Source organism: Pleurodeles waltl, chromosome 3_1 (assembly GCF_031143425.1).
Source record: "Pleurodeles waltl isolate 20211129_DDA chromosome 3_1, aPleWal1.hap1.20221129, whole genome shotgun sequence".
In the NCBI taxonomy this organism is placed as follows: Eukaryota; Metazoa; Chordata; class Amphibia; order Caudata; family Salamandridae; genus Pleurodeles; species Pleurodeles waltl.
Genome location: NC_090440.1, coordinates 1,173,216,738 through 1,173,288,826, shown reverse-complemented (window position 1 = coordinate 1,173,288,826; position 72,089 = coordinate 1,173,216,738).

Genomic DNA, 72,089 nt, shown 5'->3' with positions numbered 1-72,089 from the left:
GGTGCATGATTCTGGCATAATACAAAGAAGGAAAATAAGTCATATTGACTTTCTCTATATATGTTATTCCTCTTTCATTGTTAACCTATTTTTCAGTTTACATGCACTCAATTAAATCTTTCTCCTAAACAGAGTAGTAAGTTAAAATATAAGAAAAAAATCTTCCAAAAATCACAAATGTTAGACACTAATCACATACCTATGGGGTGCCCACACTAGTAGATTAGGTTATCAATGATTCATCCCAGATGAATTGCTATTGATCCGTTAGAGGGCACACGAGGCAAGAAACATGTCGACCTCTTGATTAATTCCAGAATCATTACTATCGCAGGAGTTACCCTTTTTTAACCCTTTATACACCTACTAAGAATAAAGATGATTTGGGTGCCCTTGGTTAATTTTAATTTTTAACACTTCTTGGTCCAATTTACTACTTCAAGTTGCCCCATAGAACAAAGGGAGACCGTTGATGGCCAGACAATCCCCTCACCATCTGGGAGAGAGAAGACCTCTGGCACGTTGGGCACTGCAACACCCACCCAACGAGGAGCATCACCCGATGACCAAAGATGTCACTTTGGTGGATAAGGGAGGGTCTGTGCATCCTATAAAGAATGCCTCTGTTGACCTGAAATTGGTCCCATAACCAGAACTTTGGAATACAGAACCTAGATTACAGAACTGCACACTCTTTTTTTGTATGATAATTGATTGGGAGCACTTCTGCTGTGCCATGACATTTTTCTCATTCCACCTCCCTGCTTGATACTCAGGCTTTCTGTATACCCCATGGAACCCTATGCCAAACTACGGTTTTACTCACAAATCTGAATGCAAAAAGACATTGACTGTATGAAGAATGGAATAGAATACTTGGCACAGGTCAATGACCATGAATTATCACGCATCTGAGGAGATCTGAAATAGGATTATGGCAAGATTTGGTACCACAGGACAACATGGGATTACAATTTGATTAATCGTTCTCATGTCTAGCATTATTCTTCAGTTCTTATTTCCCTTTGAGGACCCATGATGGGTGAGTTGCACATACTGCCCAGCATTTCTTTTAAGATGCCTTTATTATCTGTTCAAATGTAAGAGTCTCTCCTGCGACTGTTAACGCTGAATTTTACTAATGAATATTCATGTATTTTGAGTGTTGGATTTGCGTAGAAAATGATTTAACGTAGAGAAAAGTAATTCACACATTTGAAAGTTGCGCCCACCTGAGTGGCCTTCAAAAAATGTACTTATTGATAGCTTATTAATGTAAAATGTCGAGCTTTGATTAATGTAGTAATATGTCATATTAAGGGTTATGCATTATGTATTAGCTTTATTAATCATAAGCCTTAACTTAGCGAGGTCTTGGGCCTAGTTGCACGGCCTCATGTCAAGCTGCATTTCTTAGGCGACTGATAAAATGGCTGCTTAGAGAATTAAATTGTGATTTTCCACTGTACTGACCATGTGCTCGTAGCTGAAGTTCGCTCTCATGAGAAACTGCTTGCTAGAAGATGTTGTAATAGCTAGGGATACAATGTATAACGTAGCATGTGTAAGACTGATCTTCCCAGGAGAAGACAATGGATGCACTGACTGGAGTATAAGCTGCAACAATATTGATACCTGACAAGCCAAATGACGAGAACGGGAGAAGAGGAGCCAATCATCGACATGTGAAACATGTACTAGAAATTGGTAGATTTGGTTTTTTATTTTCATTGGACTAAATGCAAACATGCAATTCTTTGACCAAAAAGGACGTGGGAAGCAGCTTTAGGAAATCTAACTTAGCCGGACATCATGGAGAGCAGAGAGGCTGTTAGCTATTTTCTTCTGAGAGGCCATTCCGCAATATTCTTCTTGACTGAACTTGAGTGTTTAGGTATTCTTTTTCGAATTGCATGAAGAGACTTTGGTGGTCATTCTGACCCTGGCGGTCTTTGACCGCCAGGGCGGAGGACCGCGGGAGCACCGCCGACAGGCCGGCGGTGCTCCAATGGGGATTCCGACCGCGGCGGTAAAGCCGCGGTCGGACCGGCACCACTGGCGGGGTCCCGCCAGTGTACCGCCGCCCCATTGAATCCTCCGCGGCGGCGCAGCTTGCTGCACCGCCGCGGGGATTCCGACCCCCCCTACCGCCATCCAGATCCCGGCGGTCGGACCGCCGGGATCCGGATGGCGGTAGGGGGGGTCGCGGGGCCCCTGGGGGCCCCTGCAGTGCCCATGCCACTGGCATGGGCATTGCAGGGGCCCCCGTAAGAGGGCCCCTACATGTATTTCACTGTCTGCTGCGCAGACAGTGAAATACGCGACGGGTGCAACTGCACCCGTCGCACAGCTTCCACTCCGCCGGCTCGATTCCGAGCCGGCTTCATCGTGGAAGCCTCTTTCCCGCTGGGCTGGCTGGCGGTCTGAAGGCGACCGCCCGCCAGCCCAGCGGGAAAGTCAGAATTACCGCCGCGGTCTTTCGACCGCGGAACGGTAACCTGACGGCGGGACTTTGGCGGGCGGCCTCCGCCGCCCGCCAAGGTCAGAATGAGGGCCTTTGCTTTTCCTGAACTTTAATGCTGAATCCTGATGTGTTGCCGACCGAACTTATGTCCAATTGACGAATACTGTCACAGCTTGCTGACCTATACTGAGGCAAGGTCTAAGACAATGTTACTGTTTTGTGTATTTGCTTTTGTCCCTCGGTACCAACCTGCTATTTTGATAGAGCCATAGTTAGATGTTTTTCCAAATTTGTGTGACTAAATTGTTTTGCATGAAGTCCAAACATGCTATTCTAATCTAATGTTAGTTAGGGTTCTCACTGATGAAGTTCGCTACATGTAATAATAGTTGATGTCTTTTCTTTGCTGAATCTAAATGTACGTCATTTCTTTTCTGCAGTTATTTGTGCTATTAATTTGTACTGTAACCTTAGAATGTGTAGAGGCTCAAGCTTTGATTAGATTGCAATTCTTTCGTCGCTTTGGTCAGCCAGCATTGTTTCTGTATATTTATCACTTGGTTTTGAGACTAAGGCCCTCATTATGACAATGGCGGTAAATCCAACTTACTGCCATACTGACTGCCCCCAACATACCGCCGCCGCCGCGGATATCTGTTCACCATGTTATGACACACACACACCAGTCCATAACTATTCAGCCACATACACAATTCTGCCAGTCCAAAGGTCAGTGATAAACTGGCGGTATCTAAACCCACACCTTTACACCAACAGAACAACACCCATCACAAAATACACACACTTAAACAAAACAGCACCACATTGAACAATTCAAACTACACACACCTGACACCCATATACACACGACACCCACACACCCACACCACTAAAAAAAACACACACCCACAGTACCCAAAACCCTTTACAACTACAAACCATTGGCACAAGACAGACACCACGACCACAGACAAGACCAGAGCCACACACCACCATCACCTATACACCACCCACGCACCCCACATAACACACCCCAAAACATCACCCTACACACCCTTACCCACACAACTCACACAACACCCATGGCACCACAGAAACCCCCCCAATTCTCTGAGGAGGAGCTATGGGTCATGGTGGAGGAAATCATCAAGTAGAGCCCAAGCTATTTGGAGCACAGGTGCAGCAGATATCCATTGCATGGAAGATGGAGCTATGGCGGAGAATCGTAGACAGGGTCGATGCCGTGGGACAGCACCCCAGAACAAGGGATGATATCAGGAAGAGGTGGAATGACCTACAGGGGAAGGTACGTTTCATAGCAGCAAGACACCAACTCGCTGTACAGAGGACTGGCGGTGGACCCCCACCTCCTCCCCCACAACTAACAACATGGGAGGAGCAAGTCTTGGCAATCATGCATCCTGAGGGCCTGGCAGGAGTAGCAGGAGGACTGGATTCTGGTAAGCCAACTCTCTATTTCAATCCCCCCTACCTGCATGCCATCACATACGCCCACCCACCCTCTCTCCTCTTACTCCCATCACTCCACCATCTCCCACAAACCCCACCATCACATATCACCCATCCCGATGCCAAGCCCTGCATGCACCACCAAGGCATGGGCATCACTCACAGCCATTGCATGGACACCAATTACTAAAGTATGCACACTAGAGAGAATCAGCTAGCCCACCACATACCAACTCACACAAGTGAAAGCTGCCACAGCGAATACAACCAAAGAGGGCAACCCACTGATGCCAGTCCCCCCACAGAAGAGGCCCACAGTGATGACAGCGACTCTGGTCGCCTGGATCTGGATGACCAACCTGGCCCATCAGGGACCTCCGGACAGTCGGTTACCCAGGCACAGCCACACACCACCACAGAGCCTCCCCCCTCAGGAAACACCACCAGGGCACCCACCCAGCGTACCCATACCTCTGTCTCCAGGACATGTTAATCAGCAGTGTGTCCACCACTACATGGACCCCAGGGCATACCTCGCCCCTAGACAATCAGGGACATAGGGTCAGTGGCAGTGGGCACACAGTTCAGGGGACAGAGGCACATGGCAACAGGGACACTGGGAGGACTGCTGTGCACCAGGGGGAGGACAGGCCCAGGGAACCGATTCTCCAGGAGGCACTCACCGAAATCCTGGGAGCATACCAACATTCCTAGGATACGCTGGGCCAGATCCTGGCCAACGTGCAGGAGAACAGGCGGCTGCAGGAGGGACAGTACCAGGGGATCAGGGAGGACTTGCAGGCCATTAAAACCACCCTGGTCTCCATAGCAGGGGTGCTGCAGACGTGGCCAACATTATGAGGGAGGCAGTCTAGCAACAGCGGGCCCCTGCCACTAGCCTGACATCTGAACTGCCTTCCACTGCTGCTGCCACTAGTGGACAGGAGGCCCCACCACAGGACCAACAGGCTACCAGCATCCCTCCCCCTGCAGAAGGTGAACCACCTGCAAACGTTCCCTGCAATCCGGGCAGAAGCCAGAGACTATTGCCAAGACCCCCACCAGGAAATGAGACTCTCCTGATTGTCACCATTGTGTCCCATCCTGTCACCATGTCCACCTTGAACTGCCATTGCTCCCCTTCCTATGTCCCCATGGACAATGCATCTGTGCTACCAATAGACTGGAACTATACCATGGACTTTCCTCCATCATCACCCCATCCCAATGCACTTGCCCCACTCCTCCTTATCACTTTAATAAATACCCTTTGAATAAATACAAGTATGGGGTATGTCAAAAGATTTAAGTATGTATTCGTTTGACCAGGTTCAAACATTGCAATTCAACTGTACAGTTATGTTCTCATAGGAAAGACCTGTAGTTGGCTGCAGTGATCACACCAGGAGTGACAGTGGGGCAGCAACATCTGCAAAATGAGTTGCCAAAGGGTACAATGAGTGGGTACAGAAGTGGGAAATGACAGCATGGCAGTGACAAAGATAAACAAAAAAAGTCAATGAAATATGAAGTAACACTGTCTTACCTGTGTGTCATTGGAAGTATTGTCGAATCACTGCAGTTCTGTTGTCCTCATCCTCTGCCTCCTCATCCTCACTGTTCACAGGGTCCACTGCTGCCACACGGCCATCTCCAGCCTCCTCCTCCTGCAGAAAAGGCACATGGCATCTCAAGGCAAGGTTGTGCAACATGCAGCATGCCACGATTATCTGGCAAACCTTCTTGGGTGAGTAGCACAGGGATCCACCTGTTAGATGGAGGCACCAAAACCTGGCCTTCAGGAGGCCAAAGGAATGTTCGATTATCCTTTATGTTCGCCCATGTGCCTCATTGTAACGTTCCTCTGCCCTTGTCCTGGGATTCCTCACAGGGGTCAGTAGCCATGATAGGTTTGGGTAACCAGAGTGACCTGCAAATATCGAGGGACAACATTTAGCCACACACTATCCCATATGGCCACACCATACCGATACACCAACATCCACTGGGTGGGAACCAGGGCTCACCTATTAGCCACACCCTGTGCCTCTGTAGTTGGGCCATCACATTTGGGATGCTTCTATTCCTCAGGATAAAGGCATCATGCACTGACCCAGGATACTTAGCATTGACATGGGAGATGTACTGGTCCGCCAGGCACACTATCTGGACACACATGGAGTGAAAACTCTTTCGATATCTGAAAACCTGTTCATTTTGCCAGGGGGGACAAATGCAATATGTGTTCCATTAATTGCCCCATTTATGTTGGGGATATGTCCCATTACATAAAAGTCATCCTTCACTGTGGCCAAATCCTCCACCTGGGGGAAAGCAATGTGGCTGCACATGTGTTTAATCAGGGCAGACAACACTCTGGTCAGCACTATTGAGAACATTGGCTGTGACATTCCTGCTGCCAAGCCCACTGTCACTTGGAAAGAACAAGTTGTTAAGAAATGGAGCACAGATAGCACTTGCACAAGAGGGGGGATCCCAGTGGGGTGACGAATAGCAGATATCAGGTCAGGCTCCAATTGGGCACACAGCTCCGTGATTGTGGCCCTGTTAAGTCTATAAGTGAGGATAATGTGCCTGTCCTCCATTGTTGCCAAGTCTACCAGGGGTCTGTACACGGGGGTATGCCTCCATCTTCTATTCATCTGCAGAGGTAGCAATCTATGGGGCAAAAGAGTGAGTAGCCAGTCACAAACTGTACATCATAGCCACAACAGTACAATGCATGATGTCAATTTTTAATGTATATGTGGCATTTGTCCTGTATGTCCAATTGTGTACTGTGATGCAGTTATGATCCAGGGCCTGCCCCCCCCCCCCCCCTTAAATGGCATCCGCCTTTTCTGTGTGGCGGGGCATGTGGAAATGAGGTAATTCCGCTGACGTTGTGCGTCATTGCAGGAGGCGGTCTGGAACTGCCGTGCAACGTCTCATTGGATAATATTGGCCCCTATGGGATACAGTGGCCAATGGTGATGTACGCCGGTGGTGACGGTATGCACCGCCGTGGACGTGACCGCCATTTTCTATCTGATCACTCACTTGCTACCTGACCTTCAACAGGAGAGGGCCTACACTGCGTTTGCTGCTGTGACCTGTGTCTGGAACCTACCATGGCTCGTGTGACTGTGGAAAGGGCCCCTGCCTTCACCTCTGTGGAGTTGGAGCGACTTGTGGATGGGGTCCTACTCCAGTACTGACTGCTGTATGGACCTCCAGACCAACAGGTGAGTACACTGTGAGCATGATGCATGGGGCATGAATGCATGGAGTGGTGTGTGTGAAGGCCTCGTGTGGGGGGGTTGGTGGATGGCCTCTGGGCGGCAGGCAGCTTGTGTGCTGGGCCCTGTGTGTGCAAATGGCGATGTGAAGGGGTATGGTGGGCCATGAGTGTAACAGGCAAGACGGTCTGACTAATACCTTTCCCTGTGTGTCTTTCTCTGCAGGTCAGCACCCATCGAAAAAAGGGTATATGACGTGCCATCGCCAAGGAGATGCGGACCCTGGGGGTCTACGGCAGGCAGAGCACCCACTGTCGGAAACGGTGGGAGGACCTGAGACGCTGGGCACGGAAGACGACGAGGCCCAGCTGGGGATGGCCTCTCAACGAGGAAGGGGTGCCTGTCGAACCCTGACTCCCCTGATGGCCAACATACTGGCAGTGGCCTATCCGGAGCTGGATGGGCGCTTGAGGGCATCACTGCAGGCACAAGGGGGTGAGTACAGTTCCCATCATTACAATGTACGCATGGTAGGGGGGTTCCTGGGTGTGGGATGTATGTCAGCGAGTGCCCCTAGGCCAGGCCTGACTTTGCAGAGAGGGTCCCATGGTGGGCAGGGTTCTGAAGTGACATTCCTGCTACCCAGCTTGTAGGCATCCACTACTGGGCAGGGCTGAGTGGGTCCCAGGTGTGCTGCAGTTGGCGGTATGTGTCCCTCCCCATGCCCTGGTGGCTAGCATTATTACTGGTAGTGCATTGCATAGTGTGTAGGGCTATTCCCTGTGTGTGAGGGTGGTGTGTACGCCAACCGTGGTGTTGGTGCAGTCACTGACCCAGTGTATCCTTTGTCTCTCCCCCCTTTTTGTTTTGTCATCCTGTCCTTATGTGCCTTAGCATCGTCTGGCGGTGCAGCAGAGGCACTGGCGACGGAGGGAGCTGCATCCCACAGGACCCAGGAGGCAGAATCCACCGACGGTGAGGGCACCTGTGGGACGGAGGGTGAAGGGAGCACCACGGCGGATACTGGAGGGGACAGTTCGGACACAGATACCTCCTCCGATGGAAGCTCAATGGTGGTGATGGACACTTCTGTGACCACCCCAGCTACATGTACATCCGCCACCCAACGTACGAGCGCTGCCCTCCCAGCAGCCCATCAGCGAGTTGCTCGTGCCCACTCACCCAGGAGGGTGGGCATCTCCTTCGCCACAGGCACCGCAGGCCCTGCCCCAGTTAGCCCTGCTGCCCTGAGTGAGGAGGCTATTTACCTCCTGCGATCCATCTCTGTAGGGCAGTCAACCATTGTGAATGCCATCCAGGGGCTGGCAGCCCAAATGCAATGAACCAATGCATTCCTGGAGGGCATTCACACTGGCTTGGTGGCCCAACAGAGATCAATCCAGGCTCTGGCCTCCTCTCTGATGGCAGCCATTGTCCCTGTTTCCACCCTCCCCCTCCAACTTCCTCTTCCCAATCCCATTCCCCTCAACCCCAACCTATCCCAAGCACACAGGCGATGAACATGCACACAGGACAACACACAAGAGTGGCACAGGCAAACACAAGCACCACACATCATCCCACAGGCACTCACACAAACACCATCCAGTTGCAGACATACCAGCATCCACTGCCTTCACTGTGTCCCCCTCATACTCCTCCTCCACCTCCCTCTCAGTTGCGTCTACACTCACAATTGCATGCACTACACCATCATCCACTACCAGCATCACCAGCACACCTGGCAGAACACACACCTCACTGGCAGACACCACCACAACAGCCATGCACACATCCCCTGTGTCCTCTCCCACTGTGTCCTCTCCCACTGTGTCTGCCCCCCCAAGGTACACAAACGCAAGCACTCAGACACCCAATAGCCATCCACCTCACAACAGCATCCAGCCCATGCACCTGCACGCAAACACAGCAGACACCTCCCACAACCACTCCCTCTTCCTCCACGCCCACGTCTGGCCAGGATGGCAAAAACCCAGGCAAGCACCTCAGCCACACAGTCCACGGGCCCAGTAGTCTCCACACCCACTCGTGGTGGGAGAGGATCCAGGTCACCAGGCCGCTTCAGGGAAAGGGTGCCTGCCCCAACTGGTGCCCAGAAGGGCAAGGAGCCATCCCCAGCTGCTGCCAGGAAGGGCAAACAGCCTGCCCCAAGTGCTCCCCTGAAGTACAAGGAGCCATTCCCAGCTGCTGCAAAGAAGTACAAGGAACCATCCCCAGCTGCTGCCAAGAAGAGCAAGGTGCCATCCCCAGCTGCTGCCAAGTAGAACAAGGAGCCATCCCCAGCCTGGTGCAGGGACTCAGTCAGAGCCCCTACCACCAACCATGGTTGTGCAGCCATCCGAGGCTGCAGGGGATGGGCTGGAGCCCCCCCACCAGCAGCAGCACCACCACCACCAGTGGGTAGCCGTCTGAGGCTGCAGTGGATGGGCTCGAGCCTCCCCCACCACCACCAGCAGCACCACCACCAGCAGTGGGCAGCCGCCCGAGGCTGCAGGGGATGGGCTGGCACCTCCCTCTACCACCAGCAGCAGCACCACCAGTTGGAAGCCGTCCAAGGCTGAAGGGGATGGGCTGGAGCCTCCCCCCACCACCAGCAGCAGCACCACCACCAGCAGTGGGCAGCCATCCGAGGCTGCAGGGGATGGGCTGGAGCTTACCCCCACCACCAACAGAAGCATTAGCAGCATCAGCAGCACCGCCACTGAGCAGCCGTCACCACTGGCGGACGGTCTATAGCCCTGCCTCCATGGTCTGTTGGAACAAGAGCACAGGGCATGATGCCCCCTCCAGAACCAGTGGGTATGGCACCCACTCACCCCATCCTCCCCAGGAACAAGAGCACAGGGCACAATGCCCCCTTCAGAACCAGTGGATAAATCTTCCACTTGAGAGACTGTGGCCTATCACCTCGCAGGACCAAGCACAGGGCATGTTGCCCACTCCAGAGCATGTGGGCAAGTCACCCACTTGAGAGACTGTGGCCTTGCACTCCCCAGGACCAAGCACAGGGCATGTTGCCCCCTCTAGAGCCAGTGGGCAAGTCACCCACTTGACAGACTGTGGCCTTGCACTCCCCAGGACAAACACAGGGCACGATGCCCCCTCCACAACCAGTAGATAAATCTCCCACTTGAGAGACTGTGGCCTTGCACTCCCCAGGACAAAGCACAGGGCATACTGCCCCCTGCAGAGCATGTGGGCAAGTCACCCACTTGAGAAACTGTGGCCTTGCGCTCCCCAGGACCAAGCAAAGTGCATGTTGCCCCCTCCAGAGCATGTGGGCAAGTCACCCACTTGAGAGACTGTGGCCTTGCACTCCCCAAGACCAAGCACAGGGCGTGTTGCCCACACCTGAGCCAGTGGGCTAGTCACCCACTTGAGAGACTGTGGCCTTGCACTCCCCAGGACCAAACACAGGGCATGTTGCCCCCTCCAGGACCAGTGGTGTTGTTTCATCTGCCGGCTGAGGTGCCTCCCGTTCCCTGTATCCCTGAGGTGCCTGCCTAATTTCCTACTGATGCCCCTGCAGTGTTCTCTCCGTGTTGCTGCAGGAGACAAGTGGGGCCTTGGAATTTGTCATGTGGCCCTGTGACCCACGCACATTGAGGACTGGGCAGTGTCCCTTGAATTGTAGATATGTATATACCATAAGATTGACTTTTCGTATTTCTACTGTATTTATATTATTACACTCACTTTCATCTATTCCTGTAGTCCTTGCATTATTCCTGAGAGGTACAGGGTAAATATGTTTTCTTACTGCACCTGATTGTATGGTGTTGGGGGGGTGTGTTGCATGTGTGTGTCACTCTCTTTTTCCTCCCCCCTCCCCTGTGTGCTAGGCGGCTGTACTCACCGTGGTCATCTTCGCCGTCGTGGTGGAGCAGGACGTAGAAAATCATTGGGAAGATCTGAAGTTCAGGCTCCTTGGCGGCGTGGCTCTTCCCTGTGTCTCCAATGGTGAGCCCTTTCACTTCTGTGCAGTGTTTACGCCAGGCTTTTGATGTCGTTGGTACCGCCCCGGAAAAGGTGGTGGATTGGGTTGTCTTAATCCGTTGGGCAGAACAATGACCTCCGCCTGGCTGTAGGCGCTACCGTCGTACCAGAAGACTTCTGACTCCTGCAATTTAATTTTAAAGTCAGCGTCTGGATCATGGATCTGAATTACTACTAAATTAGCACACAAATAGCAAAACATGCAGCCAAGAAACATAAATGAACACTTTAAATTTCATAATTCCATGCAAAGCCCTCTTGAACACTGTGTGGTCGCCGCATAAGCGCATCTCAGAACAGGACAAGCATCAAATTTGCAAATTCAAGCAATTAACACATTAATCAACATAAGCAAATTCACTAAACATGAACAACTAAGATCTCGTTGCACACACATAGTACTCTCAAACACGAACTGGACACCATGAAATACAATTCATAACTCAGAATACAGCCTCACAATTACAATAACTAAGGCCCTCATTACAACATTGGCGGTAAATCCCACTTACCGCTGTGCAGAAGACCACCAACACACCGCCGCAGCCGTGGAATTCCGTCACAGCTATTACAACCCACAGCTCAGAATCGGCCAAAATCCAGACACCCACACCAAAGGTCAGTGATAAATTGGCAATAACAAAACCTCCACCGTTACGCCAACAGGAATACGCCCACACTATCACGACCCACGAATACGCGCGGCGGTCTTTCAACCGCAGTAAACCTTTGGCGGTACACACCGCCGCGCTCAAAATACACACACATTTACAAAACACAACCACATTGGACAATTCTAAATACACACACCTGATACACATACACACACCACTCCCACACACCCAATACAATATAAAACACACACCCACATTACCCACAAACCCTTACAACGAAAAATTTGGAAGAAGCAGAGCGACAGAAAAGCAAAGACCATACCAGCATACAGAGGCACACAACACCATCACTCATATACATCCATGCACAATACACCACACACCCCAAAACATCACCCCACACATCACAACAGACACCACCTCAAACATCACCTACACCACCCCATGGCACCGCAAAGACACCCCAGGTTTTCTGAGGAGGAGCACAGGGTCATGGTGGACAAAATCATCCGGGTAGAGCCACAGCTATTCAGATCACAGGTGCAGCACACCTCCATAGCTAGGAAGATGGAGCTATGCCGCAGAATTGTGGACAGGGTCAACGCAGTGGGACAGCATCCAAGAATACGGGATGACATCAGGAAGAGGTGGAACGACCTATGGGGGAAGGTGCGTTCCGTGGTCTCAAGACACCAGATTGCAGTTCAGAGGAATGGCGGCGGACCCCCACCTCCTCCCCCACAACTAACAACATGGGAGGAGCAGGTCTTGGCTATACTGCATACTGAGCTGAGGGCCTCGCAGGAGTAGCTGGAGGAATGGACTCTGGTAAGTCAAATCTTTAACTACCATATCCCCCACCCTACCTGCATGCTATCACATACCCCCACCCTCGCCCTCACCCCCATCACTCCAACTCCTCACATATGTCCCATTATCACAAACCACACATCCCAACACCAAGCCCTGCATGCAACAAAGCATGGACACCCATCACCAAAGCATGTCCACTACAGATACCCACACAGACCCCAAAACAATTATCACACAAGGTCCTACACAAGAATGTAAGCACTGGGGTACAGGGTCACCCACCCATTGCACACCATGGCACACACAGATGCAATAATCATGCCTTTACACCCCTGCAGGACCCCTACCCAACGTCACCGGACAGGAGGTTCCAGACATGTCCACACCCCCCAAAGAAAAGGCCCTCAGTGATGACAGCATCTCTGTCCAACTGGATCTAGATGACCAGCACAGCCCATCTGGGACCTCGGGACAGTCGGTTCCCCTGACACAGTCACAGGCCACCACAGAGCCTCCCCCCTCAGGAAACATCAGCACAGCACCCACCCAGCGGGCCCATACCTCTGTCCCCAGGACACGTCAATCAGCAGTGTGTCCACCACTACAGGGACCCAGGCAAACCCACCACCCCAAGAACAGCAGGGACCTGGGGGCAGTGGCAGTGGGCACACAGTTCAGGGGACAGAGGCCCAGGAAAACAGGAGAACGAGGAGGTCTGCTGTGCGACAGGGGGAGGACAGGCCCAGGGAACCCACACTCCACGAGGCCCTCCCCAACATCATGGGAGCGTACCATCATTCCCAGGAGACGATGGCAACGGTACTGGCCAAGTTTCAGGAGACCCAGCGGCTGCAGGAGGAACAGTATTTGCGGTTCAGGGAAGAACTCAGTTCTATCAACACCACCCTGGGCACCATTGTAGGGGTGCTGAAAGACCTTGTGAACACCTGGAGGGACACTGTGGCACAACAAGGGGCCCCTGACACTAGCCTGGACGATTAACAGCCCACCACCTCCGCCAGCGCTAGTGGATGGGAGGCACCGCCACAGGACCACGACAACTGCAGATGGAGAACCATCCCGCAAGCGGTCCCTGAGATCCAGGAGAAAGACAGAGAACAATGCCAAGACCCCCGCCGAGAAATGAGGCCACCCTGAATGTCATACTTCTGTCCAACTTTGTCACCCTGTCCATCCTTAAATTGCCATTGCTCCACTTCCTATGCCCCTTTGGACATTGCACCTGTGAGACAAATAACTGGACTCTGCCATGGACATTCCACCACCATCACCCCTGACCATTTTACAACCCCCTCCACCATTTAGCACTTAAATAAACACCCTTGAATCACAAAACAATCTGGAGTCAGTCTGTGCTTTCACAAATGTGTATTTGCAATAATTGAGGAAATAGCAATGTCCATTGTATTGTCAACATACCTATGTCACACAGCTCTAGTCCATGAGGTAACATAGCAGAGGTGACACAATGGGACCCACATCTGTGAAATGGAAAGACAAAGTGACAATTCAGGGTCCATACACTGGGTGGAAGTGACAGACAGATGATAGGTCTAACAATTTTATCAGATGTAGGAGGCAGTGGTGCCTTCTTACCTGTGTCTCACTGTAAGTATTGTTGGATCACGTTGTTTCTGTTGTCTATGTCCTCTTCTTCTGCCTCCTCTTCTTCACTGTCCACAGGCTCCACAGCTGCCACAAGACCTCCTTCTGGACCATCCTCCTGCAGAAAAGGCACCTGTCGTCGCAAAGCCAAGTTGTGCAGCATACAGCAGGCCAGGATGATCTGGCACACCTTCTTTGGTGAGTAGTATAGGGAACCACCTGTCATATGGAGGCACCGGAACCTGGCCTTCAGAAGGCCGAAGGTCCTTCCTATCACTCTCCTAGTTCGTCCATGTGCCTCATTGTAGCGTTCCTCTGCCCTTGTCCTGGGATTTCTCACTGGGGTCAGTAGCCATGACAAATTGGGGTAACCAGAGTCACCTGCTAATGTCGAGGGAAATCTGTTAGACACACACTAACCCCGAGGGACAAACCCAGACCCAGACAACTATTCACAGGTTATAGGGTCCTTGTCCTCACCTATTAGCCACACACGGTGCCTCCAGAGGTGCCCCATCACATAAGGGATGCTGCTATTCCTCAGAATGTAAGCGTCATGCACTGAGCCAGGAAACTTGGCGTTCACATGGGAGATGTACTGGTCGGCCAAACACACCATCTGCACATTCATTGAATGATAGCTCTTCCGGTTTCTGTACACCTGTTCACTCCTGCGAGGGGACCAAGGCCACATGTGTCCCATCAATGGCACCTATGATGTTGGGGATATGCCCCAGGGCATAGAAGTCACCTTTCACTGTAGGCAAATCCTCCACCTGAGGGAACACGATGTAGTTGCGCATGTTTTTCAGCAGGGCAGACAACACTCTGGACAACATGTTGGAGAACATAGGCTGGGACATCCCTGATGCTATGGCCACTGTTGTTTGAAAAGACCCACTTGCCAGGAAATGGAGTACTGACAGGACCTGCACTAGAGGGGGGATTCCTGTGGGATGGCGGATAGCTGACATCAGGTCTGGCTCCAACTGGCACACAGTTCCTGGATTGTGGCACGATCAAGTTTGTAGGTGACTATTACATGTCTCTCTTCCATTGTCGACAGGTACACCAGCGGTCTGTACACCGGAGGATGCCGCCATCTCCTCACCTGCCCAAGCAGACGTGCCCTATGGACGAGAACAGCGAGCACAGTCAGCCAACACTGAGGTAGTAAAAAAACAATTTTATTGCACACATTTGTCAATCCGCCATGTGCCTGCCTCTGTGTGTATGCAAGGCCGAGATATGTGTGACGCATTTAAAATTAATGCTATGTGGCCCCCTGAAATGGCAGCTGCCTGACCTGTAATGTGGGACAAGGGCAAATGAGGTAACTGCGCTGGCGTTGTACACTGTCGCGGTAAGCGGTCGAAGACGCAGCGCAATCCTGCATTGGTTAACATTGGGCCCTATGGGTCCCAGGAGCCAATGACGATGTACGCTGGAGGTGACGGTACGCACCGCCGCGGACGTGACATCCATTTTCTGTCTGTTCACTCACTTGATACCTGATCTTCAACAGGAGAGGACCTACACTGCAAGTGCTGCTGTGACCTCAGTCTGTAAGCGACGATGGCTCATGTGTCTGGGGAAAGGGCCCCTGCCTTCACATCGGAGGAGTTGGATAAACTAGTGGATGGGGTCCTCCCCCAGTACACGCAACTCTACGGTCTTCCAGACAAACAGGTGAGTACACTGTGAGCATGCTGTATGGGCAATGCCTGTTTGGAGTGGTGTGGATGGAAGATACGGGGGGAATGAGGCTTGCATGATCGAATGGTGAGTGTATGTGCGTCAGGGCAAGGGTGGGAACGTGGGCCAATGACTGTGACGGTCCAGACGGTTAAAGTTTTTCCTTTTCCCCTGTACTATTCCTCTAGGTCAGCGCCCACCAGAAGAAGAATATTTGGCGTGCCAACATCAAGGACGTCTGGACCCTGGGGGTCCACCACAGACGGAGCACCCACTGCCATAAAAGAAGGGAGGACATTTGCCGCTGGAGCAAGAAGATGGCGGAGGCCCATCTGGAGATGGCCTCCCAACGTGGGAGGGGTGCCCATCGCACCATGACCCCCCAGATGTTCCGGATCCTGGCGGTGGCGTATCCGGAGTTGGATGTGCGCTTGAGGACATCACAGCAGCCACAAGGGGGTAAGTTCCGTCACACCCATCTGACTCTGCGCGCATTACGAGGTGTCTGGGTGGGGGAGGTGGGCAGTGGGTTACCCTAGGCCAGGGCGAGCTTTGTAGGCAAGGACCCTTTGTGAGGCAGGCTAAGTGGCACCCCAACCCCACCAGTGGTAAGAGCCATCAACACCTAGTCAGGCTCCTGTGACTTCCAGATGTGCAGCAATCGGGCATAGGCCATGTACCCCATGTCCCTGTGATTAATTAGGGAACTCTAAGTGCATGGTGTAGTGCAGAGGGCTGCTGTGTCTGTAGTGTCTGCCAACAGTAGCGGTATTGCATGCACTGAACATGTCATTCTTCTTTCTTCCCCCCCTTTTTGTGGTCTCCCTGTTCTTGTGTGTATTAGCATCATCAGGCAGAGGAGCTGTGCTACCGGAGCAGGAGGGAGCTGCATCCCACGTGGCCCTGGAGGGCGAGACCATGGAGTCAGAAGTCACCAGTGGGACAGAGGGTGAGGGGAGCTCCACGGCGGGGACAGGAGCAGAGACCAGCGACACCGACTCCTTCTCTGATGGGAGCTCCCTTGCGGTGGCGGGCCCCTCTGTGTCCACCACATCTACAGGTACAGCTGCCACCCCCCCACCAGCACCGCCCTCCCAGCAGCCCCCCAGTGTGTGTCCTGTGGCCGCTCACCCAGGAGGATGGGCATCTCCTTCGCCCCTTGCACCTCAGGCCCTGCCCCAGTCAGCCCTGCTGCCCTCAGTGAGGTGGCTATTGACCTCCTGAGATCCCTCACTATTGGGCAGTCTACCATTCTGAATGCCATCCAGGGTGTAGAGACGCAGTTGCAACAGACAAATGCATACCTGGAGGGCATTCATTCTAGCCAGGCAGCCCAACAGCGAGCATTTCAGGCTCTGGCCTCTGCACTGATGGCAGCCATTGTCCCTGTGTCCAGCCTCCCCCTCCAACTTCTTCCACCCAGACACAATCCCCAGTACCTCAGCCTATCCCAAGCACACCATCAGGCCAGCAGGCACACACCTCAACACACAAGGGTGGCTCTGGCAAACATAAGCACCACACATCCCACAGGCACTCATACAAGCATCATACCCATGCACACATACCAACATACACTGTCTCCACTGTGTCCCCCTCCTCCACGTCTCCCTCCTCCCTCCCTGTCACGTCTCCACTCACACCTGCATGCACTACATCTTCAGCCACTACCTCCATCACCAGCACGCCTATCACCACACACAGCTCTCGTGCACTCACCACCCCCACTACCATTCACACATCCCCTGTGTCCTCTACCAGTGTGTCTGTGAGCCCTCCTCTCAAAGTACACAAACGCAGTCACACACTCACCTAACAGCCATCCACCTCACGACAGCCTCCAGCCCATGCACCTTCACCCAAAGTCAGCAAACGAACACCTCCTACAACCACTACCTCTTCCTCCACTCCCAAACACCCTCCATCTACCCGTCCCAGTGTGTCTAAACAACTTTTCCTCTTAAATGTTAACCTCTTCCCTACGCCTCCACCCGTCCGTCCCCTATGGCCCGCCTTTCCAGCCCAACCCAACCCAACCCAGCACCTCAGCCACCACATCACCGGGCACCGTGGTGCCAGCAATAGCCGGATTTTGGAGTGCGCCAAGCAACAGGGCGGCTAGTGTCCCAAGGAGCGAGGCCAAGGACATTCCCCCACCTCCAAAACAGAAGTTGCCCACATCCCGGAGGGAGAAGGCCAAAACACCTGCCACCAAGGGTTCAGGCAAGACAATTGTGGGGAGTGGCAAGACAGCTGCACCACCATCCAAGGTGGGGAAGGGCCTGAAGAAGAAAGGCAAGTCAACGTCTCCGCCAACCTGCACGGCGGACAAGATCGCCACCGGCACCGCCACATGCACCGCCGTCACGGACACCGCCGCCAGCAGCCCAGATACTGAGCCCTTCACCAGCACCGCAGACACTGTGCCCTTCAGCAGCACTGCAGTCAGTGAGCCTGCCACCAGCCCCGCCGCTACTGACACCGCCGCCAGCACCGCGGTCAGTGAGCCAGCCACCAGCATGGCAGTCAGTGAGCCAGCCACCAGCACGGCAGTCAGTGAGCCAGCCACCACCACGGCAGTCAGTGAGCCAGCAACCAGCACCGCAGTCAGCGAGGCCGCCACCAGCACCGCCGCCACAATGACCGCCGCAAGCACCGCCGCTAATGACACCGCTGCCAGCCCTGCCAGCGGACCCGTGACAACCTGAGTCAGTGGCACCACCGCAGACCTGGCTGCCATCCCCAGTGGTCATCCGTACGTGGCTGGTGGTCAGTTCCAGGGGCCTGGGCAGTTTCCATGTTGCCCCACTGTCAGTGGACTGTCACATCCACTACCTCAGTCCTTGGCAGGATGAAGCACTCTGGGCACAAAGCCCCCTCCAGAACCAGTGGAGAAAGGCATCCACTACTTCAGTCCTTAGCAGGATGAAGCATACTGGGCACAAAGCCCTCTCCAGAACCAGTGGAGAAAGGCATCCACTACCTCTGTCCTTGGCAGGATGAAGCACTCTAGGCACAAAGCCCCCTCCAGAACCAGTGGAGACTGTTATCCACTTGAGAGACTGTGGCTTTGCACTCTCCAGGATAAAGCAGTGGGCAACCCACCCACGAGAGAGACTTGAGAAACTGGCTTTGCACTCCCCAGGATAAAGCAGTGGGCAATCCACCCACTGGAGAGACTTGAGAGACTGTGGCTTTGCACTCCCCAGGATAAAGCAGTGGGCAAACCACCCACTGGAGAGACTTGAGAGACTGTGGCTTTGCACTCCCCAGGATAAAGCATTGGGCAAACCACCCACTGGAGAGACTTGAGAGACTGTGCCTTTGCACTCCCCAGGATAAAGCAGTGGGCAACCCATCCACTGGAGAGACTTGAGAGACTGTGGCTTTGCACTCCCCAGGATAAAGCAGTGGGCAAATCACCCACTGAAGAGACTTGAGAGAATGTGGCATCGTGCACTCATCCAGCTGAGGTCCCCCTCCTTCCCTTTCCCCTGAGGTGCCTGTTTTATTTCGATCTGATGCCCCTGCAGCGTTCTCTCCGTTTTGATCGGGTATCTTGTGTGGGCCTCGCCCATGCATTTTGGGCCCAGTGGTCCACGGACTATATAGGTGCAGTACCGGGACTTGAATTCTTGGTGTACATTTTTGTTTATAGTGTATATAAATTTTGGACTAATGGATGTTTATTGATTACAACGGTTACAATCAATTCCTTTTGTCCTTGCGTTCTTCCAGGGGGGGGTTGGAGGGTGTAAATGTAATGTTTCAGCATGTATTGGTGTGTGTGTTGTTGTGGGTTAGGGTGGAGGTGGGGGTATTGCGTGTGTGTGTCACTCTCTTTTCCCTCCCCCCTCCCCTGTGTTGTAGGTGCAGTACTCACCGTGGTCGCCGCCGCCGTCGGTCGTGCTCCTGGTAGAGGAGCAGAAAGACTATCGCAGGGAGTATTTGGAGTTCAGGCTCCATGGCGTCCTGGTTCCACGTGGGTTGTGTAGAGGTGAGTGTTTCCCCTTCCAAGTCCTGTTTCCGCTGTGTTTTTGTTTGCATTGGTGTGTGTGTTGTAGTGGGTGAGGGTCGGGGTGGGGGTTGGGATGTTGGTTGTCTGTGTCTCTGTGTTTTTGCCTCCCCTATGTCGTAGGTGCAGTACTCACCGTGGTCTTCGCCGCCGGCATTGATGATCCTCGTAGAGGAGCAGGAAGACTAGCGCTGGCAGAATATGGAGTTCCGGCTCCATGGTGCCCTCCTTCCTCGTGGAGTGTGTAGAGGTGAGTGTTTTCCCTTTGGAATGGCTATTTCCGCCGTGTTTTTATCCGCGATGAATCCGCCCCGGAAAAGGTGGCGGATTGGCCTGTCATAATAGCTTGGGCGGTACATTGTCTTCCGCCTGTCTGTTGGCGGTGACCGCCATGCTGTGTGTTTGTACCGCCGTGGCGGTTGGAGTGTTAAATTGGCTGTCTATGTTGGCGGTTTCCACCATGGTCATAATTCCATTTTTTTTTACCGCCGGCCTGTTGGAGGTTTTACCGTCGCTTTACCACCGACCACCAGGGTTGTAATGAGGGCCTAAGTTCCTTAGGATTTCACCAGCAAAGCCTCATAGCCCAAGAGCTCACAACCTGCATATATCTTCAACTGACACTGATATCCGAGCTAAAAATCCCATAATGCACGGCTCAAAAGGTGAAATACAATGCTTTCAATGTCATAATCAACCACGACACATCACTCTTCGTATGTTCACTTTTCCCTCAGTTCACCTCAGTCTCAGGAATGCCGGAACACTGCCATAGTCCAAATGGGACCATTGGAATTCTTGAATGTAGAAGAAATATGGGACAGTTTAGTTGTCGGACTTAATTTGCTGACCCATGAAGGACCTTCTAAATCCAATGAACCTATTTAGATCCAACTGAAAGCATCCAAGTCCAGTCTGTAACCATCCTCTGCTACCAGAATTCTGACGTAGTGCTTTTCTTTAATGTCAAATTAAAGGCATGCAGCTCAGTAAATATGGGCCTTTATCAGATGCTGGTGGTAACTGTCCCGCCGTTAACTTATTGACTGAAAACCCGTCCGCCGCTGTGACGATCTGCCTGCCGTATTTAGATGTTGGAGGTCCCATAGCCAAAAGCCTGCATTCGAACCACTGTCTCCACCAAAAAATACCGCCCGCTTCGACAGTGGGAGAAAAGTGGATGCTGGTGGGACCCCAGCTACTGTTCCCACCGTGCAGATTCAGATGTGCCTTACCGCCAAGAAAAAAGTGGAGGTCCGACCTCCACTCCTGAGTTGGCAGAGTGAGGGCAGAAAGCGGGGAAAGCTCACCTTTTTCCCTCATTTCACCTCTGTCTTCCACTGGACATGACTGGACAACACTTCCTGTCACTACTGCCAACAACCCACAGAGAAAACATGACCCCCCCCTCCTCATTGCTGGACTCAAAGGTAGGGAGCCTGCATTGCCAGAGTACGTTGGGTGGGTACTGCTTGGGAGGTTGGGATCACTGTAGGCATATACATGTCACAGTCATTGTTCTAAAATCACTGTGACATGCATATGTCAGGTATACGATTGGGTCACACATGGGTAGTGAAAACTGGTACAACACGCATATCACACACATACACCACTGTCATTGTGGTGGCATTATTCATTGCAAAATTAAAGCTGGCACCACAATCACAATACACTCACACTGAACAATGGTGTCCACGCATACCTGTTGCAAGGGAACCTGTACGGGTAGGTTTGTACTATCTGTTTTGTATGTGAGTCAGTGTGTGCGTGTGTGGATTGGCTGTTTGAGGTGGAGGGAGCTGGAGTGTGTTATGTGATTGTGTCTGTATGTGTGTCACTTGCATGTGAGCTCAATCTTGTTGTGTATGTTGTGTTGCTGTGTGACACACACAGGTGTTGTGTGGCGGATGTTGTCATGATGTGTGTAATTATGCTTGTGTATGAGCGTGTTTGTGTAGCTGAGTGTGTAGTTGTGTTGGTTGGGTGGTTGTGTCATGTGTGGGCGCAGTGTCAATGGTTTGTGTTTGTACGTTGTGTCATGGATGGATGTCAATGTGTGTGTTCAGCATGTATGGGTTGTGTTGTATTGGCATTGTAATGGATGATGGTATATATGTGGTGTGTTGTGTACTGTAAGGGGACACATTGCTAAGGTAGAGTGTGTGTGTCACTTACCTCTATTCCATATCCCCTGCCATTGTATGAAGTCCATTGGGTCCTGCTGCCATTTCCCTTCATCAGCAATCCATCCCTATTCCTCCACTTGCAGAACTTTAACATCTAAATATGGCAGACGGAACACCGTTGACTTGACGGTCTTCTCTGGTCCACCGCCTACGTGGCTTGGTGGTAACACCACCAATATCTAAATCAGGCCCTCACTCATAAATCAGAGATAAGATCGACAGTGTCACCTTCTAAGGTTCAGGGGAAAGTGAACCCAGCTCACTCTTGGTGAAGCTAATTTTACAGAACAAAATAAAATAGAATTCATATATTTGTTCTTAACGTGTTGTACAAAGGCCGTTAAACCCCACCCAATCATATTAGAGAAAGAACAATACAGTTTGAAATCACAGTTGTCAACACTGTCTCACAGATGCATACAACATAGTAACCATTCTTCTGTGCTCCTGTGGCACCTTATAGTTACTACAAATTTGGGTCCAAATCAAGGTTAAGTTCCCATGAGAATTATATTGTGGTCCAAATAGGTGAGGTCTTGATAAGCATTCAGTTCGATAACATGGCATGAACCAAAGTATGAGAATGAAGCAGCATGTTGCATATGAAAAAATGACATTGTTTCAAATCTTTGTTGACAAATTAACAATTGTATGCTGAGTGCATGGTGGGGAAAGAACGGAGAGACTGTGTTAGTACTGAAGGCCATGCAGACTATGTGATACCCATAATGTTTTTCTAAACCGAAATTTGGTGTGGTGTGAGGTGAGGTGCGCTCTGATTGAAAGGGTAGGGCCCACTATCCCTTGTAATCGAAAAATAGTAAAGTATACAGAGTGATGCTCACCTAGTACACACTGTTGCCCCAGAATTTGTTTACTACTAGGGTTTAAGCGCTACATGTGTTTCTTTGTCAATTACACTTTCTCAAAACATCATTGTTACACAATATAACAGGCAGGGCACAAGTCGGGGGTAAACGCGAGTGGATGGCGTCCACTGACTTTTTTCATAGAATGGACTCTGTTCACCCTGCCAAGAAGTTCGGCTCTGCCAATAAAAAGCTGAACCGGTCCTGATGTAATTTTTAAACACCAGAAACATTCAGTAGAGACTGCACGTTGACTGCTTTCGATCCGCAACATGCAGGCAGCGAGGGGGCTTTTGTAATCAGACTCCAGCTGGGCCCATAACAAGGGACAAATCTGAGGGGTCATCAGGCCTTTTGTTTGAGTCTTCTAGCTGGCAGGTGGTCAAGAGCCTCACACCTAGATGAGGTGGAAGGGAAACAAAGATACACACCGTGTTACCAATTCACACGTGCTTAAGACAGGCATGATTTTGACTTTGTTCAGTTCCTGTGTACTAGATATACAAGCACTGCAACAATGTCAGATGTATTGGTCTTTCCCAGCATTTACACAATATAAATTGCATTGATGCAGAGCTTACTACCCTTGATGAGGTGTTAAAATAATTTAAATACCACTATTTTTTTCTTTTATGGTACTACTCATCCCAATGCAGTGTGTCAGAGCACTTTACATTTCATGTACAAATTACGTATAGAATAAATTATGTAAGATTTTAAATCAGTGTACAGGATATGTTACATAAAATAGGAGTAGTTACAGTGTGTAGAAGTCACATTTCATCCTTCATAGTTAGCTGTGCTAGATTCGAATAATTGCAGTACAACTGCAAGTAAGGATCTCATGTGGTCATTACAACCCTGACGGTCGGTGTTAAAGCGGCAGTAAGACCGCCAACAGGCCGGTGGTAAAAGTTTTGCAATTACGACCGTGGCGGAAACCGCCAAGAAAGACAGCCACTTTAACACTCCGACCGCCCGGCGGTACAAACAGCGCGGCGGTCACCGCCAACAGACAGGCGGAGGACAATGTACCGCCAACAGTATCACAACCTACCAATCCGCCACCTTTTCCGAGGCGGATTCACCGCGGATAAAAACACGGCGGAAACAGGATTCCGAAGGGAAAACGTTCACCTCTACACACCTCATGAGGAACTAGGACACCATGGAACCGGAACTCCAAATTCTCCCTGCGATAGTCTTCCTGCTCCTCTACCAGGAGCACGAACGCCGGCGGCGAAGACCACGGTGAGTACTGCACCTACGACACAGGGAAGGGGGAGGGAAAAAACAGGGACACGCAACACTCAACACGCAACACCCCCACCCCCACCCTCACCCACAACAACACACACACTAATACATATTGATACATCACAGTTACACCCCCCAACCCCCCCCCCGGAAGAATGCAAAGACAATAGAAAATGAGTGTAACCATTGTAATATATTAAAATCCAGTACGCAAAAATATATATATTCACCATTAACAAAATATACACCAAGCATAGTAGTCCAGGTACTGCTCCAATTAAGTCCGTGGAACACTGGGCCCACACGGTATGGGCGAGGCCCACACAAGATCCCCAACCATGATGGAGAGAACACTGCAAGGGCATCAGAGAGCAAGAAAACAGGCACCTCAAGGGGAGGGAAAGGGGGGCACCTCAGCTGCTTGAGTGCACGACTCCAAATCCACGAGAGGGCCACATGCCCACTGTTCAATCCTGAGGAGTGCAAAGCCACAGTCTCTCAAGTCTCTACAGTGGGTGGGTTCCCCACTGCTTTATCCTGGGGAGTGCAAATCCACAGTCTCTCAAGTCTCTACAGTGGGTGGGTTGCCCACTGTTCCATCCTGGGGAGTGCAAAGCCACAGCCTCTCAAGTCTTTCCAGTGGGTGGGTTGCCCACTGCCATATCCTGGGGAGTGCAAGGCCACAGTCTCTCAAGTCTTTCTAGTGGGTGGGTTGCCCACTGCCATATCCTGGGGAGTGCAAAGCCACAGTCTCTCAAGTCTCTACAGTGGGTGGGTTGCCCACTGTTCCATCCTGGGGAGTGCAAAGCCACAGTCTCTCAAGTCTCTACAGTGGGTGGGTTGCCCACTGTTCAATCCTGGGGAGTGCAAAGCCACAGTCTCTCAAGTGGATAACAGTCTCCACTGGTTCTGGAGGGGGCCTTGTGCCCAGAGTGCTTCATCCTGCTAAGGACAGAGGTAGTGGATGGATCTCTCCACAGAGGTAGTGGATGGCTCTCTCGACTGGTTCTGGAGGGGGCCTTGTGCCCAGAGTGCTTTATCCTGCTAAGGACAGAGGTAGTGGATGGATCTCTCCACTGGTTCTGGAGGGGGCATGGTTCCCAGAGTGCTTCATCCTGCTAAGGACAGAGGTAGTGGATGACAGTCTCCACTGTTTCTGGAGGGGGCATGGTGCCCAGAGTGCTTCATCCTGCTAAGGACAGAGGTAGTGGATGGATCTCTCCACTGCTTCTGGAGGGGGCATGGTGCTCAGAGTGCTTCATTCTGCCCATGACGGACTCAGTAGCATCAGTGCCCTTGGCGCTCATGGGCCAGCGGTGCTTGAGACGGCGGTGCCCTGTTCAGCGGTGATTGAGACAGCGGTGCCCTGTTCAGAGGTGCTTGAGACAGCAGTGCTCTGTTCAGCGGTGCTTGGAGCGGCGGGCTCCTTTGCAGTGACTCAGCTGCTGGCGGTCCTTCATGGCCCAGCGGGGCTTGTGCTGGCGGTCCTTTCTAGCCCAGCGGGGCTCGTGCTGCGGTCCTCTCTGTCCCAGCTGGGCTTTTGCTGGTGGTCCTCTCTGTCCCAGAGGGGCTTGTGCTGGCGGTCCTCTCTAGCCCAGCGGGGCTTGTGCTGGCAGTCCTCTCTGTCCCAGCGGGGCTTGTGCTGGCGGTCCTCTATGTCCCAGCGGGGCTTGTGCTGGCGGTCCTCTCTAGCCCAGCGGGGCTTGTGCTGGCGGTCCTCTCTAGCCCAGCGGGGCTTGTGCTGGCAGTTCTCTCTGTCCCAGCGGGGCTTGTGCTGGCGGTCCTCTATGTCCCAGCGGGGCTTGTGCTGGCGGTCCTCTCTAGCCCAGCGGGGCTTGTGCTGGCGGTCCTCTCAGTCCCAGCGGGGCTTGTGCTGACGGTCCTCTCTGTCCCTGCGGGGCTTGTGCTGGCGGTCCTCTCTAGCCCAGCGGGGCTTGTGCTGGTGGTCCTCTTTGTCCCAGCGGGGCTTGTGCTGGCGGTCCTCTCTAGCCCAGCGGGGCTTGTGCTGGCTGTCCTCTCTGTCCCAGCGGGGCTTGTGCTGGCGGTCCTCTCTGTCCGTGCGGGGCTTGTGCTGGCAGTCCTCTCTAGCCCAGCGGGGCTTGTGCTGGCGGTCCTCTCTGTCCCAGCGGGGCTTGTGCTGGCGGTCCTCTCTGTCCCAGCGGGGCTTGTGCTGACGGTCCTCTCTAGCCCAGCGGGGCTTGTGCTGGTGGTCCTCTCTGTCCCAGCGGGGCTTGTGCTGGGGGTCCTCTCTGTCCCAGCGGGGCTTGTGCTGGCGGTCCTCTCTAGCCCAGCGGGGCTTGTGCTGGCGGTCCTCTCTGTCCCAGCGGGGCTTGTGCTGGCGGTCCTCTCTGTCCCTACGGGGCTTGTGCTGGCGGTCCTCTCTAGCCCAGCGGGGCTTGTGCTGGCAGTCCTCTCTGTCCCAGCGGGGCTTGTGCTGGCGGTCCTCTCTGTCCCAGCGGGGCTTGTGCTGACGGTTCTCTCTAGCCCAGCGGGGCTTGTGCTGGCGGTCTTCTCTGTCCCAGCGGGGCTTGTACTTGCGGTCCTCTCTGTCCCTGCGGGGCTTGTGCTGGCGGTCCTCTCTAGCCCAGTGGGGCTTGTGCTGGCGGTCCTCTCTGTCCCAGCAGGGCTTGTGCTGGCGGTCCTCTCTAGCCCAGCGGGGCTTGTGCTGGCAGTCCTCTCTGTCCCAGCGGGGATGACGGCTGTGGCCTCCTGGGCAGCAGGGCTGGTGCTGGCAGTGGCCTCCTGGGCAGGTGGGCTGGTGCTGGCGGCGGCCTCCTGGGCAGCAGGGCTGGTGCTGGCCTCCTGGGCATCTGGGCTGGTGCTGGCGGTGGCCTCCTGGGCAGCAGGGCTGGTGCTGGCAGTGGCCTCCTGGGCAGCAGGGCTGGTGCTGGCGGTGACCTCCTGGGCAGCGGGGATGATGGCGGTCTTCTCCGCCGTGCTGCTCTTCCCAGACTTGCTGAGTTTCTTGTGCCCCTTCCCCACCTTGGAAAGTGTTGCAGCTGACTCTACACTCCCACCTGTACCCCTGGTAGCGGCTTTGGTGGCTGGAGTCTTCCCCCTCTCCTGCCGGGCACTGGCCAACTTCTGATGCTTGACAGGTGGGGGACTGTCTGTGCAGTGGCTCCGTGCCACACTGGCTGACCTGGTGGCCGGTGCACTCCAGATTCCGGTGACTACAGGCACCACTGGTCCCGGAGATGTTGTGGCTGAGTTACTAGTTCGGGACCTAGGAGACAGACGGGGTGGGGGAGGTGTGGGAAAGAGGTCAAGGTTGGACAGGAAAAGTTTTTTGGAGACACTGGGACGGGTAGCTGGAGGGGGTTTGGGATTGGAGGAAGAGGTTGTGGTTGTAGGAGGTGTTCGTTTGCTGACTTTGGGTGAAGGTGCATGCGCTGGAGGCTGTTGTGAGGTGGATGGCTGTTGGGTGGGTGTGTGCCTGCGTTTGTGTATCTTGGGAGGGGGCGCCACAGACACACTGGGAGAGGACACAGGGGACGTGTGAATGGTAGTGGGGGTGGTGACTGCACGTGAGCGGGGTGTGTGGTGGGTGTGCTGGTGATGGCAGTAGTGGCTGTAGATGTCGTGCATGCAGGTGTGAGTGTAGATGAGACTGGGAGGGAGGAGGGAGACGAGGAGGAGGGGGACACAGTGGAGGCAGTGGATGTTAGTATGTTTGCATGAGTGCCTGTGGGATGTGTGGTACTTATGTTTGCCTGAGCTTCCCTTGTGTGTTGACGTGTGTGCATGCTGGTCTAGAGGTGTGCTTGGGATAGGCTGGGGTACAGGGGATTGGGTCTGGGTGGAGGAAGTTGGAGGGGGGAGGCTAGAGACAGGGACAATGGCTGCCATCAGTGCTGAGGCCAGAGTCTGAAAAGCTCGCTGAAGGGCCGCCTGACCAGAATGAATGCCCTCCAGGAATGCATTGGTTTGTTGCAACTGCCTTTCTACACCCTGGATGACATTCAAAATGGTAGACCGCCCAACAGTGAGGGTCCTGAGGAGGTCAATGGCCTCCTCACTGAGGGCAGCAGGGGTGACTGGGGCAGGGCCTGAGGTGCCTGGGGCGAAGATGATGCCCACCCTCCCGGGTGAGCGGGCACGGGGCAAAGGATGAGGGGCTGCTGGGAGGGCGGTGCTGGAAGGGGGGGGTGGCGGCTGTACCTGTAGATGGGGGTGGTACAGATGTTGCCACCACCACAAGGGAGCTCCCATCAGAGGACGAGTCCGTGTCACTGGTCTCAGCTCCTGTCCCCGCCGTGGAGCTTCCCTCACCCTCCGTCCCACTGGTGAAGTCCGATTCCGTAGTGTGGCCCTCCATGGCCATGTGGGATGCAGCCCCCTCGTGCTCCGGTGCCACTGCTCCTCCGCCTGATGATGCTAATGCACACAAGAACAGGGAGACCACAAAAAGGGGGGGGGGACAGAAGAAAGACATGTTGAGTGCATGGATTGCCGCTACCGTTGGCGGACACGACAGACACAGAAGCCCCCTGCACTACGCCGCACTCTTGGGCTCCTATGTTCAATTCCTGGGAAATGGCCTACTAGGCTATGGATGACATCTGCACACATGGATGACACAGGGGCATGACTAGGTGTAGTTGGCACTCTACAGAGGTGCGGTGGGGTGCCACATGGCCTGCCTTACGGAGGGACATTGCATACGGAACTCGCCCTGGCCTAGGGAAACCCCCAGTCCACCTCCCCCACCCAGACACCTCCACTGCGCGCTAAATCAGCAGAATGAGAGTGTACTCACCCCCTTGTGGCTGCCGTAATGCCCTCAAGCTCCCATCCAACTCCGGATACGCCGTTGCCTGAACATCAGGGGGGTCATGGTGCGACGGGCACCCCTCCCACGTTGGGAGGCCATCCCCAGCTGAGCCTCCGCCATCTTCTTGCTCCAGCGGCGAATGTCCTCCCATCTTTTACGGCAGTGGGTGCTCCATCTGTGGTAGACCCCCAGGGTCCGGACGTCCTTGGCGATGGCACGGCAAATATATTTTTTCTGGTGGGCGCTGACCTACATGAGTTGTACAGAGGGAAGAGAAACTTATTACCAACTGCACCGTCAAAGTGATTGGCCCCCATCCCTACCCTTGCCATTTGGCACATGCACTCACTGTCGTTTCATGCACGCCGCACTCTCCCCCCTTCCTTCTTACATCCACCCCTCTCCACACAGGCATAGCCCATACAGCATGCTCCCAGTGTACTTACCTGTTTGTCTGGAGGACTGTAGAGTAGCATGTAGTGGGGGAGGACCCCATCCACGAGTTTCTCCAACTCCTCCGATGTGAAGGCAGGGGCCCTTTCCCCAGACACTCGAGCCATTCTCTCTTCCAGACCGAGGTCACAGCAGCACTTGCAGTGTAGGTCCTCTCCTGTCGAAGATCAGGTATCGAGTGATTGAACAGATAGAAAATGGCGGTCACGTCCGCGGCGGTGCGCACCGTCACCGCCGGCCTACATCGTCATTGGCTCCTGGGACCCATAGGGTTCAATGTTAACCAATGCAGCATTGCGCTGCGGTCTTCGACCGCCTACCGCGACGGTGTACAACGCCAGCGCAGTTACCTCACATCCCATTGTCCCACTTTACAGGTCAGGCAGCTGCCATTTTAGGGGCCCACATGGCTTCATTTTCAACTGCGTCACACATACCTAGGCCTAGACTCAACACACATACAGGCCACTTTTTAGATTATGATTGGTGTTCTGTGTAAGCTGTGGGTACGTACCTCTGAGTTGTTTGACTCTGTGCTCGCTGTTGTCCTTCATAGGCACCGTCCGCTGGGACATGTGAGGAGATGGCGGCATCCTTCGGTGTACCGACCGTTGGTGGACCTGTCGACAATGGAGGAAAGACATGTGATAATCACATACAGGCTTGACCGTGCCACAATCCAGGTACTGTGTACCCAGTTGGAGCCAGACCTGATGTCAGCTATCCGCTATCCCACAGGAATCCCCCCTCAAGTGCAGGTGTTGTCAGTACTCCTTTTCCTTGCAAGTGGGTCATTTCAAACAACAGTGGCCATAGCATCAGGGATGTCCCAGCCCATGTTTTCCAACGTGTTGTCCATAGTGTTGTCTGCCCTGCTGAAACACATGCGGAGCTACATTGTTTTCCCTCAGGTGGAGGATTTGCCTTCAGTGAAAGGTGACTTCTATGCCCTGGGACATCTCCCCAACATCATAGGTGCCATTGATGGGACACATGTGGCTTTGGTACCGCCCCACAGGAGTGAACAGGTGTACAGAAACCGGAAGAGTTATCATTCGATGAATGTACAGATGGTATGTTTGGCCAACCAGTACATCTCCCATGTGAATGCCAAGTTCCCTGGCTCAGTGCATGACGCCTACATCCTGCGGAATAGCAGCATCCCTTATGTGATGGGTCAACTCCAGAGGCACCGTGTGTGGCTTTTAGGTGAGCACCTGGAAGCTAGTCAGTGGGAATGGTTGTCTGGGTCTGGGGATATCCCTCCAGGTTAGTGTGTGTCTAACAGTTGTCCCTCGCCATTTGCAGGTGACTCTGGTTACCCCAACCTGTCATGGCTACTGACCCCAGTGAGGAATCCCAAGACAAGGGCAGAGGAACGCTACAATGAGGCCCATGGGCGAACTAGGAGGGTGATCGAGCGGACCTTCGGCCTCCTGAAGGCCAGGTTCAGGTGCCTCCATATGACAGGTGGATCCCTATTCTACTCACCAAAGAAGGTGTGCCAGATCATCGTGGCCTGCTGTATGCTTCACAACTTGGCTTTGCGACGACAGGTGCCTTTTCTGAAGGAGGATGGTCCAGATGGCGGTGTTGTTGCAGCTGTGGAGCCTGTGGACAGTGAAGACGAGGAAGCAGAGGAAGAAGACATGGACAACAGGGACTCAGTGATCCAGCAATATTTCCAGTGAAACACAGGTAAGAATACAAACCTGCCTACTACATGCACTTAAACACTACTACCTCTCTACTGTCTGTCATTTTCACCCAGTGTATGGTCACTGAGTTGTCACTTTCCCTTACGATTTCACAGATCAGGGTCCCACTGTGTGACATCTGCTTTGATTCCTCATGGACTAGAGTTGTGTGACATAAGTATGTTGACATTACAAATGAAAGAGCTTTTTGCCACAGTAATTGCTCATACAGTATTCCGAAATCACAGACTGACTCCAGATTGTTTTGTGCTTTAAGGGTGTTTATTTTAGTGCTCAAAATTGGAGGGGGTAGCAAAATGGTGAGGGGTGATGGCGGAGGAATGTCCATGGCAGAGTCCAGTCTATTAGTCTCACAGGTGAATTGCCCAAATGGGCATAGGAAGTGGAGCTGGGGCAGTTTAAGGATGGACAGGGTGACAAAGTGGGACAGTAGGATGACAATCAGGGTAGTCTCATTTCTTGGCGGGGGTCTAAGCTTCGTTCTCTGTCTTGTTCCTGGATCTCAGGGACCGTTTGCAAGGTGGTTCTCCCTCTGCAGGGGGTGGGGTGCTGGTGTGGTGGTCCTGTGGCGGTGCCTCCTGTCCACTAGCGCCGGCGGAGGTGGTGGGCAGTTCATTGTCCAGGCTAGTGTCAGGGGCCCCTTGTAGTGCCACAGTGTCCCTCCTGGTGTTGAGTACTTCCTTCAGCACCCCTACAATGGTGCCCCGGGTGGAATTGATGGTTCTGAGTTCCTCCCTGAAGCCCATATCTTGTTCCCCCAGCAGGCGCTGGGTCTCCTGAAACTTGGCCAGCACCGTTGCCATCGTCTCCTGGGAGTGGTGGTAGGCTTCCATGATGGAGGAGAGGGCCTCGTGGAGAGTGGGTTCCCTGGGCCTGTCCACCCCCTGTCGCACAGCAGCCCTCCCAGTTCCCCTGTGTTCCTGGGCCTCCGTCCCCTGGACCGTGTGCCCACTACCACTGCCCCCAGGTCCCTGTTGTTGTTGGGGTGGTGGGTTAGCCTGGGTTCCCTGTAGTGGTGGACACACTGCTGATTGACGTGTCCTGGGGACGGTGGTATGGGCCCGCTGGGTGGGTGCTGTGCTGGTGTTTCCAGAGGGGGGAAGCTCTGTGGTGGCCTGTGACTGGGTGTGGGGAACCGACTGTCCCGAGGTCCCCGATGGCTGGGCTGGTCATCTAGATCCAGTTGGACAGAGGTGCTGTCATCACTGTGGGCCTCTTCGGTTGGTGGTGTGGACATGTGTGGACCCTCCTGTCCGGTGACGTTGGGTAGGGGTCCTGCAGGGGTATAAAAGGATGTTTATTACATCTGTGTGTGGCATGGTGTGCAATGGGTGGGTGACCGTGTACTCCAGTTCTTGCATTCCTGTGTGGGACCTTGTGTGATGATGGTTTAGGGGGGTGTATGGGTATGTGCAGTGGGCATGCTTTAGTGATGGGTGTCCATGCTTTGTTGCATGCAGGGCTTGGGGTTAGGATGTGTGGTTTGTGATGTTGGGACATTTGTGAGGAGTTGGAGTGGGGGTATGTGCTGGCATGCAGGTAGGGTGGGGGATGTAATAGTTAAGATTTGACTTACCAGAGTTCATTCCTCCACCTACTCCTGCGAGGCCCTCAGGATGCAGAATCACCAAGACCTGCTCCTCCCATGTTGTTAGTTGTGGGGGAGGAGGTGGGGGTCCGCCGCCAGTCCGCTGAACCGCCAGGTGGTGTCTTGAGACCACGGAACGCACCCTCCCCCGTAGGTCGTTCCACCTCTTCCTGATGTCCTCACGATTTCTTGGGTGCTGTCCCAATGCGTTTACCCTGTCCACTATTCTTCGCCATAGCTCCATCTTCCTTGTAATTGAGGTGTGCTGCACCTGTGATCCGAATAGCTGTGGCTTTACCCGGACGATTTCCTGCACCATGACCCTGAGCTCCTCCTCCGAGAACCTGGGGTGTCTTTGCCGTGCCATTGGGTGGTGTAGGTGATGTGTGGGGTGGGTGTGTAGGGTGATAAGTGTGCTGATATGTAGTGGTGTGTAGTGTGAGGTGCGTGGAAGTTATGTGGGTGATGGTGTTGTGTGCCTGTGGATGCTAGTATTGTTGATGGTGGTGTCTCTCTCTAGCCTTCGTTCGTGATTTTTGGTCGTAGGGGTTTGTGGGTGATGTGACCTTTGGTGTGGCGGACTTGTGTGGGTGTCTGAATTTTGGCGGATTCCGTGCTGTGGGTCATAATGGCTGTGGCGGTTTTGCGCGGCCGCGGCGGTGTGTTGGCGGTCTTCTGCACGGCGGTATGCGGCTTTTACCGCCAATGTTGTAATGACCGCCTCAGTGTTCAAAGCAGTAACCCATTTACCTAGCTACATAAAATAAAATCTGTCATCTGCATGCTATATGGTGTGCTTTGCAGACAGCACATGAACCCACTATGCTACCTTGAGTGACAACTGGGAATAGACAAAACACAGATCTTTCCAGCAAGTGCATTAACCTCCAGAGTTCTCTTACCAATCTTATTATTCACTTGATTTACTGGGAAAACACAGACCTCTGCTGCAGGTGCCTTAACCCCATGAGATATTTTAAATTTCAGGGTTTGCAACCAATTAAGCAGAGCAGGTTTGCTGTTAGTTTTCTCCATGTTGCCTGTTGGAAATGGCCCTTTTTGCAGGGTTATTCCTAAACCTTTTGACTCCTCCCTCCTATTTTTTCTGACCAGTATTTGTTGGCTTTATGACTCTGGGCAGTTTACCGCTGCTAACCAGTGCTAAAGTGCATATGCTCTCTGTGTAAATTGTACTGTTGATTGGTTTATCCATGATTGGCATATTTGATTTACTGGTAAGTACCTAGGGCCTGTAAATCAAATGCTACTAGTGGGCCTGCAGCAATGATTGTGCCACCCGCATTAGTAGCCCTGTAAACATGTCTCAGACCTTCAACTGCGGTGTCTCTGTGTGCAGTTTTAAACTGCCAGTTCGACCTGGCAAGTGTACCCACTTGCCAGGCCTAAACCTCCCCTTTTTATACATGTAACGCACCCCTAAGATAGGTCCTAGGTAGCCCCATGGGCAGGGTGCAGTGTATTTAAAAGGTAGGACATATACTGGTGTGTTTTACATGTCCTAACAGTGAAATACTGCAAAATTCAGTTTTCACTGTTGCAAGGCTTACCTCTCTCATAGGTTAACATGGGGACAGCCTTTAAATAACTTTAAAGCGCAGATTCCCTTTGAGGGCAGATAGAAATGTGGAGTTTGGGGTCTCTGAACTCACAATTTTAAAATACATCTTTTAATGTAGTTGGTTTTTAGATTGTTATATTGAAAATGCCACTTTTAGAAAGTAAAAAGAACAGATGATGGGCAGAATGCTGAACAATGCAAACATTCACCCACAGTCACAAAGATCTGGGTTTAATCCATTGGTTTTTTGCTCACCACACCACCACAGTTCGAACCCAGCCACATGCAAATCAGTCTTGACCCTGTTCCTCATGGGAACAGTCCAGCCCGAACTGCCAGGCCAGGTCCTTCCTGGACCGGAAACAAGCTTCCAAGGACCAGTTTCACGGTATCATCCTTCTTCAGCTAGGCTAGCTTGAATCCAGGGGCACAGTGAGCACGGGACCCACATCTGGGCATATCCTTCCCACTTGGGGTGACAAATGCAAAAATAACAGATAAAGGACAGAATGCTGAACAATGCAAACATTCACCACCAGACACAAAGATTTGGATTTAATCCATACATTTTTTGCTTACCATGTCACCCAGGTGTCCATCAACTGTTCTTTTTGCATTTGTTGCCCCAAGTGGAAAGGGTATGCCCAGTCGTGGATCCCGTGCTCACTATGCCACCAGATTCAAGCTAGCCTGGCTGAAGAGGGGTGATACCCTGAAACTGGTCCCATGATGTTTGTTTCTGGTTCAGGGAGGACCCGGCCTGGCAGTTCGGGCTGGACTGTTCCCATGGGGAAGAGGGTCAAGACTGATTTGCATATGGATGGGTCCAAACTGGAATGGCATGGTGGGCCAATAAAGTGATGGATTAAACCCAGATCTGTGACTGGGGGTGAATGTTTGATTTGGTCTACATTCCATCCATTAACTGTTCTTTTTGCATTTGTTGCCCCAATTGGGAAGGGTATGTCCAGACGTGGATCCTGTGCTCCCTATGCCACTGTATTCAAGCTAGCCTGGCTGAAAAGGGGTGATACCCCGAAACCGGTTCCAGAATACTTGTTTCTGGTCCAGGGATGACGTGGCCTGGCAGTTCGGGCTGGACTGTTCCCATGGAGAACAGGGTCAAGACTGATTTGCATATGGCTGGGTCCAAACTGGAATGGCATGGTGACCAAAAACAACAATGGATTAAACCCAGACCTGTGGTCGGGGGTGAATGTTTGATTTGGTCTACATTCCGTCCATCAACTGTTCTTTTTACTTTTAGAAAAAATGCATTTTCTTGCGTAAACCATTCTGTGATTCTGCCTGTCTGTGGATTCCCTGTCTGGGTCAGTTTGAAAGTTAGGCTGTTTACACCTCTCCTCTAGACCGTGACACAAAGGGAGCTGGGGTGTGGCCTGCATATCCTGATGAGCCATTTGTGCTAGGAGGGGAGGGAGGAGTGGTCACTCACACCTGAAAGGACTTTGCCTTCCCTCACACAATGCAGTCTCCATCCCCCTGGTGTGTATCTGGGGCCTGGCCTGGACAAGGAAGGATCTTGCAAACACTTGAGACTTTGCTTTGAAGTTTGCCAACTTCAAAGGCAGAAAGGGGTATAAGCATTGGACCCAAAACCCCAGACTTTTAGAATCTTTCTGGAATCAAGAGGAACCTCTGCCAAAAAGAAGAGCTGAAGATCTGGAGGAGGAGTACTGTCCCTTTGCTGTGTTGCTTTGCTGGATTAGCCTGCAGTTTCTGCTTCTACCTTGCAAAAGTGCAAAGGGTGAACTTTGCTGTGTATCCTGCTTGAGAAAGTTCTCTAAGGGCTTGGTGTAGAGCTTGCCTCTTGTTGGAAGTCTCAGAGATATCAAAGACTTCAGTTTCATCTTCCTACAGCACTGGGAACTGTGTGTTTTGTGCTGTTCAACGAGAAAAACCACTGCGACGCCGTCAATGACGCTGCTGGCCTGCACCGTGACCTGCCAACTCCGCACGGAGCTGCGCTGCCCCACTTCACACCACGATCCTGGTCTCACCGACGCCGTCATCAGATAACTTCACCAAGCCACTGCTCGCACTGCGACCTGTGGGCCGTACTCTGGCATCGCCTGTTTACACAGCAGCCTGGGCATCCCCAAAGATGCCTCTCCTATTGACACCGGTACTGCTGCCTGCAACGTGGCCTGTGGACACCGCTCGTGAGGAGCACAAAGCACTGTACCGTCCTGACCCGCAGCCACGGTCCACCAACGCCAGCACCATCGACTCCAGTGTTGTTACCATACATCCCTGTCTGCACCATGACCCGTAGACGCTGCCCGCAGTCGTCCTGCGCCACACCGCTGACTTGGGCCTACCGACGACAACGCTTCAGCAATGACGACATCGCTGCCTGCACATGACCTTGTGACACTGCACGTCACACAGCCACGCTTCACACCACAGCCCTGGTCTCACTGACGCCGCTGGACGCTGTCACCAAGCTGCTGCCTGCACTGTGAATTGTGGGCACTGCACATCACAGCGTCCCGCTTCACACACACAGCCCCAACGCCATCCACGCCAGCACCCCTGACTTCCTCTGGTTTGATCTGCAACATGTGTAGCTTCAAGGGCCCGACAAACCCCGCACTGACTCCGGAACCAACCCCGCAATGCCAGCGACACTGCTATCCGGAGCTCACCGCGAGGATCCTGATGCCCTTCAGTTCCAATGTACTGTTTGCGGGTCTTCCCGACACCGTAGCTGGCCTGTGACGACGCAGCCGCCCTAAACTGTTGGTTTTGTTGATCACGACGCCGTGATAGCCCCAGGTGGAGCTATCAACTTCAATGAACTTTATTTTTAAGTTGATTCTTGTACAATTCATATCTTTATTACCATATGTTGGACTTTTCTTGTTTTGGTCTTGTTTTACATTGATAAATATGGCCTATTTTTCCAAAACTGGTGTGGTGTCCTCTTGAAGTGTTTTCACTGTTTTACTGTGTGTTATGTGCAAATTCTTTACACATTGCTTCTGAGACAAGCCTGACTGCTTGTGCCAAGCTACCAAGGGGGTGAGCAGGATTATCTGAGCGGGCATCTCCCTTATCCTGACTAGAGTGAGGGTCCCTTTTCGGACAGGGTGCAAACCGACTGCCAACTAGAGATCCCATTTCTAACAGTGCCAAATTCTTTGAGATTTAAAAAAACAAAAGGACCATATTTATAGCAAAGTCATGCAGTGCAGCTCAGCAAGTCACCTTGCTGTGCTGCAGTACGTGACAGGGAAAGGTAGGAAGGCACAGTATTTAAAATAATTTGGTGCATTCCTGCCTTTGTCCCTGAACTGACACTGTTTTGGCTGCTGGGGATAATGCAAGCACCCTTGCACCTTGGTGCACGGGTGCCTGCACTGTAAGGAGGATTGTTTTTACGCAGGAAAAGGGGGGCATTCTTGCACAAAAACAATCCCCTAAGGCATTTTCCTCTTTCTATGTGTGCTGAAAAATGCAGCAGGTATAGAAAGAGGAAGTAACAGGGAGAAATAAAGATACTTCTCCTCGTTATCCCTCACATGGAAAGGAATAAGATTTTGGCACATTCCCAGGGCTACCAAATCTGGTAAATCTGGAAATGCGTCAAAATCCATGTCTGTTGCATTGGAACATCCTCACAGTACTCAGAGAAACGCCATGGAGCAATTTGTGTTGCGTTGTGTTACTCCAGATTAATCAAGCTATTCAGGTACACACAAGGTGGCCTTGTGTGGTATGATAAATTGCATTTTAGGGTTGTGGCATGTATGCATTATCTTGCAGGGTGCAAGAGCTACTCAACCCCAGACATAAATATGACCCTAAATGTATACGTTGAGGCCTAGATTTTGTGTCGGGTTGCGTCACTTTTCTGGCTCAACCCTGACTCAAAATCTATTTTGGGATTTACAGTGCCACACAAACCTCATTTGCGTGGCTTTGTTAAAAAAAAAAAAAAAACACAAGGCAGCACCTTGCCCTGCCTTGTGTTACCGCATGTCAGGTAGGCATTACATAGGTGGTGCCTTGACATTCCCATGCATCCACTCATGTATTTTGACACAAACCCATATTTACAAAGACTTGTAAACATAGGTTTGCACCAATCTGGTGAGACTACCGGAGGCTGGCATAACAAGGAGAAATATATTTATTTCTTCTTGTTATCTTCTTGTTATTTCCTTTTTGCACTTATGCTACATTCTGCAGCACACATATAGGGAGGAAATAGCCTTGTAGGATAGTTTTTGTGTAGAAAAAAAACAAACACAAAAACCTAAAACAAAGCAGTGCATTGCACTGCCTTGCATTACTGTGCATCAGGTAGGCATTACTTGGGTGCTGCATTGGCATTCCCGTACATCCACCCATGTATTTTGTGTACAAATAGTATACACAGTCTTCTTAAGGCAGGCACACTAGCTTTCCTTGGATCAGGTCTGGAGTTCCACTTCTCTCTAGAAGGATCAAGATTATTCCCTGTTTCTGTCAGGCGTCATTCCAGTTTGGCCCCACTAGTGAGTCCAAGTCTTAGAAGTGCTATGATGGTATTGAGAAAGTCAAAGTGCATCTGCGCTGTAGCATGTCAGTAAGAGCAAGCCCAATATTAGCGATCCAGTAATCAATCGTACTCGCTCTCACTGAAGTGAAGGTTCGAAGTGCCATGGCAGGCGTCTTTGGCCCAGTAATGAGCAAAAGACTGGATGCTGAGGTAGAGACTGCATGTGTCCACGTGCTCCATTGCCTACATCGCAAGCCTCCCTGGATCTAGCAGCAGGTTTTGGGTCCTCCTGGATTGTTCGGTGGTTGAATCGTTGTTCTTCCTCCACAGGTAATAACTTGCTTCTCCTTCACAGCTGCATGCTGCTCAAGTGCAACAGCCCTCTCACTTCCCCATGGTCCCCCCTCCTGGAATATTGGGTTTTTGACATCACACACTGGAAAATAGCCCCTTCAGGTTACAGCTTTGCACAGGGTGACAGCCTTCTCCTTGATCGAGCAATGCAATAGGGCGATAGCCCTCAATCCTCACCGCGACCCCCACCTGGCATACAGAGGTCATGGGCAGCACACAGATGTTTTGCATCCACTTTGTACAATGCGGCCACTATATCGACATCTCTTAATTTCTCCTATTGCACACCAAAAACAATGTTTTGTCTTTAATTATTGGAGCATGAGGTTAGAGTGTGGCTGGCAGGCAGAAGCCACATGAAATTTGAGTGTGAAATGCATCCTATATGTCGCCTACTATACTTCAAGAAGAAGGGAGTGAGAAGTGATAGTTGACTCATCTAACCATACAAAAACAACAGGAAGGAACCCCTACAGTGCTTAGCCTATCTCTCTGTACCAGCCCAAGGAGATCACCCTATGGCATTAAAAGGACTCTCAACCACTAGAACTCTAAAGTGGCATGTTTCATCATGGAGTCCTTGTCCAGATACCCCGGTGGGGATGCACTAAGGAAATTAGTATCCTCTATATACCTGGGGCAACATATTCCAGGCATCACATCAATGCCTCAACTGGCTAGTTGGCTTTTGTCAGGACCTCCTAAGAATCCCATTAGTGTCCTATTTGTTTGCATTCAATTGTGAAACTCCCATTCGCCATACACATACATGCCTTACATACTAACCCATCTGGTCCTTATGTTTGCATTTCTTTAGTAGTGTCCTATTTAGAGCTTCATGAGTGTAAAGAGGCACATGGACCTTATAGTGAAACTTCCATCAATGGCCTCTTCCTGGCAGTGAACCTCTTTGGTTGCTCCTTCCCCTGCGTCCTAGATTCTTATTATACATTTTGCACCATTGTAGCCTATTAAAGCAAACACAAGAGAGATTTGCCTAGGATTACAGAGTTTTATCAAGCTAGGAAGCTGGGGTTGATCCCAGGTTTTCTGCTTTCACATTGTTCATTTCAGCCATTAGATTGACATCTCTTCATGTATCCTATTTCTCCTGTTTTACAACAAATGTTAATGCTTTGTCTTTAATTCTTGTCATGTGAGGTTGAAGCTTGGGTGCCAGGCAGATGTCGCAACTGTGTACTTTTCACTTCAAATAAAGACTGTCTTGCTTGCTTCTCTATGACAGAAATTTCAGTTTTGTGAAGAAGTATCTAAATCTGCCACATCACACAAAATATAATTCCAAACATTTGAAATGATGTACTTTCAGTTACAATCAGTAAATGATGAAGAGCTGTTTTCCTTGAAAGGAAGACAAGTTGTGTTTTGTAGCTCTGGAAATTCAAGACTGCTGGGATGTGGCTATGTTAAATTTTGCCAAGATGTTACCCTGCCAAGGTGTGGGTGGTCTTGTATTTTGTCACTCTCATACCTCCCTACTGCAGCGATGTTGCAAAGTTTGCAATGTTTTATATTATAACACAATAACACAGAATAACTTTGTTGTTATGGAGCTCTTAGTTCTGGGAGACTGATATAATTAAGAGTTATGCTATGTATGAAACGACAGATTATGTGTGCTTACTTAGAGTTGGCTCCTACTGAATGAGGTTACTGTTAATAGGCGAGCCCATAGGTTAGTGTTACTGTCAACAAGTTGGTCAAGCAGGCCGTCTCCAGTGCACCATGTTGGCAGTGTAACATGTCTAGGAAATGCACTGTTCTTATTAGCAAGCTTAGTCCAGTGTAGATTCTGGCTGCTGGCCAGTAACTAGTAATATTTCCTTCTGAAGGCCAATATTTTCTTGACAGTGCTAATTGGGACTGAAATTGCATGTACCTTTTTGTTATGAGTTGCCTTTGTCACCATATCCTACTAATCATTGGCTACAGTGCAGATTACACTTAGTGTAAGATGCAGCTGATACCTCTTACTTTGAAATTTATGTTCAATACTTGGTGGTACTGATTCCAGGGTGAGCTGTCAGGTTGTGCTGGTAAGTGTGAAGGTGGTTTAGATATATTTGTGCAAACAATATGAACATGAGATATGTCTATTGCTAAATGTGAAGGTGACATTTTGGGGGCGATGTGTACTTTGCAAAAACATAAATACAGAGTTCCAAAACTTTTCTTAGGGTCATATTGCTGAATGTCAAAGTTGCTATAACATTTTTTTCTTTCACTGCCCTACAATTGATTATTCTTGCAGGTTCTTTCTTCATCCCCTTTTCTGCCTTCGTCATAGTTTTTTTATCTCTCTTCTCCTTTCTTCCCTTTAAGAACCGTTTGACGGCACTTTGAGTTGTCCCTTCCATGAACCCTGTACCAACACAAATCAATGACCACAACAATCAATAACACCATGACCTCATGGCCATGAATGACCACACCTTTAAGTAAAAGTTAGAATATTTATTTCCCTATATTAACAAAGCTAATGTCACATAACTTAGTCTCAAAATCAAATGATAAACATACAGAAACAATACTGGCTGACCAAAGCGGCGAAAGAATCGCAATCTAATCAAAGCTTGAGCTATTACACATTCTAAGGTTACAGTACAAATTAATAGCAAGAACGATAAAACATACATTTAGATTCAGCAAAGAAAAGACATCAGCTGTTATTACGTGTAGCGAGCTTCATCAGTGAGAACCATAACTAACATCAAATCAGAATTGCATGTTTGGGCTTCATGCAAAACAATTTAGTCAACACAAATTTGGAAAAACATCTAACTATGGCTCTATCAAATTAGTGGTTGGTACCTATAAACAAAAACAAATAGACATAACAATCAGTAACATTGTCAGTATACCTGTCCTCAGTATGGTTCAGCAAGCTGTGACAGTCTTCGTCAATAGGACATCAGTTCAGTCAGCAAGACATCAGGACTCCGCATCAAAGTCTAGAATAAGCAAAGTATCTTTAAGCAGTAAAGTTAAGAATGTCTCTTCTCGGGGCGGTTAAAATAATGGCCTATCTTCTCTTCGTGCAGTCTGGCTAAGTTAGATTTCCCAAAACGACTTCCCATGTACTAATTGGTCATGGAATTGCATGTTTACATCTTGTCCAATGAAACTAAAACCTCAATTCTACGTTTATACTACTACATGGTTCACATGTCGATGATTGGCTGCCCTTCTCCCGTTCTCGTCATTCGGCTCATCGGGTATCAATATTGTTGCAGCTTATACTCCAGTCAGTGCAACCATTGTCTTCTCCTGGGAAGGTCAGTCTTACACACACTACATTAAACATTGTTTCACTAGCAAGTACAAAACGCCTAAGAAATGCAGCTTGGCATGAGGCCGTGCAGCTAGGCCAAGACCTTGCTAAGTTAAGGCCTACAATTAATAAAGCTAATGCACAACACAGAAACCTTAATGTGACATATTACTATATTACTCAAACATAAGCTCCACGTTTCATATTAATAAGCCATTAATAAGTACACTTTGTGAACATTGGCGGCCACACTGGTGGGCGCACCGTCAAATGCGTCCATTATTTTCCTCTAAGTTAATACATTTTCTACGCAAATTCAACACTCAAAATACATGAATATTCATTAATAAACTCAGCGTTAACACAGGTCCACTGGGTTGTTCTTTGAATACTAAAGTCCTAGTGTCCCACAGGAGAAATTAGAAGTCTCGATCCTGGGGGGATCATCTGGGAGCTTAGGAGTTGTTATCCCTGATTGGGTACAATATCTACTGTAGCCCCCTGGGGGAGTGCAGAGCAAGCTGAAGTATAAGTCCTAATCGGAGCTACCTGTCAGGGCCAAATCAGCGAAAATAGTATTACAGCCAAAGACCTGCAATGGCAGCCTAGGGAGGTGATTATCTCCAGGGGAGTGTTGAGTTTGGGGTCATGTTCCTTTTCAGTCTGTGTGCTTTCTGTGAAAACGTCACTGTGGTCCTCGTATGTGAAAGGGATGGCTGATCTATACCGCTTAAGAGCTTTACAAGGTGATGCCCAATTGATGTACCTTGACCTACATCGAACAGGGTATCTCTATATTTAAAAGGTGTGTCAGAGGCTGATCTTCATTTTATTGATAATTATCCAGGTTAAAAGCCATCAAAATTATAACATCCTTTTGTGAGGAGCCCATTGATAATATTCTATCTGTGTTTGCGATGGTGGCAGCCATCTTTGTAGCGACTGATACTCAAGTCTACTCAAAAGAAGGGCCAAGGTTTAAACAATCTGAGAGAGATTTGATGGTACAGATTTGCAACAGAACTTTGCATATGACATTGTTCTTTTTTGTGCCTTCAAACTAGATAAATCATTTATGTATAATGTGTCAAACTGGTTACATTTTTCTAATTAATAAGTAATCAATATGACATCATGTCCCATTTATGTGCAGGTAACAATCAATTTAAACAACACTGGCTCAGTCACATCAAAACTTCAAATATGAGTCTTTTCATTGTAGCACCTGCAAACTGGGTAAGTGATTAATATATAATCTGTCAATTTAGTCACACTTTTCTGATTGATTTGTAGCCACTAAGTTGTCCAACGCCCTAGCCATATTTTTTAAAGTACTGGGCCATAATTGGAAGTCAATATGACTGTTAGACCTGTCAGCTCTTGGCGTGGTTCCCCTGTTTTTTTGGCTTCTTACCTCCTGTTACGATCATGTGCTGAACTTCGTTTTTGCTGGTTTTAGGACGCTGGGCACTTTACCACTGCTGACCAGTGTTAAAGTGCAAGTGCTCTCTGTCTAAATTGGATTGGGAATTGGTTTATCCATAATTGGCATATTTGATTTACTAGTATGTCCCTAGTAAAGTGCACTGGAGGTGCCAAGGGCCTGTCAATCAAATGCTATTAGTCAGCCTGCAGCACTGGTTGTGCCACATGGTTAGCCCTGTAAACATGTCTCAGAACTGCCACTGCAACGTCTGTGTGGGCAGTTTGGAACTGCCAGTTCGACCTTGCAAGTCTACCCACTTGTCAGGCCCAAGCCTTCCCTTTTACCACATGTAGGCCACCCCTAAGGGAGTCTCAATGCAGCGTATTTAAAATGTAGGACATGGACTGGTCTGTTTTACATTTTCTGTTAGTTAAATACTGCTAAATTCGTTTTTCACTATTGCAAGGCCTATCTCTCCCATGGGAATTGCCTTGAACTATCTTTTAAGTGCAATTTCTCTAAGGAAGTAGATAGAGATATGGAGTTAGGGGTCTCTGAACTCACAATTTAAAAATACATATTTTGGTAAAGTTGGTTTTTAGATTGTAAGCTTCAAAAAGCCTCTTTTAGAAAGTGGGCATTTCTTGCTTAACCATTCTGTGCCTCTGCTTGGCTGCTGAATACACGTCTTGGTCAGATAAACAGTTGGACTGTTTGTGAATTCACTCTGGACAGTCACACAAAGGGAGCTGAGGCGTGTCCTGCATTTCCTGATGGGTCTTCCTGGGCTACATTGGTAGGAGGAGCTGACATCTGTATCTGAATAGGACTGTTCCTGCCCCCACACAATACAAACTCCAACCCCATAGAGTGTGTCTGGGGTTAGGACAGGGAGAGGCATGGTTTTGTGCATTACAAAGACTATCCTTTGATGTTTGCCTACTTCAAAGGCAGACTTGAGTATACGTATGGACTGCTGACCCCACAACTTCAGAGCCCTTCTGGACTGAGGACATTCTGCCAGGGAGAAGAGCTGGATGCTTGAAGAGGACCTATCACTCTGCCTGTTGCGTTGCTGTGCTGGCCTGCTGCTGCTACATCAGCCCTGGGAGTGAAAGGACTAGACTTTGCTTTCTATTTCCTGCTTTTCAAGGTGCTCCAAGGGCTTTAACTGAGCTTGCCTCCTGTTAGATGTCTCAAGGACACCAAAGACTTCATCTGCCAGCACCTGGGCTTTCTTGCTGAGAGTCCTGACATGCCAAGGGGTGCAAATCCAGTTCCTGGGCCCTTGGAAGTGAGTTCTGGAAAACAAACCAGGCACATCGACTCCGTACAGCTCCAGAACTGGCGCCGCTGCTCAACTCCACGCCGCTACCTGCATCCGAAGCCATGGTCCCTGCTGAAGTGCAAAGACTACAACCGTCACTGCAGACCCGGTGCTGCTGGCCCGAAGCCGCCACAGCGCCTCTGAAGTCCAACGACATTGTGAGTCCTGAGTGCTGTGTCACCAACGTCCATGACACCTGACTCCACCACGGCACCTGTGGCTCCCGTGGTGTGACCGTGACCCAAGAGGTCACCCCCATCGCATCTTGACCTGCCAGATTAATCGGCCCAACTGGATCGTAAGGAACCGACAAACCAACAGACATATTTTCTTGGCTTTGTAATAGACACTCAGGATGGGTTGCTGAGGTTACCAAATAAAAAACTAAAGAGAATAAGGAAAGTGATAAAGAACATTCTGAGGATGAAAAAGGTTTCTTTGAGGATGTTGGTTGTGAATTGTGGGACTTTTGTGATCGACTATTCATGCTATTTTCCCAGCTTCTTTGCATTATCAAGCCTTACACAGACTGAAAGCGAAACACTCAAGAAATCGGTTGAGATACTTAGAATCAGTTTGTCTTTTGTTAGAAGCGACGAGGGAGCAATTGATGTGGTGGTTAAGAAATATGGAGGCTTGAATGGGTGTGCAATTTTTGGCATGAATCCGGACTTGATTGTGCAATCCGATGCACACTTGGAAGATTGGGGTGCAAGTTGTGGATCATCTTGGACTGGTGGTCGCTGGACAGAGCAGGAAAAATAATTGCATATAAATGGTTTAGAATTGTTAGCAGGTTCTTTTGCAATAAAGTGTTTTACAAGTCTACTGTCAAATGCTCTGTGGTATTGAGGATGGACAATGTGTCAGCGGTGAAATATGTAAACAAATTGGGAGGTCCACGTTCAAAGGGGCTGTCAGATTTAGCAAAAATATGTTTTTGAATATTGCCTACAGAGGGGTCTGAGTGTTCAAGCAGAGTATATCCATGGGATGACGAATTAAGTGTCGGATTGGTTTTCAAGGAACATTCCCGATCCAAGTAATTGGATGGTACTCAAGAGAATTTTCAGGGAGTTGAACAGGTTGTTGGGCTTCTTTCAGGTAGATTTTGTTTTTAACAGTCTGAATACTCAAGTAGAGAAGTTTTTCAGCTGGCGTCTGAATTCGGAGGCAACTAGGATATATGCTTTTCTTCAGGGTTGGTGGGTCCTTCACCCGTTTGCATTTCCTCCGTTTGCAATGATCAGAAAAGTGACGGGGATGATTTGCAGATGAAAGGAGATGGTAGTGGTAGTCACTCCTTTGTGGAGATCTCAGGCATGGTATCCAATCATGTTGGAGATGGGTGCAGACTTCCCATTGTTACTTCCAAAGTTCCTGGAAATATTGAGAGATTCTAAAGGAGAGATTCACTTTCTGATCAGGGCAGATCAGTTAATACTTGTGGCATGGAGACTTCAGGAGACTGTGGAGAAAGCCAGGGCTTTCATCAAAGGCCTCTAGACTTATCAAGGAGTTCTGGGCTCCATGAACTAAGAAGGTGTATGGATCAGCATGGAGCAAATGGGTATTCTGGTATGTGGAAAGGGATATCGATTCTTTTTCAGTTGATGTAGTTCAGGTGATAAACCTCTTATCTGAGTTATTTGAAAATGGTTTGTCTTACACAATTGTAAATATGTATAGATCTGCAGTTGCAGCTGGTCATCCTTTGGTGAATGGTTTATCAGTGGGACAAGATATTACGGTGAGGAGGTTAATAAGGAGTATTGGGATTGCTAAACCTCAAGGTTCTAGGTATAATTTACCTTGGGTTGTTTCATCTTCCCTGCACCCTTAGGAAAGGAAGATTTGCTTTGCTTTTCCAGTGCCTTGCCTCCCCTGTCGGCCCCATCACCTTTGTTTTTGACGCATCCCAGGTACTTTTTGCTAAAGAGATATATCCATTGATTCCTATGGATTAAGACTTGCTTAAACTCTTAAACAGAGATATTTTGATTTGTGTATGTTGGATTTATGTTGTTTTGTTCTTATTTTGCTCTAATAAATATTGGCTATTTTTCTAAACTGGTGTGGAGTCCCTTCGTGGCATTTTCAATGTGTTGCTGTATTTGTATGTACAGATACTTTACACATTGCCTTTGAGATAAGCCAGACTGCCACCGCCAAGCTACCAAAGGAGTGAGCAGTGGTTATCTTAGCTGTGTGACTCCCTTACCCTGACTAGTTAGGGTCCCTACTTGGACAGGGTGCAAACCATTGCCAACTAGAGACCCCATTTCTAACATTGGTGATCAGCGGTGAGGGTAGGACTTGTATTTGTACTTTACATACAGAGATTGGTGTACACTAATTCCATATCGCAGACAATTACACCCCAACATACTGGTATTTCTCTCTTTGCAAATTTTGAGTTTTATTCACAAACATGTCTCAGTCTGGTGAGCTATCTGTTGGAGCTGCAAATTTGGTGTTTGAGCAGGAAAGCTTGGAAACCTATGTGGTACCTCACCTCAAAACAATCTGCAGGATGCTCAAATGTCCTTTTAAAGGCCTCAATAGGAAGGAGGAGCAACAAAAGGCACTGTGGGCCTGGTTGGCAGCAAGGGAGGCTGGTAAGCACACACAGGATGAGAATTATGTTGTGAAGGAGGAGGAACAAGGTTAGCACATGGGATGGCTGGAGGAACCAGCATCGCCTTTGGGGCAGGGGGCAAGCGGGAACAGCTGAAGAGCTCCCTCCGGGCCTGGCAGCAGTATTTCCTCACCAGGTCTGTCTCCAGAGGAGCTGGAGAATAGGCTGAGAGCCAGGAAGCTTGAGTTGGAGCTGGTAAAGGTCAGGTTAAAACAGGAGAGGGAAAAAGCTTTGGGGGAAATGAGACTGGCCCTTGAGGAGAAGAAAGCTCTTTTAGCTCAGGAGCTCAGTCTGATGGAGCTCGAAGCCAGCAAGGCAGAGTTCAGCTCAGATTGTAGCAGCAAAAGTATCATGTGTAGTACTGAAGAAAAGGTCCACTTACCCAGAGACTAGGGTTCATATTTATACTTTTTTAGAGCCGCATTTGCGTTGTTTTTTGACGCAAGATCGGCGCAAACTTACAAAATACAATTGTATTTTGTAAGTTTGTGCCGCTTTTCCGTAAAAAAAACGACGCAAATGCGGCGAAAAAAGGTATAAATACGGGCCTAGGTTTCTAAGGAAGGGGAGTGACATACAACAGTGGTCTCAAGCATATGAGGTAGCTCCAGAGGTGTGCAGGGTACCTGGGGTGGATTGGGGAACTGGCACAGGGACCCATATTCCTCGTGGTGGGAGGGACACTTTACTGGCTCTAGAAGGGAGTGACAGGGAGAGGTGTACCCCCATGGAGGAAGCCCTGTCTAGGGAGTATGAAGGGCAGTCAGACGATGTATCACTAGATGGGAAATGACGTGGGGTACTTTTTGAAGGCACTGGATGGTTGAGTGAAGGGTAGTATGGTTAACACATGTGAGGGGCAGTACAATTGATTCCTGTAGAGCATATGTTCAGTCACAGTTTTCCAGAGCTATGCCAACACCAGATGGAGTGTGAGTTCTCTGACCCCAGGGAACTTGCACCAGAGTCTCTGGGATGGCACGGGGAGTGATCTCAAGGAGTATGGTTCAGGGTTTTCCCATAAGGGTGAGGGGCAGGGTTGCAGTTACCCAGACAGGTCCCAGTTTAGTTGGTGGGGAGAAGTCTCCCACGTCCTTTCCAGGAGTAGGAGAAGGGGTGGTAGTGGGAGTGGGCAGAGGCACAGGGGGCTCTATCTTCAGCCCCAGTGCTTGGATAGATGTCAGAGGGGGCATAGGCATAGGCAGTTCTATTGCCCTAAGCAAGAAAGTCCATCAATGTGTTGACTGGTCTACCCTAGCTTTAGGTTCGAAGGGGGTTGTGTTGGACCTGGCCTTTTTTTCAGGTTTATAGTCCAAAATGTCATCTTCTTCCTCCTATTTTTACTGACCTGTTTTTGTTGGCTTTATGACTCTGGGTACTTTACCACTGCTTATCAATGCTAAAGTGCACATGCTCTCTGTCTAAAATGTATTGGTGATTGGTTTCTCCATGATTGGCATATTTGATTTACTAGAACGTCCCTAGTACAGTGCACTGTGTGTGCTCAGGGCCTGTAAATCAGATGTTACTAGTAGGCCGGCAGCACTAATTGTGCCACCCACATGAGTAGCACTGTAAATATGTCTTAGGCCTGCTGCTGCAGTGTCTGTGAGTGCAGTTTTAACTTACCATTTTGACCTGGCAAGTTCACCCATTTGCCAGGGCCAAACCTTCAATTCTATTACCTGTAAGTTACCCCTAACGTAGGCCCAAGGTGGTTCCCTGGGCAGGATACAGCATATTTAAAAGATAGGACATGTAATGGTGTGTTTTACACGTCCTGATAAGTGCAAGAACTATCTCTCCCATTGGGTAACATGAGGATTGCCTTGAAATATATTTTAAGTGTAATTTCCAATTCGGAGCAGATAGAGATATGGAGTTTGGGGGTCTCTGAACTCACAGTTTAAAAATACATCTTTTGGTGAAGTTGTTTTTTTAATTGTAAGTTTGAAAATGCCACTATTAGAAAGTGGGTATTTTCTTGCTTAGCCATGCTGTGCCTCTGTCTGTCTGCTGAATACAAGTCTGGATCAGGATGACGGCTGGGCTGCGTGTGCATTCACTCTAGGCAGTCACACAAAGGGAGCTGAAGTGTGCCCTGTATATCCTGATGGCCTTTCACTAGGCTGATGGGTCTTCTTTAGCTAGACTGGTGGGAGGAACTGACACTTGCTCCTGAATAGGGCTGTGCCCGTCCTCACACAAAGTAGTCTCTAACCCCCTGGAGTGTGTCTGGGGCCAGGGCAGGCAAGGAAGGGTCTTGTGCACTACAAAGACTTCTATTTGAAGGTTGCCTACTTCAAGGACAGAAATGGGTGTATGTACTGGACATCTGATACCACAGAGTTAGAATCCTTTTGGTCTGAGGAAATTCTGCCAGGAAGAAGAGCTTGATGCTGTAGGAGGGTTTGCCATTATGCCTGTTGCTTTGTTGTGTTGGCCTGCTGCTTGCTGCTTCTGACTTGAAAGTGAAAGGAAAAGGACTGGACTTGGCTTTCTACATCCTGCTTCCGAATGTTCTCCAAAGGATTGGACTGAGCCTGCCTTCTGTTAGGAAGTCTCAGGAACATCAAAGACTTTATCTGTCAGTGTCTGGGCTCTTCTGTTGAGAGTCCTGACTTGCCAAGTGGTGCCAACTCCAGTCCCTGGGGACCTGAAGGAGAAAATCCATGTATCAAAGGGCGGCGCTGGAAGAATCACCGCAACGCCTGTCTCGCAGCTGAAAATTTGGCACAACACCTGCAAAATCGCTGCAGCGCCTTTCTTGCGGCTGAAAAATCAATGCAACGCCTTCAGAATCGATGCAGCGCCTGTGTCGCAGATGGAACATAGATGCAGCGCCTGCACAATTTACGCAGCACTTGTTTCACCAAGGTTCCATCATCACAGCACAGCTAGATTTTCCACGCATCGTCCCTGGGTGTCAATTTGTCATCAGCCCCATTGAGAAAGTAACCTCTTTCTAGCACTGTTACCCCATTTTTGGCATGTTTGTCACTGTGTTTTTGCTGTCTCACTGGGTTCCTGCTACCCAGGACCCCAGTACTCATAGTTTAAACCCTATTTGTCAGTGTGTTTTGCCTGTCTCACTGGGATCCTGCTACCCAGGACCCCAGTGCTCATAGTTTGTGGCCTATATGTGTTGTCAGTCTGCTTGACTGTGTCACTGAAGTTCTGCTAACCAGGACTCCAGTGCTTTTTCTTTCCCTACTTACCAAATTTGTCAGTAAAGTTTAGTGACTCCATATTCCAATTCTGATTGACACACTGGACCCCACTTATAAGTACCTAGTATATGGTACCTATGTACCCAGGGCATTGGGGTTCCAGGAGATCCTTATGGGCTGCAGCATTTCTTTTGCCATCCATAAGGAGCTCATATACACACTCCTTCAGGACTGCCACTGCAGCCTGAGTAAAATAGTGCATACACTATTTCACAGCCATTTCACACTGCACTAAGTAACTTATAAGCCTTATAAGTTACATTATAAGTTGCCTTGCTAGTTTGTGGCACATAAGCCCCCCCCCTTGTTTTCTTCTAAGTAAAAGGGCTACATACATCTTGCAGAGTGTGTTTTTAGGAGCTGTTTTAATCTGTTTCTATGATTTAAATTGTGTTTAAAAACTGTCTGCCCCCCTGTTTTTTGCATTTAAAAAAGCCTGATTTCAGAGTGTGCGCCCAGCAGTATTCCAGTGTTTGTTTTTTAAACAATCTCTCCCTTACCTGGAAATTAGACTCTGGTAGCTTGGAAGTGTGGATTCAGCCTGTCTGTAGCCAAGGAGATTCTGAATAGAGCAGCAGCTGCCTTTCCCCCTGCCCACAGGGACTGGACTTAGCTGATGGGCTCTCTGAGTCCCTGTTGCACCTGAGCCCTCCCTCCCATAGTTGCTCTCGCCCCTTAAGTTTGTGGAGGAAAGCCCAAGACAGCCACCTCTATTTTGGGAGCTTCAGCATCTTACCTGTGTCCTAATACAGCCCAGTGTTTCAAAGACTGCAAAAAGACCTAGGTAAGGAGCCCTGAGATTTTTCTGGGTAAATAGTATTATTTGTTCAAAAGTGTTTATTTCAGCTACCTGTGTCTGTTTTACTGTGGACTCTCTGTGTTTCAGACAGCCTGGCCTCTTTTAAAGTGGTGTTTTTCTTTTATTCGTTTTTGCTGTGACTGTGTGAATTGCCTTGCTAGTTTGTGGCACATAAACCCCCCCCTTTTTTTTCTTCTAAGTAAAAAGGCTACATGCTGAGTTTGTTTTTAGGAGACTGTTTTAATCTGTTTCTATGCTTTAAATTGTGTTTAAAAACTGTCTGCCCCCCTGTTTTTTGCCTTTAAAAAAGCCCGATTTCAGAGTGCGCGCCCAGCATTATTCAGTGTTTGTTTTTTAAACAATCTCTCCCTTACCTGGAAAGTAGACTCTGCTATCTTGGAAGTGTGGATTCAGCCTGTCTATATCCAAGGAGATTCTGAATAGAGCAGCAGCTGCCTTTCCCCCTGCCCAAAGGGACTGGACTTCAGTTAACCTGCTCCTTATATAAGTTCCTATTGGTTGTTGCATTTGTTGTTGTGATAGGTTGTTGGGAGATGGTCTTTCCATTGGTTGCTGGCTCCAAGGCTGGGGTTATAATTGGTGGATATGGCTGAGAATATGATTGGCTGTTGTTTCTAGGGCTGTGTCTGATTGGCTGGTGGTTCTAGGGCTGTGATTGGTGGATAGGGATGATAATCTGATTGGCTGTTGGTTCTAGGGCTGTGATTGGTGGATAGGACTGAAAATCTGATTGGCTGTTGGTTCTATGGCTGTTGGTTCTAGGGCTGTGACTGGTGGATAGGGCTGGGACAAGGGCAGTTGCCTGTTTGGGCCTGTTCGGGACAGGTAGGGACTAAGGGACTAGGGCCAGAAATGCTGCCCAATTCTCAATTGACCAGGAATGGTTTCAGCCCCTACACATCCCTCAACATGCAAACACATTATCTACAAAGACATCCAACTAATGCATCACAAACTGACCACAGACAGATTGCATTGTCCCATCATCCAAAACAATACCCTGTATACAACACATATACACATATCCTCCACAACTACAACAGTCAAACACCTTCATTCTCACAGCAAACACTACTCTGTCCACTCCCACTAGCACAACCTGCCATCACCCACACAACACAAAACTACAGTATACATTTCTCTCAGTCTCAGCCTTCCTGATACACACTCTCTGCTCAAACTAACCAACAACACTATCCGCTGTTTGCTCCACACAGACCACCTGTCATCATAACAATGCCCAAACCCTGCCTTCAAACACACCATCTACAAACACTCTTCCCCTCTCTTCACCAATTACTCATCATCAACAACTCTTTAACTTCAGGAACTTTTCCTGTAGACCTGAAAAAGGCATACATACGACCGTTATTAAAGAAAACAAACCTAGACCTGCAAGACCCCAACAACTACAGACCAATCACAAATGGATTTCACAATTCATTGAAGACAATACTATTCTTTCAGACTTGCAAACTGGATTCCGCCCAGGAAGAAGCACTGAATCGGCACTCATAGCAATCTGGGATGATCTTAAAAACACAGTCGACCGCAATGGAGTTGTTGCACTACTTCTCTTGGACCTCTCAGCTGCCTTTGATACGGTTGACCATGACACCCTAATTCAAAGACTCCACGAAGCGGGCATACAAGGGATTGCTCTAGACTGGGTTACTTCCTATCTTCAAAAAATATCTAATATTATCCACTTGCCCCCTTCTCGTCCGAACCCTACCTCACAAAAGCAGGGGTCCCCAAGGATCAATCATCTCACCTTTGCTTTTCAACATCTACATGAAATCTTTACCAGAACTGATCAATGGTTTCCATCTTACATGCTACAACTATGCAGATGACACACAAATACTACTTAAATTAAAATGCCCCAAAAACATTGAAAACTCACAAATCTTCAGTTGCCTCAGAGCTGTTGATGAGTGGATGACCTGGAGCCATCTCAAACTAAATACCTCCAAAACAGAAATACTCATATGTGGTGACTGGAAAAATGATGACCCTCTGTGCGTCTGACCTGACGATCTCGGACCACCTCCTCAATTATCCAAGGAAGTTAAAAACCTAGGAATCACCATGGATTCCAAGTTAACTATGAATGCCCAAGTGGACAAATTAGCATGAACAAGCTTCATCACCTTGAAGACTTTACGACGCATCTTCCCCCACCTCGGATTTCCACACAAGGTGCAAGCTACTATCTCGCTTGTACTATCCAAACTGGATTATGCCAATGGCCTCTACCATGGATCATCTCTATCTATTATGAAAAAACTACAACGTATCCAGAATTCCGCAGCCAGGCTACTATTACATGTAAAGCCGCAAGCCCACATCTCCCCTGCCTTGAGAGCACTACACTGGTTACCCGTTGCCAGAAGATGCACTTTCAAGCTGCTTTGTATAACCCACAAAACTATACATGGAACAGGAACAAAATTACCAAATACATCCAACAAAGAAACCTCCGCTCAAGATTGGCACCCCGCCTTAGAACACCGCCATACAAGAAAAAGACTATGGGGGTCATTACAACCCTGGCGGTCCAAGACCGCCAGGGCTGTTTCGACGGAAGCACCGGCAACAGGCTGGCAGTGCTTCCTGGCATATTACGACCGCGGCGTTAGCGCCGCGGTCGCACCGCCGGGGCCGGCGGTTTTCCGCCACAATGGCCCCGGCGGTTGTAATCCGCCAGGGCAGTGCTGCTAGCAGCGCTGCCCAGGGGATTACGAGTCCCCGACCGCCAGCCTTTTCCTGGCGGTCTGAACCGCCAGTAAAAGGATGGCGGTACGGGGAGTCGTGGGGCCCCCGGGGGCCCCTGCACTGCCCATGCCACTGGCATGGGCAGTGCAGGGGCCCCCTGACAGGGCCCCATGTGGCTTTTCACTGTCTGCTATGCAGACAGTGAAAAGCGTGACGGGTACAACTGCACCGGTCAGAACGGCCGCAACACCGCCGGCTCCATTTGGAGCCGGCTCCCATGTTGCGGCCCACATCCCCGCTGGCCCGGCGGGCGGAAACTTGGTTTCCGCCCGCCGGCCCAGCGGGGATGTCCAAATGGGCACCGCGGGAGTGCGGCCGCATTGGCGGCCGCATGGCGGTTACAGCTTGGCGGGGGTGGTACATCCTTCTCCGTTCAAGCAGCCAAACTATGGAATTCATTACCCCCAACTATAAGAGCCACAGATAACTTTCTTGTCTTCAGAAAACTACTCAAGAGTTGTCTCTTTCCTTCATAACCACCATATTCAAACAACTATGGACTGCATATGCCTATGTTGATAAATATTTTTTTCTGATTCGGAATATATTTCTAGTTATGTATAGTTCTTTAGAAAATATGTATAGCTACTATGTCATAACAATAAAATCCACACACACTCTTTAAACCTTTTTGACTAAGTATATTTACCCATGGTTCTAATTATGTATTGTATGTGCATATGTGTGTGTATTCATGTGTGTTTGTATGTGTGTATGTATATATATATATGTAGGTATGTAGGTGTATATGTTGTTTCTGTGCTTGGCATGTTCGTGGGTCATTACATGGCTCCTGGATGGGTTGTTATACTAGATATCTATGAATTCCTGCTCTCATCTTATCACACTTATCTACCCATCATCATATGTCATGTCTCTATCAAACTATCCTCCATTCCCACTCTGACTCATCCCAAATCCTTTCTACTACTTTTATCTCCTAAATAACTCTGCCTAAGCTCTTCCCTCCGCTTCCACATCTAACTCACCAAACCTCACTATACTATCATGACCTCCCACACAACCCTACTAAATTCTCCCTCATTTATCTCACCCTGCTACTATGCTCTCCCTAACCCTTCCACAGACTCTTCCTCCTCCATCCCCCTTTACTCATCCCAAGCCTTTGGGTTGAGTAAATGAAGGATATACTCCCTATTAACAATTCTGGATTTCTTTCCTCCTCCACCCCTCTATTACTCCAGTCAATCTAACTAACAAACTCTGAAATCCGCGCCTCAAATTAACTCATAATAATACTAAAACTGTACTCATTATTTCCCGATACTAATCCATCATTAATTCTTGTTGGGTTCCAGAGTAGCGTGCTACTCACCGAAAAGCGCTTCAACGCCTCGTCAGGGGTAGTAAGCACTATATAAATACTATTACAATACAATACAATAAGTCACCTATATGTCTAACCTTCATTAACTGAAGGCTAGGTGCAAAGTTACTGTGTGTGAGGGCACCCTTGCACTAGCAAAGGTCCCCCCACGTTGTCGAGGGTGAATTCCCTGGACTTCGTGAGTGCGGGGATACCATTATAAGCGTGCACTACATATATGTCAATCCATATATGTAGCTTCACAATGGTAACTCTCAATATGGCCATGTAAGGTGTCTAAGAACATGGAATTGACCCCCCAATCCAAATCTGGTATTGGGGGGCCAATCCCATGCACCATGGGGGCTCCATCATGGATCTCCAGTAGTGCCAAACCAGCTCTCTGAGGTTTCCACTGCTGCCCAGTTGCTGCCACCTCACAGACAGGTTTCTGCCCTCCTGGGGATTGAGCAGTTCAATCCCAGGAAGGCAGAACAATGCGCAGTTCAATCCCAGGAAGGCAGAACAATGCATTTCCTTTAGGATAGGGATGTTACTCCCTCTCCCATTGGAAACAGGTGTTACAGGCATTGGGGGGTAGCCTCCCAGAGCCTCTGGAAATGCTTTGAAGGGCATAAATGGTGCCCTCCTTGCATAATCCAGTCTACACCGGTTCAGGGACCCCCATTCCCTGCTCTGGCGTGAAACTTGACAAAGGAAAAGGGAGTAACCACTCCCCTGTCCATCACCACCCCAGGGGTGGTGCCCAGAGCTCCTCCAGAGTGTCGCTGGTGTTAGCCATCTTGGATTCCAAGGTGTGGGGACCCTCTGGAGACCTCTGAGTGGTCAGTGCCAGCAGGTGACGTCAGAGACCCCTCCTGATAGGTACATACCTGGGGAGGTAGCCAATCCCCCTCTCAGGGCTATTTACGGTCTCTCCTCTGGGTGTTTCCTCAGATTCGGTTTGCAAGATTCCTCCAGGACTCCTCTGCATCCTCTGCTTCAGCTTCAGACCGTCGAATCAACCACAGACTGCTCCAGGAACCGCTGTAACTGCAACAAAGCATCCAGAATGACTCCTGTGACCTGCAACTTCAGCTCCAGCCAGCATTTGCAACAGTTTTCAAGGTGTGCACGCTCTGAGGACTGTCTGTCTTCACCCTGCACCAGAAGACCTGAAGGAATCTCCCGTAGAGTGACGGAGTCACTTCCCTGCTTCTGCAGGCACACTTCTGCGACAACTACTGGTACTCTGGGACTCCTCTCCTGACGACAAGCGAGCTCCCTGGAACACAGGTAGTGGACCGAAGGTCCAAAGGTCCAGCTGTCCAAATTTGGTGGAGGAAAGAGCTTGCCTCCCAGTGCTGCAACAGTACCCCTGTGCACCGTGTCTTCATCAGCTCCTTGGGCTTCTGTGCAATTCTTCCAAAAGTTCTTCGTGCACAGTGTAGCCCAGGTCCCCATCACTCCATCCTGCTACGCACAGCTCCCTGAGTTGTTCTCCAGCGGTGTGGGACCCTCCAGTGTAGTGCTCTTCTTCAACTTCCGTACTTGAGCTTCACTCTTCACAGGTCTTCAGGTCCAGGAATCCAGTTTGTTGATTGCAGTCTTGCTTGGTTCTTGCATAATCCTTTACCACCACTTGTAGTGTGTCCTGATGAAACTAGCTGTACTTTACTCCTGCTTTCCTGGGCTCTGGGTTGGGGTACTTTACTTACCTTTGGTGTTTTTCTACACTCCCAGCGCCCCTCTACACACTACACTTGCCTAGGGGGGAATTCGACATTCGCATTCCACTATTTTAGTACATGGTTTGTGTTGCCCCTAGGCCCATTGCAATCAATTGTATTTTCTACTGTTTGCACTTGTCTATGACTGCTTACTTACCTGATTTTGGTTACTAGTGTATATATTCTGTATAATACTTACCTCCAGAAGGAGCATTGCCTCTAAGATAATTTTGGCCTTGTGTCAGTAAAATTAAGTACCTTTATTTTTGGTAACACTGAGTATTGTCTTTTATTGTATATAAGTTCTGTGTAACTATAGTGGTATTGCAGGAGCTTTGCAAGTCTTGTAGTTTAGCCTAAGCTGCTCTGCTACGGCTACCTCTAGACAACCTAAGCTGCTAGAACACTGCCTACATTTCACTAATACCGGATAACTGGACCTGGTATAAGGTGTAAGTACCTTAGGTACCCACTACGAACCAGGCTAGCCTCCTACAGCCCCGTACTGCAGTAAGAAACTGAGGCTGTGTGTTCAAAAATTGACACATCCCCTTTCCTGCAAGGAAAGAATCAACGCATCATCTCCCCTCCCAGTAAGGAACCAACACATCACTTTGTTTTTTTGGCACCTCACTTCCCCTGTCGCCCGCATTGTCTTTGTTTTTGACGCATCCCAGGTTCTTTGTGCTAAAGAGATTCATCCATTGATTTCCATGGATTAGGACTTGGTTAAACTTTTAAAATAGATATTTTGACTTGTGTATGCTGGATTTTTGTCATTTTGATCTTGCTTTACTCTGATAAATATTGGCTATTTTTCTGAACTGGTGGATAGCCCTTTTATAATACTGTATGTGTATGTACAAAACTTTAACACATTGCCTCTGCGATAAACCAGAGTGCTCCTGCCAAGCTTCAAAGAGGGTGAGCAGGGCTTATCTTAGCTGTGTGACTTCCTTACCCTGACTAGAGTGATGGTCCCTACTTGGACAGGGTGCAAACTACTGCCAACTGTAGACCCGATTTCAAACAGCAGTAAACAAGCCAACTGGAATTCTCCAGTCATTCAACTTCCATCGAAGGGTGTTCTGATTAGCTTTATCGTAGGCCACAATATTGTCCAGAAAACAGATGCATAATGATGACTTCTGGGCAATCCATTTTTTTGCTAAAATGAGAATACTGCTTATATTATCCAGGGTTTTACTCGTTTTTCTTAACCGTCTTTGACAGAAGGGTAACACTTTTAGTGAATGAATCCAGCAGGGATATGGTTCTATAATTTGTTTGGCCAATAATGGTGCTTTTCTTGTATCATTCATACTGAAAGGGTGATGTGCACGGTAGTTGTTTAAGGTTTTTTGCTCTCCAGAATCTAATTTCTGGGGGAAATCATTTATCTCGTCTGAAAGGGTTAGGTTAGCTTATAATAATGCCCAATGTTTCCAAAGTGTTTTACTCATGATGTAATGGCCCTTCTAGTAATTAGTGATAAATTGTGTTGCTTCTTTTGATCATAGTTCCAAAACTGGTGTAAGGTCTAATAGGAGAGTGGTTGGGTCCAAACCGTAGACCTCAGACTTTACTACGTTGAGTTTACTGCGTTGAGTAGCGGCAGCTGCAAATCTTTTCCCAAAAAACAATCATAAACTTTGTTTATGATTGTTTTTTGGAAAAAGGGGCGGGGCCACGGGGGTGACATGCACTGAGAGGGAGTGAACAGCACTCCCCCTCACTGCACATGTATGTTTGGCCTGCCGTCTTGGGCTGGCCAAATACGCATGCTCACAGGCTGGGAGCCTGTGCCTGCAGTCGACGAGGGGCAGCAGAGAAGCAGCTCGCGGCAGCCGAGTTTTTTTTTTTTTTTGTTAATTATTTTTTATTTAATGTAAGTCTCCCCCCTGTGCGTGCCACCCCGCTGCTTAGCGCGAGCCACAACTGCATACTGGCAGAATATTGTCTAAGTAAAGCTCCCAGAAGATTATGGCCTCATTACGACCCTGGCGGTGGGTGATAAAGTGGAGGTAATACCACCAACAGGCTGGCGGTAAACGCTGCCAAATTATGACCATGGCGGTGATATCTCCGATAGACAGTTAATGTACAACACTGATCGCCAGGCTGGAAACAACAGTCACCACGGCGGTAGCCGCCTACAGCCAGACGGAAGACAAAGTACTGCCCACCATATTTTGACCCTGCAATAGACCACCTTTTCTTGGGCGGTACCAACGCCATCAAAAGCCTGGCGGAAACAGAGCACAAAAGTCAAAAGACTGACTATTGGAGAAACAGGGAAGAACCATGCTGCCATGGAACCCGAACTGCATGTTTTCCTGATGATCTTCTACGTGATGCTCCACCTGGAACACCAACGCCAGCGAACATGACGACGGTGAGTACAGCTGCCTAGCACACAAGGGACGGTGGGAGGAAAATGAGAGTGACACACACACCTGACACACACACACCATACACACAACGATATGCATAACAGAAACAATTTGACCATGAAAATCTGCAGAATAATGCAAAGGCAACAGGAATTTACGAAAATGATTGTAATCAATCCAACAATACATTCAGCAACCAATTTACACATTAAACAGATCTATACATGTGTATAAAAAAGGGACACTGCCCAGTCCATAGTTCACAGGGCCCACATGGCCACAGGGCAAAATTCAAGGCCCCACTGGAATCCTGCCCCAATACGGGGAGAACACTGCAGGGGCATCAGTTGGCAAATAGGTAGGCACCTCAGGGGTAGAGGGGGCACATTTGCTCTGGAGAGGGCAACGTGCCTATTGCTCTGTCCTGGGGAGTGCAAGCCCACAGTCTCTGGAGTAGGTGACTTGCCCACTGGTTCTGGAGGGGGCAACATGCCCTGTGCTTGGTCCTGGGGAGTGCAAGGCCACAGTCTCTCAGGTGGGTGACTTTCCCACTGGTTCTGGAGGGGGCAACATGCCCTGAGCTTGGTCCTGGGGAGTGCAAGGCCACAGTCTCTGGAGTGGGTGACTGGCCCACTGGTTCTGGAGGGGGCAACATGCCCTGAGCTTGGTCCTGGGTAGAGCAAAGCCATAGTCTCTCAGGTGGGTGAATTGCCCACTGGTTCTGGAGGGGGCAACATGCCCTGTGCTTGGTCCTGGGGAGTGCAAGGCCACAGTCTCTGGAGTGGGTGACTTGCCCACTGGTTCTGGAGGGGGTAACATGTCCTGTGTTGGCCCTGGGGAATGCAAGGCCACAGTCTCTCAAGTGGGTGACTTTCCCACTGGTTCTGGATGGGGCAGGCTGCACAGCAGCCCTTGGAGGCTGGACTATATGGCGTCTGTCGGCTGTAACTGCTGCACTGTGCTGGTAGCTGTGGGAGGCTCCTGCCCAACCCCTGCACCCTCCGATTGCTGCACTGTGGTGGTGTTGTGGGAAGCTCCTGCTCAACCCCTGCATCCTCCGATGGCTGCACTGTGGTAGTGGTTGTGGGAGGTTCCTGCTCAGCCCTTGCACCCTCAGATGGCTACACTGTGGTGGTGGTTATGGGAGGCTCCTGCTCAGCCCCTGAACTCTCTGATGGCTGCACAACCACAGCTGGTGGTGGGGGCTCTGTGACAGCTGCTAGTGCAGGCTCCTTCCCCTTCTCTGCAGCTGGTGCAGGCTCCTTCCCCTTTTTTTGCAGCTGGTGCAGGCTCCTTCCCCTTCTTTATAGCTGGTGCAGGCTCATTCCCCTTTTTTGCAGCTGGTGCAGGCTCCTTCCCCTTTTTTGCAGCTGGTACAGGCTTCTTCACCTTTTTTGCAGATGGTGCAGGCTCCTTCCCCTTCTTTGTGGCTGGTGCAGGCTCCTTCCCCTTCAGTATTGTTGGCCTCCTTTCCACCACGAGTAGGTGCTGCTATCACTGGGCATGTGAAATGTTCGGCTGAGGTGCTTGGCTGGGTCCTTGCTACCCTGCCCATACGTGTGGGACGGTAGGGTGGAGGGGTAGGGAAGAGGTCATTCTGGGAACGGAAAAGCTTGTTAGGGACATTGGGGTGGGAAGAGGGAGGAGTAATGGGAGTGGGGGATGAGGGAGTGGTTGTTGGAGGTGTTTGTCTGCTGGATTTGGGTGCAGGTGCATGGGCTGTATGCTGTTGTGAGGTGGATGGCTGTTGGGTGTCTGAGTGCTTGCATTTGTGTACCTTAGGAGGTAGGGGACAGACATGGTGGGAGAGGACACAGGGGACGTGTACATGGATGTTGTGGAGGTGTCTGCCAGTGAGGTGTGTGTTCTGCCTTGGTGTGGTGACGATGCTGGTAGTGGATATTGATGTAGTGCATGCAGGTGTGAGTGTGGACGTAACTGGGTGGGAGGTGGACGAGGAGAAGGGGGAGACAGTGGAAATAGTGGATGTTGTTGTGTCTGCAAATGAATGTTGTTTGTGTGAGTGCCTGTGTGATGAATTGTGGTGCTTGTGTTTGCCTGTGACACTTTTGGGTGTTGTCTTGTGTGCATGCTCATCTAGCTGTGTGCTTGGGATGGGTTGGGGTTGAGGAGAATGAGACTGGGAAGTTGAAGTTGGAGGGGGGACGGTTGAAACAGGGACAATGGCTGCCATCAGATAGGAGGCCAGAGCCTGAATCAATCTCTGTTGGGCCACCAATCCACCGTGAATGCCCTCCAGGAATGTATTAGATTGCTCCATCTGGGCTGCCAGCCCCTGGATGGCATTCACAATGGTTGTTTGCCCTACAGGGATGGATCCCAGGAGGTCAATAGCCTCCTCACTCAGGGCAGCAGGGCGCATTGGGCCTGAGGTGCCTGGGGCGAAGGAGATACCCACCATCCTGGGTGAGCAGGCACAGGCAACTCACTGAGGGGCTACTGGGAGGGTGGTGCTGGTACGGGGGTGGCAGATGTACCTGCAGCTGGGGTGGTCACAGAGGTGTCCGCAATCACCAGGAAGCTCCCATCGGAGGAGGTATCAGAGTATGTATTGGCCCCTCCAGTCCCCGCGGTGGTGCTCCCCTCGTCCTCCGTCCCACTGGTGCCCTCAGCGTCGGTGGACTCTGCCTCCAGGGTCCTGTAGGATGCAGCTCCCTCTGTCACCGGTGCCTCTGCTCCTCCGCCAGATGATGCTAATGCACATAAGGACAGGATGACAAAACAAGAAAGGGGTGAAGAGACAAAGGATATATTGGGTCATTGACTGCAACAACACCACCGTTGGCGTACACAGCACCCTCACACACAGGAAACAGGCCTACGCACTACGCATGGCACTACCAGTGAAATGGCTACTCAACAAGGAATGAGGAGGGGTACACACTGCCAACTGCAGCACACCTGGGACCCACGCAGCCCTGACCAGTAGTGAATACTAACAAGCTAGGTAAGCAGTATTTCATGTTCAAACCCTTAGCCACCAGAGGACCTACACTGCTATGTCTGGCCTGGCCTAGGGGCACCCACTGACACACAACCACCACCCGGATACCATCCCTCTAGCCGTGAGCTTTAATGATGGCCACTGTACTCACCCTCTTGTGGCTGCTGTGATGCCCTCAAGCGCCCATTAAGCTCAGGGTAGGCAACCGCCAGTATGCGGGCCATCAGGGGGGTCAGGGTTCGATGGGCGCCCCTTCCTTGTTCGGCGGCCATTCCCAGCTGGGCCTCCACGGTCTTCCGTGCCCAGCGTCTCAGGTCCTCCCACCGTTTCCGACAGTGGGTGCTCGCCTGCCATAGACCCCAAGGGTCCGCACCTCCTTGGCGATGGCATGCCATAGTCCCTTCTTTTGATGGGCGCTGACCTGCAGAGGAAATACAAACAGGAGAGCACCATTAGACAAACAGTCCAGCCAGTAACACAAATGGCCCACATACCCATTTCCATTACCATTGGCACACACATAGCCCAGCGCACAACGTGTACACCACAAAGAGGACATCCACCCACCCCCCTTACATGAGGCCTCCTCACACACAACTCCATGCATTCATGCCACATGCATCGTGCCCACAGTGTACTCACCTGTTGGTCTGGAGGCCCATACAGTAGTCCGTACTGGGGCCTTTTCCCCGGTCACACGGGCCATGGTAGGTTCCAGACACAGGTCACTGCAGCACATGCAGTGTAGGTCCTCTCCTATGGAAGGTCAGGAAACAAGTGAGGAATCTGATAGAAAATGGTGGTCACATCCACAGCGGTGCATACCATAACCGCCGGCGTAGATCACCATTGGCCACTATACCCCAAAGGGCCCAATTATAACCAACGCGGAATTGCACGGCGGTTCACGACCGCCTACCGCCACGGCGCACAACGTCAGCGGCATTACCTAACTTCCACCTGTCCATCCACACAGGACAGGCAGACGCCATTTTATGGGGGGGAACAGGCCTATGGACTGATGCTGCGCCACAGGATAAATAGGCACATACATCAAAAATTACACTGTCCTATAACATGTTTGCACATTGCGGACTGCTGTTTTGGCTCCATTGTTCAGTTTGTGACAGGATCCTCACTCTTTTGTCCCTTGAATACCTACTGCTGTGGATGAATAGGAGATGGAGACATACCCCGTGTTCAGACCCCTGGTGGACTTGGCTACACTGGAGGACAGGCACATAATACTCACCTATAGACTGGACAGGGCCACATTCACAGACCTGTGTGCCCAGTTGGAGCCTGACCTGATATCTGCTATCCGTCACCCCACTGGGATCCCCCCTCTTGTGCAAGTGCTATCAGTTCTCCATTTCCTGGCAACTGGTTCTTTCCAAGTGACAGTGGGCTTGGCAGCAGGAATGTCACAGCCAATGTTCTCAAACGTGCTAACAAGAGTGTTGTCTGTCCTGATAAAGTCAATCAATCAATCAATCAAGGATTTATAGAGCGCAGTAATCACCCATTAGGGTCTCAAGGCTCTGGGGGGGGGGAGCTACTGGTCGTAGAGCCATGTCTTGAGGCGTTTCCTGAATGTCAAGAGGTCTTGGGTCTGGCGAAGGTGGAGCGGTAGGGAGTTCCAGGTCTTGGCGGCTAGGTGAGAGAAGGATCTTCCTCTGGCGGTGGTGCTGGCGGATGCGAGGGACGGAGGTGAGGGGGAGGCTGGTGGAACGAAGATTGCGGGTGGGGGTGTGGAAGGTGAGTCTGTCGTTGAGGCAGGCAGGGCCTGTGTCGTGGAGGGTCTTGTGTGCGTGGATGAGGAGTTTGAAGGTGATCCTCTTTGATATTGGTAGCCAGTGTAGGTCTCTCAGGTGGGGGAAATGTGGTCATGACGTGGGACATCCAGAATGAGGCGGGTGGATGCGTTCTGGATTCTTTGCAGCTTTGTTAGGAGTTTGGTTGTTATTCCTGCATATAGGGCGTTTCCGTAGCCCAATTGGCTGCTGACCAGGGCGTGGGCGACAGTTTTCCTGCTTTCGACGGGAATCCACTTGAAGATTTTGCAGAGCATGCAGAGAGTGTTGTAGCAGGAAGAGGAGATGGCATTGACCTGCTGAGTCATGCTGAGTGTGGAGTCCAGGATGAAGCCCAGGTTGCGTGCGTGGGTGGTGGGTGAGGGTGCGGATCCTAGGGAGGTGGGCCACCAGGAGTCATTCCAAGCTGAGGGGTTGGTGCCAAAGATGAGGATTTCTGTCTTGTCTGTGTTGAACTTGAGGTAGCTTGATTCCATCCAGCTGGCGATGGCGTGAAGTCCGTTGTGGAGGTTGTTCTTTGCAGTTGTAGGGTCTTTCGTGAGGGAGAGGATGAGCTGAGTGTCGTCTGCGTAGGAAACTACGTTGATGTGGTGGGTTTGTGCGATGTTGGCGAGGGGGGCCATGTAAACGTTGAAGAGCATGGGGCTGAGCAAAGATCCTTGGGGGACGCCACAGATGATTCTGGAGGCTTCTGACAGGAACGGTGGGAGGCGGACTCTCTGGGTTCTGAGAGAAATGACGAGATCCAGTCGAGTGCCTTGTCATGGATTCCAGCGTTTTGGAGGCGTGTGAGGAGAGTGTGATGATATACTGTGTCAAAAGCTGCAGAGAGGTCCAGGAGGATGAGTGCTGCTATTTCTCCTCCATTGAGCATGGTCCTAATGTTGTCTGTGGCAGCAATGAGTGCGGTCTCGGTGCTGTGGTTTCTGCGGAATCCGGATTGGGAGGTGTTGAGTAACTTGCTGTCTTCCAGGAACTGGGATAGTTGGCTGTTCACGATTATTTCGATGACCTTGGCTGGGAAGGGGAGGAGGGAGATCGGCCGGTAGTTCTTGGGGTCGCCTGGGTCTGCCTTTGGTTTCTTCAGAAGGGCGTTGATTTCTGCGTGCTTCCATCTTTCTGGGAAGGTGGCTGACTCGAAGGAGCTGTTGATGGTTTTGCAGAGTTGGGGGGCGATGATGATATTTGCCTTATTGAAGATATGGTGTGGGCAGGGGACCGATGGTGATCCAGAGTGGATGGAGGCCATGGTGGTGGCGGTGTCCTCTATGTTGACGGGGGTCCAGGTGTGGAGGAAGTGGGTGTTGTCTGGAGCGTTGGGTTCTTGGGTGTTTGTAGTCAGCTGGTGGGTCTGAGGTTTGAAGCTATTATGGATTTCTTCTATCTTTTGACAGAAGTGGGTTGCCAGTGAGTTGCAGAACTCCTGTGATGGCGGGGGTTCGTTGGAGCAGGTCCTGGGGGTGGAGAGCTCATTGATGAGGCCGAAGAGCTCTTTACTGTTGTGAGCGTTGGCGTCAATGCAGTTTGTGAAGTGGGTCCTTTTGGTGGTGCGGATCAATTGGTGATGTTTGCGTAGGGCATCCTTGAAAGCGATATCGTTGGAGTTGGTAGGGTCAAGGTGCCAGGTTTTTTCCATTCTGTGACATAGCCGTTTGGATTCCTGTAGTTCTGGGGTGAACCAGCTGGCCTTGATTCTGTGGGAGGTGTTTGGGGGCTTTTTGAGCGGTGCGAGGGTGTTGGTGCAGTCTTCTATCCAGTGATGCAGGTTGGTGGCGGCTGTGTTGGGGTCCGGGTTCCCAGGGGGTGGGGCCCGGGCAGGAGTAGAGATCAGTTGATCTGTTGATATTTTGCTCCAGTTGCATCAGGGGGGTTGTGTGCTGTGGTGGTGAGTGACTGGTTTCTGGTAGGAGAAGTGGATGCAGCAGTGGTCTGTCCAGCTGAGTTCGGTGGTGTGGCTGAAGGAGACCCTACATTGCAGCTACATTGCATTCCCCGAGGTTGAGCATTTGGCCATAGTGAAGGCTGGATTCTATGCAACGGGACATATCCCCAATATAATTGGTGCAATTGACGGAACACATATTGTATTGTATTGTATTGTAATTGTATTTATATAGCGCTTACTACCCCTGACAAGGCGTCGAAGTGCTTTTCGATGAGTAGCACGCTACTCCGGAACCCAACGAGAATTAGTGATGGATTAGTATCATTTAATAATGAGTACAGTTTTAGTATTATTATGAGTTAATTTGAGCCGCGGATATGAGAGTTTGTTAGTTAGATTGACTGGAGTAATGTAGGGGTGGAGGAGGAAAGAAATCCAGAAGTGTTAATTGGGAGTATATCCTTCATTTACTCAACCCAAAGGCTTGGGATGAATAAAGGGGGGCGGAGGGGGAAGAGTATGTGGAAGGGTTAGGGAGAGCATAGTAGCAGGGTGAGATGAATGCAGGAGAATTTAGTAGGGTTGTGTGGGAGGTCACAGAGGTAGAGTGAGGTTTGGTGAGTTAGATGTGGAGGTGGAGGGAAGAGCTTAGGCAGATATATTTAGGAGATGAAAGTGGTCGAAGGGATTTGGGATGAGTCAGAGTGAGAATGGAGGATAGTTTGATAGAGACATGACATAAGAGTGATGAGTAGATAAGTGTGATAAAATGAGAGCAGAAATTCATAGATATCTAGTATAACAACCCAAAAAACCAGGAGCCATGCAATGATCCACAAACATGCCAAGCACAGAAACAACATATACACATACATACACATATATATATATATATATTTATACACACACACACACATGAATACACACACATATGCACATACAATACATAATTAGAATCATGGGTAAAAAATACTTAGTCAGACAGGTTTAAAAGAGTGTGTGTGTATTTTATTGTTATGATAGTAGCAATACATATTTTCCAAAGAAACTATAAATAAATAGAAATATACAAATAATCTGAAAAAAATATTTATCCACATAGGCATATGCAGTTCATAGTTGTTTGAAAAAGGTGGTTATGAAGGAAAGAGCCAACTCTTGAGTAGTTTTCTGAAAACAAGAAAGTTATCTGTGGCTCTTATAGTTGGGGGTAATGAATTCCATAGTTTGGCTGCTTGGACGGAGAAGGATGTACCACCTACAGTCTTTTTCTTGTATGGTGGTGTTCTAAGGCGGGGTGCCAGTCTTGAGCGGAGGGTTCTTTGTTGGATGTATTTGGTAATTTTCTTTCTGATAAAAAGCAGTCCTGTTCCATGTATAGCTTTGTGGGTGATACAAAGCAGCTTGAAAGTGCATCTTCTGGCAACGGGTAACCAGTGTAGTGCTCTCAAGGCAGGGGAGATGTGGACTTGCGGCTTTATATGTAGTAGTAGCCTGGCTGCGGAATTCTGGATACATTGTAGTTTTTTCATAACAGATAGGGATGATCCATGGTAGAGGCTATTGGCATAATCCAGTTTGGATAATACAAGTGAGATAGTAGCTTGCACCTTGTGTGGAAATCCGAGGTGGGGGAAGATGCGTTGTAAAGTCTTTAAGGTGATGAAGCTTGTGCGTGCTAATTTGTCTACTTGGGCATTCATAGTTAGCTTGGAATCCATGGTGATTCCTAGATTTTTTACTTCCTTGGATAATTGAGAAGGTGGTCCGAGATCGTCAGGCCAGACGCACAGAGGGTCATAATTTTTCCAGTCACCACATATGAGTATTTCTGTTTTGGAGGTATTTAGTTTGAGATGGCTCCAGGTCATCCACTGATCAACGGCTCTGAGGCAACTGAAGATTTGTGAGTTTTCAATGTTTTTGGGGTCTTCTAATTGAAGTAGTATTTGTGTGTCATCTGCATAGTTGTAGCATGTGAGATGGAAATCATTAATCAGTTCTGGTAAAGATATCATGTAGATGTTAAAAAGCAAAGGTGAGATGACTGACCCTCGGGGGACCCCTGTTTTTGTGAGGTAGGGTTCGGATGAGAAGGGGGGCTAGTGGATGATATTCGCTCTTTTTTGGAGATAGGAAGTAATCCATTTGAGAGCAATCCCTTGTATGCCGGCTTCGTGGAGTCTTTGAGTTAGGGTGTCATGGTCAACCGTATTAAAGGCAGCTGAGAGGTCCAAGATTTGCATTTGTCCCTTCCACCTCCCGCCAGAATGAACAGGTGTTCAGGAATTGTAAGAGTTTCCACTCCATGAATGTGCAGATGGTGTGCCTGGCGGACCAGTACATCTCCCACGTCAATGCTACGTATCCTGGGTAGGTGCATGATGCCTTTGTCCTGAGGAATAGCAGCATCCCAAATGGGATGGCCCAACTACAGAGGCACAGGATGTGGCTAATAGGTGAGCCCTGGTTCCCACCCAGTATATGTTGGTGTAGGCCTATGGTGTTGGCCATATAGGATAGTGTGTGGCTAAATTTTGTCCCTCAATGTTTGCAGGTGAGTCTGGTTACCCAAACCTATCATGGCTGCTGACCCCTGTGAGGAATGCCAGGACAAGGGCAGAAGAACGTTATAATGAGGCACATGGGCCAACCAGAAGGATCATTGAAAGGACCTTTGGCCTCCTGAAGGCCAGGTTCCGGAGCCTCCATTTAGCAGGTGGATCCCTGTGCTACTCACCCAAGAAGGTCTGCCAGATAGTAGTGGCATGCTACATGTTGCACAACCTGGCCCTCAGATACCATGCACCTTTTCTGCAGGAGGAGGAGACTGGAGATGCCCCTGTGGCAGCAGTGGACCCTGAGGACAGTGAGGATGAGGAGGCAGAGGATGAGGATGTGGACAACAGAACATTGGCCATGCATCAGTACTTCCACTGACACACAGGTGAGACAGTACAACTTTACATTTCTTTGACTTTGGTTGTATTCTGTGTGGCATTGGCATGCTGGCATTTCCCACTTCTTTGCCCACTTACTGTTACCTCTGGATATTCATTTTGCAGATGTTGGTGATTTGACAAATACTCCTGGTGTGATCACAACAGACAGCTACAGGTCATTACTTCTATGCTCTTTCTATGTACAGTTCATTTGCAATGGTTGTAGCTGTTTCAATCAATACACATTTGAAATACATGACATAAAGTCGATTTTTATCCAAGGGTGTTTATTATAGTGCTAATATATTGAGGGAAAAGTGCAATGGGATAGGGTGATGATGGAGGAAAGTCCAGGGCATTGTTCCAGTCTGTTTGTAGCACAGGTGCATTGTTCATGGGGACATAGGAAGGGGAGCAATGGCAGTTCAAGGTGACAGTGTGTGACACAAGGGGGACAATCAGGAGAGTCTCATCTCCTGGCGGTGGTCTTGGCAAGAGTCTCTGGTTTCTGTCTGGTTCGCAGGGAACGTTTGCGGGGTGGTTCACCTTCTGCAGGGGGAGGGGTGCTGGTGGCCTGTTGGTCCTGTGGCCGGGCCTCCTTGATTGTCTTGTGTGAGAGGTGTGGCCTAGGGTCCCTGTACAGGTGGGCAGACTGCTGATTGATGTGTCCGGGGACAGAGGTTTGGGGATGCTGGGTGGGTGTTGTGGTGTTGGTTCCTGATGGGGAGGCTCTGTGGTGGTCTGTGACTGGGCTTGGGTGACCGGCCGTCCAGTGATCCCTGATGGGCCAGGTAGAGCGTCCAGATCCTGAAGACCAGAGTTACTGTCATCACCTCTGGGTCTTTTCTGTTGGGGGACTGGATAATGTTGGCACCTCCTCTCCAGTGACATTGGCTGGGGTACCTGTGGGGATGTAAATGATGTATTATGCTTCATATGTATGACATATTGTACATCCCTGGCTTCCTCTCTATGATTAGTGTTGCCCTGCCAGCTTTTACTTGTGTATGTTGGTGTATGGTGGGATTGTTAGTTTCCCTATGCTGTGCATCCTTTAGTGATGAGTGTCCATGCAGGACTGTGAGGGGTGTCCATGCATTGGTACAGCATGCAGGGCTTGACTTTGGGATTAGTGTGATGTGATGGTGGAGTGTGTGGGATGGAGTGGAGTGATGGGAGTAAGGGTGAGGGTGTGTGATGGCATGCAGGTATGGGGGGTGATAAGATATGTTGAGAGTTGACTTACCAGAGTCCAGTCCTCCTCCATCTCCGGGCAGGCCCTCAGGATGCAGTATTTCCAGTACCTGCTCCTCCCATGCTGTGAGTTGTGGGGGAGGAGGTGGGGATCCACCGCCAGTCCTCTGGATAGCGAGCTGCTGTCTTGCTGAAATGGAATGCACCTTCCCCCGTAGGTCATTCCACCTCTTCCTGATGTCGTCCCTTGTTCTGGGGTGCTGTCCCATGGCGTTAACCCTGTCCACGATTCTCCACCATAGCTCCATCTTCCTTGCTATTGATATTTGCTGCACCTGTGCTCCAAATAGCTGTGGCTCTACCCTGGCAATTTCCTTCACCATGACCCATAACTCCTCCTCAGTGAAACGGGGGTGCCTTTGTGGTGCCATGGGTGTTATGTGATGTATGTTGGTGAGGGTGTGTTGGGTAATATGTTGGGGTGTGTGATGTGGAGTGCGTGAGGGGTGTATGGGTGTGAGTGGTGTATGGCTCTAGTTGTCGCAGTGGTCTTGGTGTCAGTCTTGTGCCAATGATTTGTATTCATAAGGAGTTGTGGGTACTGTGGGTGTGTGTTTTATAGTGGTGTGGGTGTGTTGGTGTGGTGTGTGTATGGGTGTCAGGTGTGTCTTGTTTGAATTGGCCAATGTAGTGTTCTTTTGTATGTGGGTGTCCATTGTGAGTGCAGCGGTATGTACCGCCAATGGTTTACCGCCGTTGAATGTCCGCCGTGATGATTCGTGGGTCATAATGTGATGGGCATTGTTCTGTTGGCATAACGGTGTAGGTTTTAGGACCGCCAGTTTATCACTGACCTTCGGTCTGGCGGATTTGTGTATGTGGCTGTATTCTGTCGGATTGGTGTGTGTGTGCCATAAAATGGTGAACGTATATCCGCCACTGCGGCAGTAAGTTGGCGGCCGTCAGCATGGCAATAAGCGGGATTTACCCTGTCATAATGAGGGCCTATGTGTTTGCTATGCTGTGACTATTGCCCCAGAGCCAATGTTTTTCCATCTCTCCCACGGTGATACCGGCATATGGTGGA